Source organism: Cupressus sempervirens, chromosome 3 (assembly GCF_028749045.1).
Source record: "Cupressus sempervirens isolate cs-2001-9-10 chromosome 3, ASM2874904v1, whole genome shotgun sequence".
NCBI classification, from domain to species: domain Eukaryota; kingdom Viridiplantae; phylum Streptophyta; class Pinopsida; order Cupressales; family Cupressaceae; genus Cupressus; species Cupressus sempervirens.
In genome coordinates, this window is record NC_143120.1 from 149889291 (window position 1) to 149961379 (window position 72089).

Here is a 72089-nt window from a genome sequence, read left to right on the forward strand (position 1 = left end):
CCTATGGTTGGAAGATGGACCCATTAAACTATCCAAAAGAATTGTACATAAAGAAACTGGGTACCTAATCCTAGAATGACCAAAGACCTTAAGGAGTGATTCTAAAGAAGCCACAGAGAAGAACATTGGGTAAAAGTGGAACAAGAGAGGGATGACTATTGACACCATCAAAGATCCTCTTGCAGAATTTGTAGTTAGAGTCATATCTCATAAATTCTACCAGTCAAGCTGAATCAATAGTGTACCTTGTATTATAGTAGATGTGGGATACACAATTGTTAAGAAGGATCATACTTATGATCTAGCTAAACTACAACTACAATATATTATGGATAATTTGGGAGCCATAAGAAGGTCCAAGAGAGCCCTATGCAAATTTGGAGAAATTTTGATATGCATATTCTTTTATGTTTAGAATGAATTCCCCTCTTTTGCAAAGGCAAGCTAGAAAACAAACAAGTCAATAATAGTACAAGTGAATGAATACATAAAGTAGATGGGGGAAAATTTTGAAACTATAATGACCAGCTACATTGAAGACCTTAAGAAGTCAATGAAATAGAGACTACGTATACCTATCTCTCTTGTTAAATAGCATATTAATGACATTTGTTTCTTAGTGGACATTGATTTCACATACAACCAAGCAGCCGTACCAAGAGTTAGATGGCTAAGGCCACTTGGTTATGAGTTCAATATTGATGAGGCATCAACAACAATCATAACATTGCTAGAAGAGGATATTGATAAGAGTGCTCAACCCTTTGGCACTTATGACGTTGTTAGATCAGAGGTGGACATGGAATTGAAAACAACTTCAACCTTGAAGAAAAATAATAGATTGGTGAAGAAGCTAAAGGCTAGATTTGGTAAAGGCACTACAAAAGGTGAGGAGGATGATGAAGAGGAAGATGAGGATGAAGAAAAGTAGGATCAAGGGCCACTGGAATTGACCCAAGGCATGGGAGAATATGTAGAAGAGGTAGAAGGTGCTAAGGAGGAAGAGGAAACCAAGGAAGGACATATCAAGCCAGAGACAAAGAAAAGAAAAGCCTCCACCAAACCAGCTTCCAAGCCCAAGAAAGTTGCTAAGCTTAGCCTAGCAAAGCCTACCACAAGGGTTAGCACAAGAGCCACATCAAAGAAGGCTAAGGATCAAGAAAAGAAGAAGGTTATTGAACAGGGAGGCCCGACCTAGAAGAAGCTAAGAAGAAAATATGTGGCACCTACTAAATCAGACGAAGAGAGAATAGAATCTAATGACAATAACCAATTCAGAGTGGTAAGTCACACTACTAAGTCTGATTTAGAAAATATATGTGATAATATTAGGGATAATGTAGACTTGTCAGGTTTAAAAGGTATTGATTTTAATAAGTTGAATAGAGAGGAATAGAACATGGTTGAAGAGTCAGTCTACACCATGATGGCAAAGTTCAAGAACACTCCACTTGAACTTGACAATTCAATGCCTAAGGAGTTATATTCAATTGTAGAAAATAAATGGCACTATTGCCTCAATATGGAAAAGGAAATAAGAGAGTCAACATTGGCTCGAATAATGCCTAAACTTACTAAAGGGAAAATTAGCAAGGCAAATAAGAAGCATGGGAGAAAATTTGCACCCAAGTATAGAGCATTCAATATTCTACAAAATAAAATTGAGGATGTTGTCAAGAAGTCCACACAAATGTGGAATTTAATTTATGGCCTCGCAACTGTGAAAGAAGGAGAAGTAGATCCCTTTGAGGGAAGAAAAATAATGAAGAAGAAGAAGACAATGATAAGGAGCAAGAAGGTGAAAAAGGTAAGGAAGATGCTACAGTGGAGAAGGAGACACAAAAAGATGATATGAAAACTACTAAGGAGAAGAAAACAAGAATAGAGTGTGCAAGAAACACAACTACCACCTTTGAGCCCTCCACATATAACTTCCAACCTATAGATACAATAACCATACAAGATGTTCCTTACAATTCTAGTTAGAACATCAATCCATTGACTATAGAGGATCTCAAAAAGATCCTTCACTAGACTACACTACAAGCTAAGTTGTTTACAAATCTAGTCTTGGTGAGTGTGGAAGAACTACAAAAAGCTATAGCTAACTTCACAAGGGATAAGGTGAATTGACAAGAACTACCTTCTCATATCCCAATAGCTACAAGTGGACAACCCCAAGAGCAAGTTTCATAAGACACATCTACAAAGGTTGACTCTACAGTACCAAGCACTACAACTGCTAAGGAGCCAATAAAGGATCAAACAAGATAGATGGATACCTCTATCTCTACAACACAAGAACAAGGTGCACCCCTAGAGATCACAATAATTGATAAGGAAAGATCTAAAACTGACAAGGAAAGTCCTAAGGAGGAGCAAGAGGCAATACAAACATTGATAAAATTTCGTACAATAGGGACTCCAATTGAAACATCACAAAAGACGACCATTGAAGCAATACCATTTCAAATTTCAGCACTAGGATCGAGATCTAAAAAGGTAGCAAGGGTACTTCACCATGGAGACCTTGCACTAGATGAGGACATAGTCATTCCTAAGTATGACTATGAAAATATGAACATTGATCAGATAAATAAAGTGCAAGAGGCATTGTAAAAGAAGAAGAAACAAGAGATACTCAAAAATGAGTATAAACAAAGGCAAGTGTTGATTGAGATTAAAGACATCTTTCTACATGCATTTAGCTTATAGGTACTTGATGAAACCAAGCTAGTCATGGAGAACCTATACAATATAGTGGACTAGGTACATAATGAAGACCTTGATACTAATGTAAAACTATTAGAATGGTCTGAAAATAAATTTCAAACAAAGGTGAATGAAAGAATATCAAGTGAAATAGCACTTTCACAAGTTGAGCTGGCAAAAAAAATTGAAAAGGTAAAAATAGTACTTGAGAAAATGTTCTTATTGTACTCAAAATTGTGTGACCCATCAATTTTAACACAAAAAACTAGCTCACAGATAATGAGCTTGGAGAGGAACCTAAAGATATCTACTGTGCAACTACCCAAGGATCCAACTTAGAGTGAGAAGCATTTTCAAACTACACTTCACACTCAAAAGGAACTAATTGTGCTCACAGTAGACGAGGCAAATGTAAAGGCCAAGTTAATACAGATTCAATCTACCATCACCCCACACATGGAAATTTTGTAGAAAGAATTGGCCTATGCTGAAAATGTGTTAAAGAAAGACCCCAATCTTTCTACACTAGAAGGCCTAGTTCACCTTGTAGCAGAGACATCCATCCAGCTTAAATCATTGGAAATTGCATTAGATAATTGGGATGTTTCTCTAAGGATAGTTATGGAGGTAAATAAATCCTTTTTGGCTAAGTATTCAGTTAATATATAGAACCCTTTGACATAAGTATCAAAAAAGGGGGAGATAATTATAATAAAAAGGGAGAGATAAAAAAAAGGGGGAGATAAGAAGATAAATTTTGAGGAGGAGAAATAGATAAGCCAAAAGGAAATTATAATTACAAGGGAAGATGTGTGAAAGGGGAAGTAAAACTAGAGCGGGGTAGATAGAACAAAGTAGATAGAGAAAGAATGGAAAGGCAGAGATAAAGAGTATCAAAATCAGCATGAGACAAATCCAACATGAGAAGTTGTGGATACAACAATGGCACATCAACTCAGGGGGAGTTACAAATTTTGAGGTATCTTAACAAAATTTTGAACAATTTTTTGAAGTTTTGTATATATGTTGAACAGATGCATCTTATACTTGAAGAGATTAGATTCATCATGTATAGTTAAGTATTTTTGACACTCATGTCAAAGGGGGAGATTTTTGGTATCAGATTGGTTTTGACAATTGAGTTTCAACACACTTAAGAAATTTTCTTAGTTGATGCCAAGTATAATATAGATGTTGAGTTATAGTGTGTGCTAAGCCAGAAATTCATCAAGTGTCGAGTCATTCAAATGCTAAGCAGATAGATAATGTCGAGCAAGTTTCAACTGTCGAGTGACTAATAGATACCGAGTTAGTATATGTGCCAAGTAAACTATAGGTTCTGAGCAAGATAGAATTTTTATAGGTGTCGAGCAAGATAGAATTTCTACATGTGTTGAGCATCAGTAATCAGCAAGTGTCAAGTATCATAGAATCAACATAAGAGTTTGTGCTCTCACAAACTAAGATGTAAACCATTTTTTTGCCAACACAAGATGAATCTCAAAGGATTAAAAGATAAGATCGAATCTTTTTGATTCCTTATGAAATCAAAATTCAACCAATCAAAACAATGGAAAGATTTAAGTGGAAAGATGGATGAATCTCAATCGTAGATTCATATCTAACCCTAAGTCATGAAACCTTTTTAAGGAGGTCAAAACCCCATAATTTAGTAGTGTATGGATTTGTATGGGAATGCATGAGAGAATGCTAGAAAAGTTTGAAGGAAATTAAAGGGGTGAAAAGAATTAGAAGAAGGACAACATTATAGAATCAGTTAATAGAATAGAGTATCAGCACTTCGAATAGAATCATATCAGATAAAAAAGGATCAGATCAGAATGGACTGAACATCGATCTAAAATCAGCAATTGAGGATTGTAAGTTATTAGGTCAACACATTCTACTATACTTTCTAGCCATTGTATTAGGAGAATGAAAATCCTATGAAGATAGGTTGGTTTAATAGCCATTTTGTAAATCCTTTAATAGGGTGACATTCCAAGTGAATGTTTGTAAATCCTTTAGATGGGTCACTTTTAACAAGGTGTTAGAGCCTTTAATAGGGTAGGCCTTTTATAGGGCAGACCATTGCTGATGGTCAAACTTTGTAACCTTAACATGTTACATATTGCTGCAGTGATAAGTTGTGGGTGTCATCCCCACCCCAATTTTACCTTCTCATTTTGGAGGGTTTCTGGGTAATTATTGTGTTGTCTATTTTCATGCATGCCTTTATTTTCATGTTAATTAGAAATTTTTCATGCATGTATTGATTTCAATTAAAAGTTTTATACCTTAAAGTGTGGTACTTCTAATTCACTCCCCCCTCTCAGAAGTATTCTTCCCACTTGTAAATTCCAACACAAACTTGATCGCAAGGAGGGAGGATTATACACCTATCATTGTTGCTAATGGAAATACTCTTAACTTGGGAAAGGTATGCACTAATATTGAACAAGAAGTCTTCATTAAATTATGTCAAGAATTCAATGATGTTATTGCTTGGACATATGAAGACTTAAAGGGTTTTGACCCAAGCTTATTTCAACATACCATACATTTGAACCATGATGCTAAGCCTGTTAGGCAGAAATAAAGGCTAGTTAACCCCATGATTGAATCATTAATGAGAAAGGAACAATAAAAATTCATAGAGGCTAACATTATTTTCCCTATCAAGCACTCCTCATGGGTTGTTAATCTTGTTCCTGTTAGGAAGAGAAGTGGAGAAATTAGACAATGTGTACATTTTAGGGACCTTAGTAAGGGATCTCTTAAAGATCACCATACCCTTCCTTCTATGGAACACATTCTATCCAAGGTTAGTGGCTTAGAAAGGTTTTCCTTCTTAGATGGTTTTTTAGGCTATAATCAAGTGTTAGTCAAAGAGTCAAATAGATATAAGACAACATTCACTACCAAATGGGGTACCTATTCTTATTGTAAAATGTCATTTGGACTCACCAATGTAGGTGCCACATTTTAGAAGGCAATGGATATGGCCTTTAAAGGTGTGCTAGAATTTTTTGTGTTGGTTTGCCTTGGTGATATAATTGTCTTCTCAAAACATGCAGTAGATCATTTTGATCATTTGAGACAGGTATTCATCAGATGTAGAGAGTATGGTGTGTCCCTGAATCCTAAAAAGTGTGTGTTTGCCATTGACCAAGGAAAGCTCCTAGGACACATTGGGTCAAGAAATGGGCTAACAATAGATCCAAAGAGGGTAGAGGAAATTCTTTCTCTCACACTTCCTAGCCATAAAAATAGATTACAGAGCTTCCTTGACAGGATCAACTTCGTAAGAAGGTTCATTTATGATCTTGCTTCTATGGTGAGGCCTCTCACAACTATGCTAAAGAAGAACCTAATGCTCACTTGGACCAAAGAAGGAAAGGCTAGTTTTGAAGAGATCAAGAAATCAATTTCATTAGCCCCCACTCTTTTCGACCCCAATTTTGACAGAGATTTCTTCCTCTACTCTCTTGGAGGAGAATCAAGAATTTTGGTTGTCCTCACACAGTTGAATGATGAGGATTTGGAGCAGCCTATTTATTTCTTTACCAAATGGATTAAGGATTATGAGAATATATACAACTATTTAGAGAAATAGGTCCTTGCTATTGTAAGAGCTCTAAAAAATTTTAGACATCTTATGTCTCATAACAAGATCCAACTTTTAATCCCACATACTAGTGTGAAAGAGTTCTTACTAAATAAGGATATCAAAGAAAAGAGAGTTGGATGGATTAATAGAGTCATGGAATATGAAATTGATATTAAGATCACCAAGCTTGTTAGAGACTTCATCTTTTGAGATACATGAGGATGCTTCCCTCTTAATTCAGGATGAGAAACCAACAGAGGATGAATGTTAGAGTGATTGGTTACATGATACGGCCACCTTCTTGATAGAAGGAATATATCCCCTTAGATAGAACCAAGAGAAGATATTTCAGATTGCAAGCTATCCCTTATGTCTTCATAGATGGAATATTGTTCAGAAAGGGTTTTGACAAAGTCCTACTAAGATGTATACAGGTTGACCAGATCAAAAGATTACTAAAAGAGTTCCATGATGGCTTTGCTAGTGGTAATTTACTGGCCAAAATTAATGCAATGAAAATAATGAGGGCTAGCTATTATTGGGCAACCCTATTCAATGATTGTCATGAGTGGGTGAGGAAATGTGAGAAATGTGCATTCTTCTTAGGAAAGAAAAGATTGGTTTCCCTTCCTTTGCACCCTATTCAAGTTGACCAAGCCTTTGCTCAATGGAGTTTGGATTTCATTGGTCCAATAAATCCACCCTCTAGTGTTGGTCACAAATGGATCTCAGTAGCCACAAAATACTTCATAAGGTAGAAAGAGGTAGTGGCTTTGAAAGATGCAACAAAAGCTTTAGTGGTTGAATTCCTTGATGGAATTGTGACCAAATTTGGTGTTCCATCAACTATTATATCTAATAATGCCAAATCTTTTTTTGGAGCTCATATTTTCTCTTGGGTTCTAGAACATGGGATATATTTGAACACTTCCTCAAATTATTATCCCCAAGGGAATGGCTTCGTTGAATCCTCCAAGAAGAACCTCATCAGAATCATGAAGAGGACAATTGAAGATAATTAGAGGAGTTGGTATGCCAAGCTAAGAACTACCCTTTGGATTAACAATACTAAACGAAAGAGAGAAATTGGTAACTCACCCTTTATGCTAGTATATGGAAGGGAAGCCAGGCTTCCTATTTTATTGGAGTTCCCCTCCCTTGAGCTAGCTCATTAGTTGGAGCTAGAGAAGAGTGATCCCATGACAATTAGATTAGAAAAATTGGTTGAATTAGAAGAAAAGAGACAACAAGCTATGCTTATACTTGAGGCTCATCAACAATAGGTCAAAAGAAGTTTTGACAAGAAGGCTATAGCTAGAGTTCTCAGAGAAGGAGACCTTGTTCTCAAGTGGGATGCAAATAGAGATAAACCTAGTAGGCACTCCAAGTTTGATGCTATGTGGGGTGGTCCTTATGTTATCACTAGTTGTAAACAAGCCAACACTTTCTAGCTATCCAAGCCTAATTGTGATATTTTGTCGATTCTAGTCAATAGAATTCACCTTAAGCCTTTTCTAGAGAAAGTTAAGGTTTTTTATATATAGTAGATTAGTTTCCCTATTTTCAATAAGTGCATAGGCACAAGCCTTCTCTATAGGAGAGAGCAAAATTTTGAAGCTTTTACAATTGCAAAGAAGAGGCAATTTTTTGTGAGATTCTAGGCAATTTGTAGGCTCAATTTTTGTGACTCCAACCCAATTGATTGCTCAAGGCCACTAGTGCATGCTTAGTAGGAAAGCATCCCCTCTAAGTTGCCAAAATTGTTAGCCATTTTTGTCCACCCCCCCACCAAAATTTGAATTTTTAAGGTGACAGACATGACCAACATTCAAATTTGACTATTCAAATATTTTTGGCCATGCAAGCTTGATAGGGATATGTAAAAACCTTTGTTATACCCATTATATTCCTAATTCTTTGAGATTTTCATATTTGCATGTTATATCCTTCTAAAAACCCAAGTTGTTATCTTGCAATCATCCCCTTTTTGCTCCATTGCTCTAGTCCACCACTTAACCATTAAGAGAGTTGTGACATTGTCAGATGGTTAGGTTTATGGTTAGCATGACCTCACAATCATTTCAGCTAACATCTAGGTTGTGTTTGTGAAGGAGTGAAGACTATGATTCACATGTCACGGGGAGATAGAGGCTTGCTGATATAAAGATTGCAATTTAATGTAAATGTTAACTCTAGGTGGCTTTCATAGCATCATTAGATTAAAGGACACAAAGTAGTAGGCTACCACAATGATGCACACAATCAGTTTGAAGGTTAATCATAACATCACAACAGTTAGTTGAAAGGGATGGAAAAGGATTGTGATGGTGTGATTAGTACTTATGAGTTGTTTTAATAGCTTTGTAGGTCAATATAGTCAACAAAAGAATTAATTTGTTATCAAAGGGAAACAATTAGCTTTAGAGGGCATTGCAGCTTCGCAAGGTATGATACCCAGTTAAGCTTTTCAAGTTGCAAGACTATGCTACAGTTAGAATTCAAGTTTTGAACATACAAGGAGTCCATATGTAGTTAAGATCTACATTGTCACATCTTCATAGAAGGTTAAAGGATAACTCTGTTCAGGGAAGTGATGATGCAAATGCTTTGTTCACATGTTTGCAGGGTCAATTGGTGAGTTAATGAAATAAATTGTGAGGTTGCAGTCTATGTCAAGAAGTTAGGTTCATATGATTTTGTAGTATCACAAGGATAAATATGCGAGGCTCCCTAACTATGGTGATGGTGTGATAAAAATTAGTTTTACTTGTTCATAGGTTCACAACAATAAAAGAGCTAAGGTGAAGACAAGTTGCAAAGCAATGATCAAACAAAATGACATGGCTTTGCAATTTCATAGGATCAAACAACTAACATAGGAAATTAGTTGTGAAGCTTAAAAATTGGACCTAGATCAAAAAATATAAAGAAATAAAGGAAGGTGAGATAGTTGATGGGCATTGTGCCATGTGGCAAGGTTTGGTGATTGATTTCAGTTGACTGATGATATAGCTGATTTGGCATAGAGACACGATCTAATGTAGTTCTTTAATGGTGAATAGGTCCTTGATTACTTGTAAACACTATTTTGAGTGTGCTCCATGCCTGGTAGATGAAAATTTCATGCCAAGTTACCTAACCATAATGATCACAATTGTCATTTCTATATTCTTAGGGCTCAAATTTGTGCATAGGATCAGACTTTTTGCATCTGGATGCATACCCTGATCAGATCTTCCCAAGATTTATAGTGATTTTTCTCTGTGATTGTAGGTAGTAGTTGAGCTTTGGATTAAGGTGGAAGTTTTCCTAGTTATTCTTAAGCTATAAAAGTAAGTTTTGTAAACCTTCAAAGGGTAGGTCTTTTCTTTGATTATATAGCATTGTATTCTATGTTCTTCTATTATGATTTCCCTTTTACTTGTGAATGAACATAATTCTTTATTGTATCTCCTTTTGTCATCAATATATTGTGCAATATATTTTTTCCTTATATTGATTTATTGCTTTCCTTATTTAGTTATGCACTATTTCTATTTATCTTTGAATGATATAGAGTGAAGTCCCTTCCTTATACCATTTTAGTGATTTTTGATTTGTGCACAATTGTTGAGTCAAAGCTAAGATAGAATCTGTATGTCTAAGGGTTATATTGATGAACTATGCTTCCTTGGGTAGGGATAAGATTGAACAATACTATTTGGTGTATCACCCCTCTTAGATTAGAATAGGTAGTTTTTCTTTCATGCATTCCTTCTCCCTTTTCCTCTCAAGAAATAGTCAAGTGCACCCTGATACTAAGGAAGCCAACCTTCTCTGAAGAATCAATCTCTAAGTGCAAAGTCTTACACTTTCAAGATTTTTTCCATGTTACATGTGGTTTCCTTTAGGTAAGAACTTTAGGCAAGGGTGCAAAATTTCATGTCAACAGGGCCAAAACAAATAGTTTTTAACATGATAGAATTGAAAGGCCACTTAATGCAAGCGTAGGCTTTTGCAAAAAAAATTTAAGAACATGGCATGCTCGTTGGATTGGTGATCCAATTTCATAGCCTCGTAGACAACAATAATATTATGAAGTATAAATCTAGATTGTATTGAACTATTCTTCTTAGGGTAAACAATCTAAGGAAGGATGGAGAATTTTTAAAGAAATTGCCTTCGTTTGAATGTAGAGACCCCATGTGCTTTCTTTATGAGGAATTCTAAAACATAAGAACTACACAAATGCAAATTTTTTATTGATTAAACAATTAAACTCTTACTAAAGTTATTAAAAGAGATTAAAATAAATGGACATAATTGGTGCAACAATTTTCATGTGAGAAAAACTCTAGTTTCTTATACTTGCATATATACAATATGTATGTACAAACATGAATATATACTTTTATTGTTAGGTTCAAAGAAATTATAAAAATATGATACTTTTAACAATGAAATAGTTCTTGATTGAAAATGTAGCCCAACTCTCTACAAATTCTTATGAAATATAAACAATGTTCCATAAATTGAAATAGAGTATAATTGTAACTCTTTCACTTCTCTCTTTACTACTTCGTGCAATGAGAAAACTTAGATATTTGCAATTTTATTTTCAAGAAAGAATCTAATTGTAATAATGGTTGCATGCTTGGAGATTAGAAAGTCGAGTTTACATCGACTTTTTATTGTGAGCTCTTCTTTAGTTCACCTTTCTCTTATCAATGAACTGGTAGAGGCTTATTTAACTCCTATTAGGCTCAAGAGTTTGATTCAATAGTCATAGAATATCAATGCCAAGAAGAGAATCTAACTTCCATTGAAAGTTGAACTAAACACCTTGAGCTCCTACTATTGAGCTATTTTCTTAACTTGCAAGAAAGTTATTCCAATATATAAAAAAACAATAAAGTATCTCTCTACTCATCTACTACTCTTCTTAGTCCTAAATAAAAGAAATCCAAACAACATATCTTTCCTCAAACTCATTGTGCACAATAAAAAATAAAAAATAGTTTCTACAACAAGATTTCTCCCTATAGTGAATCTATTAAGTTCTCATAACCATGCCTAATGCCTTGCTAGAGGAGTAATAAAAATAAAATGATTTCAAAACTTAAATATATATACAATAACATCCTATCATTCTCTTGAGTAAATACCTAATATTTTCTACCCTTCTTGATTTTTTCTCCCATCATGTCACTTATTGTGGCTAAGAGACTATATCTGTAAATGCTACTCCTCCTCTCTTGCTTACAAGTGTGGCTTTTATTTGTTGAGAAAACATGTGTCTCAACTTTATAATGATTTCTAAATGGTTAAAAAAAATTAATTGGTAGTTTTCAACTTGTTGGTTCCCTTGAAAATGAAAAATTAGTTGTCAAAAGATGCCATGTCTATATTATAATATATGAAGGTCAATTTTAGAGATTAAATGAATTCCTAAATAAAAGAAAGCAAAAACAATATACATTGGCTCAAAATCATTATGCACAATAAAAAATCAAAAACAATTTCTACAACAAGATATCTCCCTATAGTAAATCTATCAAGTTCTCATAAACCATGTCCAATGCCTTGTTGGAAGAGTAATGAAATAAAATGACTTAAATACAAGTGAATTTATATATGTCAAAATCCTATTAGTCTCTGGAGTAAATACCCAATGTTTTCTACCTTTTTTGATATTTTATCCCATTGTGTCACTTAGTGTGGCTAAGAGACTATATCTATGAATGCTACTTCTCCACTATTACTTATGAGTGTGACACTAATATGCTGAGAAAACATGTGTCTCAACCTTGAAATTTTTTTCTAGATTGTTTCAAAATGTAGTTGGAAATTTTCTAAATTTTGGTGCCTTGGAAAAGGTAAAATTAGTTGGAAGAAGATGCCATGTCCATAGTATAATATATGAGGGTCATTTTTAGAGTTTATATGGCACATTTCATGACATCTATAAGGGTAAGAAATAAGGGATAATACTTTCGATGTGAGAGACTATTTTAACCAGGTTCATGCCTATCTTGGTAAACACAATCCAAGGATGTGCAATGCATATAGAGGAAGTTTTGCATATGGTATTATGAACCAAGGTTAGTTAATTCTAGGTTGTGAGAAGTCTATGTAATGAAGGATTTAAAAGGTTTTTGAGTATTAATTTTTTTTTTTACAAGATCAAGTGCTAGAAGGATGCTAGTGAAGTTCCTCCAAGATCTTTTTGTATTGATACTCTTCTTAGAACTTGATTGTAAGTGTGTTTTAATCTCTTGTTGACTTAATAATATATTTTGTAGGTTTTAGTGTGTGGGGATTTTCTCCTATAACAGTTTCCCCACAATAATCATTGAGTTGTGTGTTTATTTTTATTTTTTTATTCTCTTATTTATCTCTTAAAATCCTTGTAATAGTTAAGTTGAAATTTGAACATTTGTCATCTAAGGATTAGTGTAGGAAGTGTTTCCGTATTACTTTACTTCTTTACATGTGGTATAAGAGCCTAGCCAATTTTAGTTCTATTTGTTGGGTATAGGGTTTTTTTTAGCTAACCAAGGTTTGATTGGGAGCTTGTATAGAGTGTTTCATTTTCTACACTGTAGCATAGTAAAGATGACAAGCATGTTGAGAGGATTGAGATAGAGAGGTTTACTTTCATGAATTTTTAAATGTGGAAGTCAAAGACAAAAGATTTTTTGATTGATCAGGGACCTATGGGAAGTAGTAGAAGAAACTATCCAAAAGCCAATGGATCCAAATCTAGATGCATAGTATGATGAAATGGATATAAAAGCTAAATGTCACATCATATTGTATCTTGTAGACTCAATTATGATAAATTTCCATGAAGAATCTACTTGAAAGAAGCTTCTAAAGAAGATAAGTGAGATATATCAAGAAAAATCACTTGAAAATAGTATTTTCTTGAGGAAGAGGTTGTGTTCCTTGAGAATAGAATATGGATGAATATCCAAGCATCTAAAAAGCTTTAACATGTTAGTGACTAAGGTTACCTTAGTAGAAGTGCCAATGGATGAATAATAAAGGTACCCAATCTTGCTATGTCAATGTAAGACTCATGGAACAACCTTTTCATGGAAATAGGGAGTAGTGTAGATGTACTGAAGATGGAGGATGTTTTTGATGCTCTACTTTATGAGGAGATGAGAATGAAGGCCTCTCTAAATGTCAAAGAGGCTTAGAGTGTTCAAGGAAGATCAAGAGAAACATGCAAGAACAAAAAGAAACATAGTCATTCTAAGTCCAAGAATAAGGCGAGTCAAAATCCCCTAGTTAGTCTAAGGAAATTTGTTGGAACTATGGCAAACCCAAACATTTTCAAAGTAATTACAAAGAGGAATAAAAGAAGAAGTGAGATTGTTATTTTGAGTTTAAGAAGGAAGATGAAGATTCATTTATTGCAACCTTGTCCACTTGTGTAGGTTAATATACACGATTGATAGACTTGGGCATGCCTTTTCATATGAGTCCTAATAGAACCACTTTAGTAAGTATGAAAAGTTTGACAGTGGTATGATGTATTTTGGTGATAACTCTAATTGATATTGTTGGTCATGTAGGTATTCATATGATTTTTTTAATCATAGAATTAGAAAATTTTATTGTTAACTAAAATATTAAATTAAAGTGTATGTCTGTTTGAAGGTGAACTAGACAAAGAAAACCATGTAAAGTGTATGGTTATTCTCCTAATGATTGGAGATGCATATTTTCTTTGAATGCTAACATTGATGGCCTAAGATATGAAGAAGGTACTCTTGGTATGAAATATTTAAAGTCCTATAAAATAAAAATGGATGAGGAGATGACAACTCTTAAAAGGAATGATGCATGAGACCTTGTACTATTTCTTGAGGGATGGAAGCATGTTGAATATAAATTGGTTGCAAAAGGTTACTCCCAGGTTGCGAGAGTTGATTATGGTAAAAAAATTTCTCCTATAGCTAAAATGACATCCATTAATTTTTTTCTTTCTATTGTATATCTTATTATCTAGAGATTGAGAAAATAAATTTGAAAATGACTTTTCTTCATGGAGATTTGGAGGAAGAAATCTCTATGACACTGCTAAAGTACTATGTGGTGAAAGGTAAAATTTATTTGGTCTAAAACAAAGCCCTAAGATGTACCATAAGACTAATACATATGTGTTGAGCTTGGAATTGGTGCAGTCCAAATCTAATCACTATATAAATTTCAAATTTGATGATGATTATTTCTTGGTTATTGCCTTATAAGTTGATGACATATTTTTTATTGGAAAAGGAAAAGGTTTGAATGCAAAAGTAAAACTCACCTCTCAAAAGAGTTTAAAATAAAATAACTTGGTGCAATAAGACACATTTTAGGGATTAATATTACAAGAGATATGAAAAATAATACACTTTGGCTAGGCTAGAATAAGTATGTTGGGACTATACATAAAATATTTAATATGTTAGATTCTAGACCATTGTGTGTTCTTGTTACATGGGGATGAAGCTTACTAGTTCATAATTTCTTGCATTCCCATAAGAGATAGAACACATGAGTTGAGTACTATATAAGAGTGTTATTAAGGTTTGATGTGTGTTATGGTTCTTAAAAGATTATACATTTCCCAAGAAATGTAAGTCCTTTCTTGTTACATGTCTAATTGATGCAGGAGCATCTTGGGTCAATGATAAATCTTGCATCATCCAAAAACATTTCTTGTCTTTTGTACTAGTCTTTTGTTCAAGAAGTAGTTATTATTGTGTGGAGTTTTGAGTTGTGCATAGTTAGCATCTTTTTGTGGACCTATTTTAGATCTTTATCCTATTTGCGCATAAGTTCATGTGTCATGTGTTTTGAGTTATGGATAATTTTCTCTAGTTGATGTTTCATGTGATTTCATCCAGCATGGTGTATTATTTATTTTGGCATAGATTATTTTGTTGACATGGCATCTTGTGTGTTTGGGAGTTGACTCCTTGGTCATGTTTGGACCTACCTTTAAGAGTGCATGAACAATCGATGCCCATTACTTGAGTTATGGTTTACACCTCCAAGGTAGGACCTATATTGTAATCAAGTTCCTGACTAGAGGACTTGTGGTCTAGCTAGTTATATAAGAACTTGGATTTAATGTAGGAAAGTAGTATGGTTTAGTAGGATAGAAGATAGATAGAAAAAGGTCTAAAGATTACAAGTTTCAAACTTTGATATTTTAATATCACTATATGGTCACAAATTGGAAGGCATTACAATTGAGCATGTTGTTGCTAGTTGATAACATATTTTATCATCAGTAAATCTATGAAATTCTATTGTCTCTTTGCTACAATTCTATGTTGTCTTCCGTGTGTACTCTTGGCAAGTTATTAGGCAATTGGTTCTAATCTCTTATTGGCTCTTTTCCCTACCAGCTTGCATCACTAATCCAAGAAGAGCACATTTTTATGTACTAAAAATAGTTTTTAGATACTTTTAGGGCACTTGTGAGTATTTTATATGTTTTCATCAAATGAGAAACAAGCATTCCAGGGATATTTGAGGCTATGTGGATTGCAAATGGTCTAGAGATCTTGATAGAAGATCTAGTAGTGCTTATATATTTAGATTATTTGGTGTGCAATCAATTGGATGAGAAAGTGACAAGTTGTGGTCATGTTTTCTGCTATAAAGACATGGTATATGGAAGCTACTCATGCCTGTAAGGAAGCTATTTATCTCAAAATATTATGTTCAAATGTAGGGTTCCAAAAAGGTTGTAGTGACAATTTATAATTACACCTAGAGTGCAATATGCCTAGCATAAAACCTAGCATTTCATGCTCGGATCAAGTATATTGATGTGTGTTAAGTGGGAAATGTGAATCAAGGATATAAAACCCTAAGTTCATCACAAATTTTTCTTACACAACTCAAAGAGGCAGTTAAGGAGATTGATCCATTAAATCTCAACTCTAAGGTAAATAGATCTAGGAAGATTAGTGCCAACCAATTGATAAAGGAGCACTAAAGAAAACAAATATCTAATGGTCATAGTGTTGGAGAAAGGATACAAAAGTCCTTGATACCCTAATATAACAAGAGCTATGAAAAGAAACTAAGTGGATGTGAAATGTAGAACTAAGATTTAGAGAAAAATTAATGATAAAGTGTATTGAAATAAAAGAGGGGAAATGATATACCTTGTGAAAAACTTGAAAAATGGGCTATCAAATGACCTTTCAAAGGGCCATTTCTCACAATTTGGACTAAAAATTGCACTATAGATAAAACCTAGCAATCGTTCGACAAGATGTTGAGATCGATCTCCCTAATCAGGATCAAAGTGGAAGATTCAGAATAGAGAAATCAAGGTCAACCTAGAGCCTAGTAGGGTTGAACTGGGGGCATTAGGGGTGAACTAGATCAATTAGGGCTGAGCTAGGAGAATTAGGGATGTACTGTGCCCCTAATTAATATTATGTGATGTTGATTATGATTTTAAAATTATGAAGTAAGACAAAAAGGGTACTTAGATCTGCAACATATTCATCAATCCAAGATTTGCAACTTGCAAAAAAAATGTTTTTGTTGTTGATGGGGGTTTGCCTTGGTCAGACCTCGGATTAGGAATTAACCTTGAATTGAGATAATTGAATTGTAGAAATGTAAAGTAAATGCACAAATTCACCTTACAATAGTAGGATCTCTCGAATTGAATGTATTGTGCTTACTTCAACAATTGATTTAGATAAAGAAGATGGAGATGAATAGATGTGGAAGATGCAACAAAGAACATTAAAGAAGATCTTCCTAGATAAAATCCTTCAATGACTTGATACTTGAATCCTTGATCTTTTATAGAGGAATTTATTGAAGAAATGCTTGAAGACTTAAGAGCTTGAGTGTTTGAGCACGAGTGCTTGATCTTGTGTATGCATAATATTGTGAGTGATTGATTTGATGTGAAAATGAAATGAGAAGGCTCCCTTTTATAGAGATATCAAAGTGGCCAATGCCTCAAACTTTAAAGTGAGGTGAAACCCATCTTAAAGTGGAGCAATAAATACTTGACCATAATAAGATTCCTTAGGGGAGCAAATGAAAGATTATTAATTTGAATTAATAATGGTCTACCCCAATTTATAAAATAATAGGAGACATGCAATATTAATTTATAGGGGAGATAAAATATTATCTAAGGCCAATTTCAAATATTAATTTAAACTATTTAATAAATGAGGATAAAATATTTAAGGGAAATAAAGGTCCAAACCATTTATATTAATTCTAAATTAATAAAAGGTGCAATGAGATACAATTAACTATTTAAATGAAGGAAAAATAGAAGATAAATACAAATAAATGATAGAATTGTATTGAATGGGTGTTAAACCTTTATTAAATAGGAGTGCTTCCAATTGGAGACAATACAATGTGAAATATCATTTTGTGAGAGCTATGATTTAGGACGACAAGGTAAAGCTAGAGAAGTTAGAAACTTTGGAGAATATTGTTGATCCATTGACTAAGCTTGTGAGCACAAAGAAGTTTAGATGATGTTCGAAGTCTATGGACATCTCGAACCCTAGTAGTTAAGTCAATGATTGTATGGATCCCCTAATTCTTGCAAGGTATTATATGAGTAGGAGAATGTTGAGAAAACATGTGTCTCAACTTTGCAATTCTTTCTAGATAGTTTTAAAAATGTAGCTAGCAATTTTCTACTTGTAAGTGCATTGGAAAAGGTAAACCTAGCTACCAAAAGATGCTTTGTGCATAGTATAATATATAAGGGCCATTTTTAATGATTATATGACACAACTCATGATAATTTTAAGGGTAAAAAATAGGGGATAAAACTTTGGATGTGAGAGACTATATCTTTCTTGGTTCATATCTATCTTAGGAAACACAAGTCAAAGATGTGTAACACTTGTCAAAGAGGTATTGCACATAGTATTGTAAAACCATAAGTGGCTTCTAGGTTGTGAGAAGACTATATAATGTGAGCATGGAGAGGATTTTGGGCATTGAGTATTGTTTGAAAGATTGGGAGCTAGAAGGATGCTAGTGAAGTTCCTCCAAGATTGTGCTAAGGCAATACTGTTGTAAGAACTTAAATTGCAAGTGTGTTGTAATCTTTCATTGATTTGATAATACGTTGTGCAAGTTTTAGAGTTTGGGGTTTTTTCTCTCATAAGGGTTTCCCCATAATAATCATTATGTCAAGCGTTTATTATTATTTTCTTCATGCTCTAATTTGTCTCTTGAAATCTATTTAATAAACTAAGTTGAAATTTGCATATTTATTATCTTAAGATTAGCATAGCAAGAGTTTCCATATACCTTTTCTTTTTTACATGATTGTAATCATGACTATACTTCAATAATATAATTATGCAAACATTTATATACAATTCAATTATTGTTGGTCAATATTGGCTTAAGGAAATAATTTTCCATTTTCCCTTATGAAATTCAGTGCATGGTTAATACAAAAACAACAAACTACCATCCAAGATTAGATTTCTAGAAGATCATTTCATTGAACTATTTTTATCTTAATTAGATTTTGATGCAATTTTAGATAACTGGTAACACTATATATATACACACTAGCACATTTTGGCAAATATGTAACTATGTGACTAAAACTTTTAGTCACACCACTAAAATTTTTAGTCACATGACCAAAATTAATCACATTCTACTATTTCTTTACAATTTATAGGTATAGGTGACTAAATTACTAACTTGGTCACAAGATAAAATAAAAAGATCAATCAAATAGAAATGATTAAATAAATTGCCAAATAAATGACTAAATAAGTGAGTGGATGACTAGACACTAATAATTAGTCACCTAAGCATACGTGATTAAATAAACTACCAAATAAATGACTAAGTGACTAGATAATTAGTCACTAATAATTAGTCATTTTTACTTTCTCTCTTCACTTTTTTTAAGGTTTAATTATTAATGGATTAGGTTATTTTATTTTTTCATAACTCATTCATGGCCCTTGGACCTTCTCTATCTTGTGCTATCATGATTTCACTTTGCGTCTTTTTAGATACAGAATCCTTGGTTAAATGGCCCGGGAGATTTTAATCATTATTTTGGGCTCTTTGAATAATATTGCAAATTGATTCATCTTTCCTATAAGAGGTATATCAATAAATGGGTGGATTAAGAAATTTTTGCTTAATTCAGTTCTCTTCTATTTATATCACTCATTTGGATTCTCAACTATTTATTCTAATATTCATATTCAACTAAAAAAATTATTAATTTATAAATAATATATATCACATTTTATTTTCCTTGAAAAAAAATGGAATTGACTTGATATCTAAGATATTACTGGAAAAAGTTAATCTTCTAGAAAATAATTCAATGGACAATTAGAAACTCTAAAATGTTGTTGTAATTTCCTCTTCTTGGTATTCACCCTAATTAATCCACTTTTAATTCCTAACATAGAGTTTTGAACATCATGGATAAGTTTAAGATTTATTTTATATTAAAATATAAGGTTTACAATATATATTTACCCCACGAGTATACAAGTTCTCCAAGTAAAATGATATATATATATATATATATATATATATATGAAAGATGATTATTTCATGTATAAGAAACAAACATATGTAAATTTGTATCCTTCACTTAATGTCACTTTATACTTATAATCCACATATTGCTTTATGTCCTTAATGACTCCCTTGATTCATACTACATCTTTAAATATACTTCCCTATATTTATTAAATGCATTTATCTTGTATGCTTTACAATGTTCTTTCCCCTTTTAGATTATTTATTGAATTCAACTTGTATTAGAATGAGTTATATACTAGTAATAATATGTCAAGGATAAGGTGATGACCACTTTACATTACTTTCCTTATAATTTATTGGCTTCCTCAAAACCCTCTTTTCTCCTCCTCATTGAGTGTGCTTTAATAATCATATCTTGTGAATTTTACTTTTCAATTCATTGTTGGATATCTCAAGATTATGAATTTTAATTTTCAATTCATTATTGGATATTTTAAAGTTATAACTTATGCATAAATTATCTCCATCCACTGCACAATATATGTGCTTGATTCTGGTGAATGGTTCATTAATAAAAAAGATTTTTCATTCATCATTAAAGTGTATACAATTTAGCAACTCTGAATCTTAATGTCAAGTAAAATTTGTATTTTTTTGTTGATGCTTGACTGCCTATTCCCTTACCATTTTTTATTTAGTTGCACCCATATGAAGTTTTTTGTGCACGGATCCTTTTGGTATGATAGTAACTTTTCTTTTAAGTTTGGCAAGGGAAGTTACAGAATGTTGTGTTGTTCCTCAATCACTTTTGCATCTCATAGGAAAAGTCCAACATCCTAGAAAGTTATCGATTCTTTTTTTATGCCATTGGACAAGTGTAGTTGAGAATTCAAGATTGAAAGAAGAAAATTTTGGGTAAATTATATAAGAAAGTAAAAAGTGGCTACCAAAAAATATGTATACCTCTAAAAATGTGCTTTTGAGAGCCATGTCATGATGAAGTATCTCCAAGAATGTGTGGGTCTTTACCAAAATATAGAGAAAATTTAAAAATTAATGAATGGTAGATCTAACCCCAAAAGCATGTCCTTTCTCTATTGAAATCAAAGTAGAAAAGGACTCAAAAGATGGTACTTTTGCTTGAAAATCACTGTCCAAATGAGCAATTATTGCCAAACTGATCAATTGAAGTGACAAGAGGTTCCTAAGCATGAGCTTTTCATGTTGTAACTAAAAGTAAGTAGTTGATATTCATAAGGCACAAAATATTCATCTCATTGTTGTACAAAAGACTCCCAAAGTATGTGCTCAGACACAATTTTCCAAAAGGCATTTTTAAAATAAAAAAACAAAAGAAGGATTTGGTTAGCATTATTGCAAGCAGTCTACAAGGAGAAGGGTTCATGGTGAGGTTTTGAAGGCAAGGGTTGAAGATTCTAGAGTTTGTAGGGATTTACAGGCATAGTCATAGAAAATTTCAGCAAATCTCAGCATCCTTATTGGAGTCTATTTGGATTCTCTAGACATAAATGGGCCACATGATAATTTGTTGCAAGATCTCTTGTTAGAGAAATACATTAAGGGGCTCAACCCCATTGGTACAAATATCATAGCTTTCAAAATGGTTAATAACTAATACTATGTGGTGTTGCTTACTTTTGTGAAGCTTGCAACATTCTTGTTTCTTTTACAAAGAGTGTGGATGTGTTACAACATGTCTATGTATGTATTTAATCCAACTCTTCAGTAATGAGCAGTCAAAATATATCTTGATACAAAAAATGGATGTTCATTTATCTCAAACCAAAGTTATTGTCATCAATAACTTGTTGCCAGGGCTATGACAAGCAAACACAAAACAAGAAATGGTTGTGTACTAGCCTGATTCTTCACATCGTATTTAATAGGGTTCTGAAGTAGGTATGGTAGAATAACTTGTGGAGTGACCAGACCAAGAAGGGACAAAAGCATAATATAATTTCCCTATTGCAAAAAGATAACTTGCAATTGATAGTTGGTTGATGTCAATCGCCCCAACACAAATCCACTTTGTAGTTTCAACTCCAAATGTAACTAGAAGTGAGTGTTGTCCTATGGTTCAATCTGCTTGAATACTCTTGAAATCATTTAAAATATCTATACCCAGTCGTGCTATACTATACAAATTTTTTAACACCCATATGTCAGGTTCAAATGTCCCAATCAATGCTTGACAGCCCACCAAGGAAAACATATGTAGCTTGAACCTTGTTGTCGGTAAATTCTATATTGCAATTGACGGGTAGAATAGTATTGGAAAGGGCGCGTGACGATTGAGTCACCCCTTCAGGAAGGTATATGTACACCATCCGGAATGGACTTTGTAAGCATCAACATCATTGGAATCATTGTAATGAGCATATTTCATATATGAATAAAGTATTCGTTCTATGTTATATCTTGCTATACTACATGTGATAAGTAACCTTTTACCCTGTACAGTAAACATTTGGCAATGTTGCTAGTTGAACCTAGAATGAAGGAAGTGTGATGAAGATTAATGCCTAATTTTCTTAATAAAGATGGGAATAATATAAAAGATAAGGATGAAATACGCACAACATGAGAAGTTTTAATTTTAGCACAATAGGCAGAGCATAGATAAAAGCTTCAGCAGATTGCCGATGTACATCGACGGGGTGAAGGGGCACAGACGGAGGGAGTGCATTCACCTAGAAGACTAAGGAGTGTCGAGGAATTGCTAGAAGAGACTCGATAACGATTAAATTTGGTGGAAGAGACAAGGGAGGAGTTCCTTAACTTGTATGCACCGAGGGTAGAGAATCCAGATGGAAGGGAAGTAACTTGCACAGCTCGAAGTGTTGAAGGAGCATGAGCGTGGAGTGAACTCTTTATTTGTGATACATCTGACAATCGGATACAAGGAGAGAATTAAACAACTTCGCTTGGGGAAGATATTTTCTCACTAGGTAATGTGGTTGTTGGAAGTAGGATGGCTATCTGAAGTAGCGCACCGGTACAAAATAATGCAGGAGTGGAGAACAACTCGAGTGTGCAGAACAACACAGGTGTATGGAACAACATGGGTACACAATAGGTGCCTCATAATCATAAGAAAGTAGTAATAAAAAGACCAAAGGAGAAATTACCGAAGTTTAATGGTGATGGAATGATAGATCCAATCAGACACTACAAGATGTGTGAAACAATATGAATAGCAAATAGTGTAAGAGATGAAGATGATTGGGTTTGGCAGTTTCTAGCGACCCTACAGGGCATAGTAATTGATTGGTTTGCAGATGCAGATCCTCAAAAGCTAACTACATGGGAAAAAGTTAGAAAGGAGTTCATAGCAGAGTTCCGACTGATAAGAGATGACAATGAAACTGTAGCAAAGATATACAACACAAAGCAAGGAAAGAACGAAACAATCCATGCCTATGCAAGATGGTTGAAAGAGTTGGTGGGGAAGATGGAGAGCCAATTGGCTTACAGATTGAAAAAATGATAGTTTGTGAAGGGGCTACAATCGCTTTGAAAAAGAAAATGAAGATTGTGCTTCTAGCACCATACACAGATGTGTATAATAAGGTGATGGATCTGGAAAGTGAATAGAAAACAAATAAGAAGAAGCACAAATTGTCGGATTCAGATGACTCATCATCCAAAAGTAGTAGTAGTGATGAAGAATCAAGCAAGAAAGTCTGAGCATTATAGAACGATATGCTATTAATGATGAAAGAATTCAAAAATTTGAAAAAGAATCCAGACTCGGTGAAGGGAGAATTGTGGTGTACGGACTATAAAGAGGAAGGCCACACAAAGGGTTCATGTCCAAAGAAACAATTCTGTGATATTTGTCTGGTTTTCAGACATTCCATAAAGGAGTGCCATTTAATATGAAGTCAAAAGGACACCAACAAGTGTTACTGAGGCAAAAAGTATCTATCAAAACAAACACAAACAATGATGCAAACTCAGGAGGTTATCACAATAATAACCAGTGTGGAAGGGGTGGAAATAATAATAATGGAAGGTAGAGTCAAATTCAATATGACACGAGTGGATGACCAATGATATAGTGTTGTGCATGCAACCTCTAAGGGCACTTCGCTAGAGATTCCATGAAGGAGATGCCATAGCTCTTATGCAGATGGTGTGGTCCAGAGATCACGATGATTCAAAATGCTCAAAGTAGGGGGTAAATTTGCTATGTATCAAAGCATGTGATGAGAAGGTACTAGCCATTACAAATGAGCAAGCTAAGAAGGTGAAATACCCTTATGCAAAAGAAGAAAATGAGAGGTTACAACAAGCACAAACAGAGTTGGAAAGATAAATGAAAATAGGAAAGTTGTAAGTAAAAGACATTGTCGATACCTTGAAAAGGAACTTAGCTAAACAAAACATGATAAGACAAGTGATGCAAATAGAAGTCCCTATTAAATTAAATGATCTTCTTCTCACAATGCCATAGTTACAAACAACCATTCTGAATATGACACTGCTTTCGAAAGCTATGGAGGAAATAGGAAGGGACAGTAGTGGAATGACAATAGTAGACCCAATGCTCCTAGCACTCATGATGGGAAGGCATCCGATAGTAGTCGAGATGGGCATTCTGGGAACTATGCTAACAAACATAATTGCGGACGAAGGGTCAGGCATGAATGTGTTACTAGAAGATATATGAAAAAAGTTAGGACAACTTACGTTGTGGCCACCTACATTCCAGTTACTCAGGAATTGTGAGCCTTGATGGCACAATCGATAACTATTGGAACACAATCAATTTTATTAGATTTTGTGGTGATTCCATTGAAAAGAAGAGGGTATGATGCTATCCTTGGATGGGGTTGGCTGGTACAAGCAAAAGTGAAATATGATTGGAAACAAAATACCCTATCCATGGAATGTGGAAGCAAAAAATTCATAATTGACCTACTCACATAGATGGTGGGGGAGGAGGCAACATCGTTAGACTCAGAAGGTGGAGGCAAAAGTGATGATGAAAGATAGAAGAGAATGGAACTGAATGAAGGAGTATTGAGATTAGGAGAGTCGAATAATGATAACCTAGACTTGGTGAACTAACTACTCCACTGGAAAATGGAGGATTACAAGCTCTTTCTAAGCTATGATATGTTAAGGGTTGACAAAGGAAAGAAAGGAGAGGAAAATGAATGTTTGAAGAATAAAGAGAAGTAGAAGAAGGAAAGGCAGTTATGATTGAAGCTAAAGGGAAAAACATATAGCACAAACCTAGAAAAAGGAAAGATTTCACCGTACAGTACATGATGAATGGACTGTGTAGAAAGAAAAGGTTACACTGCACCATGAATATAGTAGAATTGTGTTGACAACAAGAAAAACACATTGTATAGTCTACATAGGAAACAAGGAGGAAGGGCTTGATAAAAATTGCACTAGTACGGAGCAAAGGTTCTAGAATCAAGAATACAATTATTGATGACAAGGAGTGGCAACCAACAGAATTCATGGTACCAAGTTTGAGGATTGTGATTGAAAAAAAGCTTGGAGATATGGAAATCTTGAGGGAGAGATTGTATAATTTAAATAAATTTGATGAGCGACGATTGCAGGCACAATGGGCAATGGAGGTTACATAGAATACGCGAAAAGTATGGCATGATGAGCATTTGGAATTTAATAGATTTCAACTAGGCCAGTTAGTTTTGAACTATAATGGGCAGAACCAAATCAATCTAGGCAAATTTAAAATAAGGGTATGTGCAGGATCATGGTGTACCAAACTATGGCCTTAAGTGGCAGTGTAAAATCAGCAAATTAGGGTTATGTCAACTTGACACATAATTTTAAAGTGGTTATGGACTTTATATAAAAAATTTGTAAGAAAATAATCTGTAGGAAATTGAATTTAGTTTCTAAACTACTAAGCCTTATTTGGAGAAAAAAAATTGATTAGTCAAAAGTTTGAATTTTAATGTAGTACTACGAAAATTTTAGGGCAAAAATAAAAAGTAGTTGTATGTTTGACTACCTTAATCAAAATCAAATGATAATATTTTTAAAATATAATTATAGATATAAAAAGTAGACTCATGCCCAGAGGTGACGCATATTTTTGGGTATTTTTATTCCAAATAAATAATTAAATATGAATTTTCTACCAAAAAAATTTTGGAAAAAAAAACTCCCGTGTCTAACCACCTTAACTAATAGAAAATTTTACCAAATTTATTTTTATTTTTATTTTTCTTATACTAGGGGAAGCATAGAATGTGACACAACTTTTAGATTTAAAAAATGTTATACTGTTTGAAAGTTATAGCGATTTTTCAATCAGTATGTCAATCAACACTTTACAATAATCTTCATTGAAAATTAACTAATAAATACTTATTGAACTCATAATTTGATAGCAATTATATCGATGGAATCTCGAGAGTGATATTAAAAAACTCTTTCCATTTCATTCAATTTTGATCAAAATAACATTGTCAAATGGCTACTCGAAGTCTAAGTGTCATTGAAACCCTTCTCAAACACGTTTGTTGGGTTGACCGAATAGGCTTGGTAAATCTGATTTGAAATTGGATATCTGATCAGGCCCGGCAAGTTCACACTCATAATTGGAGGGAAATTTGAAAAGGGAAGTTTTTTTGAATTTTAAATTTGGAGGGAGACAAATTTAAAAGGAAATAAACTTAAGAGGGTAACTTTAGACAATTTTAGAGGAAAAAATTATTTCGTGAATGTGTGGACATTAATATTATTATAATTATAATTATTATTACATTATAGTAATATGTATGATTATTATTATTAAATATAATATAGTTCTAAATATAATATAGTGATATATATGATATATATTATTATTATTAAATATATATATAGTACTATTATATGAAAAAATTATTCTATATAATAATATATATGGTTATTATTGTTATTAAATCTATAATCTAGTAACATATATGATTATTATTGTTATATAATCTAATAATATATTATTATTATATTAAAATATACAATATAATATAATTATTAAATATAATATTGTCCCTTCGACCCATATGAAGGATTATAATATGTCCCTAGGACCCCTAGGGACACATGTTGTCATGTAATGGGTTGAAGGGGGTCATAGGTCATTTTATGACCCTCTTCAACCCATATGAAAGATTCTAATATGTCCCTAGGGTTCCTAGGACCCCTAGGGACATGTTGTCATGTAATGGGTTGAAGGGGGTCATAGGTCAACCTATCACCCCCTTCAAACCATATGAACCATTCTAATATGTCTCTAGGGGTCCTAGGACCCCTAGGGACATATGGTGTCATGTAATGGGTCAAAGGGGGTCATAGGTCACCCTATGACCCCCTTCAACCCATATGAACAATTCTAATATGTCCCTAGGGGTCCTAGGACCCCTAGGGACATATGTTGTCATGTAATGGATTGAAGGGGGTCATAGGACACCCTATGACCCCCTTCAACCCATGTGAAGCATTCAAATATGTCCTTAGGGGTCCTGGGACCCTTAGAGACATCTTTCGTCATGTAATGGGTCGAATGGAGTCATAGGTCACCCTATGACCCCCTTTAATCCATATGAACGATTCTAATATGTCCTTAGGGGTCCTAGGACCCCTAAGGACATATGTCATCATGTAATGGGTCGAAGGGAGTCATAAGTCACTCTATGACCCCCTTCAACCCATATGAATGATTCTAATATGTCCCTAGGGGCTAGGGACATATGTCATCATGTAATGGGTCGAAGGGGGTCATAGGTCACCCTATGACCCCCTTCGACCCATACGAAGGATTCTAATATGTCTCTAGGGTCTTAGGACCCCTAGGGACATATATCATCATGTTATGGGTCAAAAGGGGTCATAGGTCAACCTGTGACCCCCCTTCGACCCATATGAAGGATTCTTATATGTCCCTAGGGGTCCTAGGACTCCTAGGCACATATGTCATCATGTAATGGGTCAAAGGGGGTCATAGGTCACCCTATGACCCCCTTCGACCCATATGAAGCATTCTAATATGTCCCTAGGGGTCCACCCCTAGGGACATATGTCATCATGTAATGGGTCAAAGGGGGTCATAGGTCAACCTATGACCCCCTTTGACCCATATGAAGCATTCTAATATGTCCCTAGGGGTCCTAGGACCCCTAGGGACATATGTCGTCATGTAATGGGTCGAAGGGGGTCATAGGTCACCCTATCACCCCTTTCAATCCATATGAAGCATTCTAATATGTCCCTAGGGGTCCTAATATGTTAGAGTAAATAATTAATTAATTATTAATTATTTATTCTATTTACTTAATTTTACTTAGGTTAATGCATTTATTTAATATTTAGTATTTAATAGTTGTAGTGGTTAGTTGTTGACAACACGGGAGTTTGTTCCCTTCTAGCATGTTCCACTTTTTTGTAGATGCTTGGTTGTCAACCTTATCTTCTACCTCCTTCCAGCTTGTTCTACAAGCTTCCTTAAGGCCTTTATAAGTGGTCTCTCTCTCATTGTAAATTCATCCATTCACATAGCAATTTTATTTTCCTATTGTGAAATATTTTCTCTTGCATTGTTTGCTTCAAGCTTTTGCTCCTTCAGTTTCTCTTCAGCAAGCTATTTGCATGTAGGTAATCTTGGTGACTACGGAGTTGGATTTCATCAACTCCTACATGGTATCAGAGCCTCCCTGTTGCTTCTTGTTCGAAGAATTTTTTTGAAGCCGCGATTCAGAGACACAAACCCTAGTTTGTTTGTGATTTTTTCTTCAATCGAGAGGAAGAGCATTTTTTTCAGTATTTGGAGAAAAAGGAGAAAGAGGATTTGATATAATAGATCTAATTTTTTTGGGCTTTTTTCTTTATTTTTTGGAGGTGTGATAGCGGTGATTCAAAAAAAAAAACTACGGCGGTGGTTTTCAAACAGTGATATCTCCCTCATACGGACTCATTTTTTTGAGCAATTTTTTTTGTTTTGGGGTAGGATTTCGTGATCTACACATTGGTGTTGGTGGTTTGAGATCTATGTTCCTATTTTTTTCTGCAACTTGCAATTCTCAATTTTGGCCACTTCAAATGCTTAGTATGAGCTCATCTGGACACATAATCAGGTTCTTTTTCTTTTTTTAAGTGTATATTTTTTTGTCTACTTTCCAGATCTACAATTAGATTATAGGTTCTATGGACAAAAATATTTCTTTCAAAAATAGGCCCTAAATTGGCTATTATAATTGCACTAAGTAAAGAGTGCCCAATTTATACATTGTGAGGGGGAGCATTTTCTTTTTTGTAATTTAATTCAAAATAAGACCCTTCTACTTCTGTCTTCTTCTTTCTCTCAATGGTGGATCCATCTGTGACTTGTCTCACACCACACAACTATCACACCTGGAAGGCACAAATGACATGACTTCTCATGTCAAGGGGTTTATGGTCATGTTTGGATGAGAATCAACCTGTTATTACATGAGATTTTGAGGTTCTTTAGCATAGTAACAAAATGGATGAGGCCATGGGATTGATTACACTGAAGATTTTAGACAATCTACTATTTCACTTGGATGGTTTGACTACTCCACGAGCTTATTGGCTCAAATTTCAAACTTTGTTTGGCCAAGTGAATGAGTTTCGGGTACTTCAGCTAGATGTAGAGTTGACTTCTTTGACACCTAACAACTTTCTCACCATTGAAGACTTCTTGATGAAGTTCAAATCTCTACGTACACTTTTGCAGGGATGTGGGAAAACCAAGACAGATAATGAGTGTATCTTTTTTATACTCTCAAAGTTGAGAGAAAAGTATAAGATCTTCTCTTCCACTTTCTACTCCACTATGGATGCCTTGGGTGATAGACATAGGATGCCTTCTTTTGAGACATTTTGTGATTGGTTAACCTGTAAACAGTCTAAGATCACTCAAATGGATTCACTTTTAGGTTTACAGTCACAAGCACTGCTTACACAGGAGCAGAAGTTGAAGCAAATATCAGATCCCTCTTCTACTAGTTCATCATCTTCTAAGAAGAAGGAGAAAAAGAAGACTGAGACCCGTACCTATTCCTATTGTGGGAAAGGATCTCATGATGAGACACATTGTTTTTAGAAGAGATTTGATGGCTATGAGAAACAATTGCAGATTTGCAAGCTCTTCTTCAGAAGAGCACCATTTCTTCTCCATCCTCTTCTACCTCACAGGGATCTTCCTTTCAGTCTTCTTCCACATCTTCAACATCTACATCAGATCTTGGAAAGGGTCATGCATTACAGGCTACCATTACATCTTCACAAGTTCCTTGGATACTAGATTCAGGTGCTTCTCACCAAATGACATCTTCTCAAGGTGTCTTCTCTACTCTTGAGGCTTCTCCTATTCCTCATATTCTCATGGGGAATAACATTGCACTAACAGTCTGTGGGAAAGGTTAAGTTCACATCCAGGATGGTATATTCAATGATGTATTGTATGTTCCATCTTTGTTTGCCAACCTTCTCTCGATTTCTCAGATTATATGTAGTGGATCAGGGAAGATAGTTGAGTTCACTGCTAGTTTAGTCTTCATTCAAGATCGTGTAATAGGAGGTCTTATTGCTACAGGGGTAGTTGATCCTTCCACTCGTCTCTACACCTTCTCACACTTTGGTCCACCATCTCCATTATTGGAGCACACTACTTCTCTTTCGTAGAAGCATCATGTGGTGCAGTCAGGATACTTGAACCTTTATATTGTTCCTAAGATCCCTATTTTGGTTGCTACACCATATCTAGTTGAGGGCTTTTCTCCTCTGCAGGATTCTTCTTTTGCTCTACATAATTCTCTAGCTTCATTCATTGAGAATCCAGGTACACTTTTTGTAGATACTACAATGGACATTCATGATAGTGTCATCGCACCTGCCTTGGGGATTCCATTTCAAGATTCTCATCCTTTTTCTTTTGGGCATTAGCTAGGCCTTCTAGTTTCCCCTCTCATTCAGGGGTTCCCTTGTTTTGTTCCTTTGTTTACTCCACATTGGAGTTTCATTGGTTCGATCATTTCTACAGGAGCTCCATCATTTTGGGCGGGCTTTGGTGACTATTCTCATGGGGGGGCTGGTTGTACTTATGGTTTTGAGAGAGTCTCTTGAAAAATTTCTGATGGAAGTTGTCCTTGGGGGGTCTTGTTGAGGCCTTCCTTCCTTCCTTCCTTCCTTTATTTTTTAGCATGTTTGTTCTTATCTCTTTTTGGGGGAGGGTTTTTCCCATGTGGTTTTCTCTCTTTCCCCATTTATAGAGGTTGCATCTTCTTGCATTGTACATGGGTACCTAACATGGCGTTGTTGCCAAGACCCATTCTGCATTTCATCTTAGTTTTGTGAGCTTAAGGCATTTCCCTAAGTTGCACTTAAAGGGGGGTGTTAGAGTAAATAATTAATTATTTATTTATTATTTATTCTATTTACTTAAGCTTACTTAGGTTAATGCATTTATTTAATATTTAGTATTTAATAGTTGTAGTGGTTAGTTGTTGACAACACGGGAGTTTGTTCCCTTCTAGCATGTTCCACTTTTTTGTGGATGCTTGGTTGTCAACCTTATCTTCTACCTCCTTCCAACTTGTTCTACAAGCTTCCTTGAGGCCTTTATAAGTGGTCTCTCTCTCATTTTAAATTCATCCATTCACATAGCAATTTCATTTTTCTATTGTGAAATATTTTCTCTTGCATTGTTTGCTTCAAGCTCTTGCTCCTTCGATTTCTCTTCAGCAAGCTATTTGCATGTAGGTGATTTTGGTGACTATGGAGTTGGATTTCATCAACTCCTACATAAGACCCCTAGGGGCATATGTCATCATGTAATGGGTTGAAGGGGCCCCTTCGACCCATATGAAGCATTCTAATATGTCCCTAGGAGTCTTAGGACCTTTAGGGACATATGTCATCATATAATGGGTCAAATTCGACCCATATGAATGATTCTAATATGTCCCTAGGGGTCTTAGGACCCCTAGGGACATATGTCATCATGTAATGGGTCGAAGGGGGTCATAGGTCAACCTATGACCCCCTTCAACCCATATGAAGGATTCTAATATGTCCTTAGGGGTTCTAGGACCCCTAGAAAAATATGTCGTCATATAATGGGTCCCCCTTCGACCCATATGATGGATTCTAATATGTCCCTAGGGGTCCTAGGACCCATAGGGACATATGTTTTCATGTAATGGGTTGAAAGGGGTCATAGGTCAACCTATGACTCCCTTCGACCCATATGAATGATTTTAATATGTCCCTAGGGGTCCTAGGACCCTTAGGGACATATGTCATCATTCAATGGGTCGAAGGGGGTCATAGGTCACCCTATGACCCCCTTTAACCCATATGAATGATTCTAATATGTCCCTAGGGGTCCTAGGACTCCTAGGGACATATGTCATCATGTAATGGGTCAAAGGTGGTCATAGGTCGCCCTATGACCCCCTTTGACCCATATGAAGGATTCTAATATGTCCCTAGGGTTCAGACCCCTAGGAAAATATGTCGTCATGTAATGGGTCGAAGGGGGTCACCTATGACCCCCTTCGACCCATATGAGAGATTCTAATATGTCCATAGGGGTCCTAAGACCCCTAGGGACATATTTCATCATGTAATGGGTCGAAGGGGGGTCATAAGTCACCCTATGATCCCCTTCGACCCATATGAACGATTCTAATATGTCCCTAGGGGTTCTAGGACACCTAGGGACATATGTCATCACGTAATGTGTCGAAGAGGGTCATAGGTCACCCTATGACCCTTGACCTATGACCCCCTTTGACCCATATGAACGATTGTAATATGTCCCTAGGGGTCCTAGGACCCCTAGGGACATATGTCATCATGTAATGGGTCGAAGGGGGTCATAGGTCAACATATGACCCCCTTTGACCCATGTGAAAGATTTTAATATGTCCCTAGGGGTCCTAGGACCCCTAAGGACATATGTCATCATGTAATGGGTGACCTATGACCCCCTTCAACCCATATGAAGGATTCTAATATATCCCTAGGGGTCCTAGGACCCCTAGGGACATATTTCGTCATGTAATGGGTTGAAGGGGGTCATAGGTCACTCTATGACCCTCTTTGACTCATATGAAGCATTCTAATATGACCCCTAGGGACATATGTCATCATATAATGGGTCGAAGGGGGTCATAGGTCACCCTATGGCCCCTTTCAACCCATATGAAAGATTCTAATATGTCCCTAGGGGTCCTAGGACCCCTAGGGACATATATATATATATATATATATATATATATATATATATATATATATATATATATATATATATATATATATATATATATATATATATATTATATAATTTATAGATTATAATACTAATAACATAATATATTATTATATATTAATAACATATATATATATATAATATATTACTTTATTATGTTTAATAAAATTATTGTAAAAATAATAATAATATATATTATATTTATAGATTATAATAAGAATAACATAATATATTATTATATATTAATAGATTATATGTTATATCTTTACGTTACGTTATTATATATATATAATATATATTATAATATATCTTTACATAGTAATATAACTCAAATAATTGATAACTCACAAACTATAACCCACATTTTTTTTTTCCCTCGAAAATCTTTTTGTGAGCATATCGAATATCTGATTTCAAATCAGATATCTGATATAACTAGCATCATTTTCAAACATATTCCCTGTCCCTACAAACCCGACAACATCACTTTTTGAAGTTTTTTTCACAAGTTTTACAAAAAGTCATGTTTTGGGGCCCAACCAATCGAAAAAAGTTTGAAAATATAACCTTAGGTGTCTGATATTGTCATCTAAATGGGGAGCAGTAGTCGTTGAAAGGCTAAATGCAAAATGAAGGTATCCAATGAAGACATTGTAGCATATAGGGAGAGGGACAAAATGGAACACCGAAGGAAAAGACAAGGTATGTTAAATATCAGTCAAGTTGATGATGAATTAGTTGAAGGTGAAATCATAGAGTCAGATAATGAATATGTATAGTTGGGGAATTAAAATGTACCTATTGAAAATGATAATGCCAGAATTGAAAATTTAGAGAATGAAAATTTTGAGGATGAAATGCTACCAGGTCATAATGCAAATTGCATAATTGACCATGTCGAACATGACAATGCACAAGAACCTTACATATCTCCTAATTATAATTGACATGAAAGTTCTAGAACACCAAAATGGATAATTGAAATTGATGAAACGATTATTACTAGTTTGGAAGGGAAAAAATCAGAAAGAACCATTCAGTTATGGGATTCAAGACTATATAAGATGTTTTTCGACAACAAGACAATGGTAGAGCAATGATAGCTTTTCATGCACTTATTAAAGATGCAAAAGATGAGACCTATGCTTTTGAAATTGAAGATTCGTGTCAATAAAATTTTGGAAAGAAATGCCATTATGGTGAAGAATCTTTTTAGTTCTCTCAATAGAATTGGGAAAAATAGCAAGGAGAAGGATAACAAAGCTTCTTGAAGGGTTATTACAACCTCTTTGGTAAGTCATCATTTGAGAAAGGGTAGATATATGAGACAAACTTGTATTGATTTGAATCTAAATCGTACTACTTTGATAAGAAAACTTAGTCGACGAGAGAAAATTGATGATCCTCTTCAAAATGAAACATGAACATTTGGTGGGAGACTTCCACATTTTGATAAGAAGCTATCCAATGATGTGAAGGAATAAATTACACAATTTTGGCACTCTAGCTCATGAGTATCACCCAATGCTAAAGACGTGTTAAAGTTGAGAATTGGCATCAGAGACCGCATGCCACATCCTAAACACTATTTGGAGGTAAGTTAAACTATGTTGTGCAAACAATTTAGAGAGAGTCATCCAAGTCTTCATATATCACAAAGGGATTTTGAATCTTTGAAGCCATTTTATTGTGTGCCACTCAAAATTCGAAATAACTGTTGTTGCAAATATCATGTTGAGTTTTCTATGCACCATGAACTATTACGCTCCATCCATTTTACTTCGCATAGTAAAGAAATGTTGGAGGATTTTGGTGCTAATGGGCTTTCAAAATCATCAAGAGACTTGCTAGATCAACTTTTATGTCATAGATTTGATGGTTGTTTCTTTTATAGAAATGTTTGCTTAAATGAGAAGTGTTTAGAATGTGGTGGCTTATCCAAGTTTGACACATGTTTCCATGAGGGGTGTGAACAAGATCCTTGAAAGACAATAGTGAAAAAAAGGTATATGAAATGGTGAAATACACATTGAAGAGTGGGGGTGAGAGCTCTAGATGTGAATTGGTTGGAAAAGATATTAGTGTGGCTTGTTTTATTTCATATTTCAAGGCAAATCTTTTCTACAAGTATGCAAGACATAGTCACAGGTTTCAGTGGTTGGATCAACAATTTAGAATGTGTAAGGATAATTTTCCCATTGGAACTATTATATTAGTTGATTTTGTTGAGAACTACACATTGCAACCTCAAAATGAGACACAATTTCAGTATTATAACTCCATTCAGATTGCTATTTTTGTTCACATAACATATAGACATGCCCTTGATAGTGCAGAAGATAATCGAAAGATTATTAGAGAGTATCATTTTTATATGAGTGATGATAGATCTCACTCTCACGAGTTTGTGCAACATTGTTTCAAGAATTATTTTGATTTCTTACATGAGCATGCAATTGTTGTGCAATATTGTCAACATTTGGGATTGAAGCAACATGTTGCATTTGATCCTCTCCATAATCATCTTCATGTTCAAGTGCATTATAGTTTATACTATTTCTCCTTTTTGTTGGTCCATCATGGTTACCATCAATTATTACAACCATACCAAATCTTCCTCCATTGGTAAAAAGTGTGGCAACAATGGTTACCAAATTGATTTGCCCCCTGATATTAACTTGCCTCCTATAAGGTGTAGGGATAGATCTAATGATCTCCCTATGACCATCCACTTTAGTAATGGATACAAGACCCCATGGTGCAACTATAAGCCTTGGGCATCAATTGGTCTAATAAGGTGGATTTTTTGTTATCTCTATGTTTTCTAGGCAATCTAGGTGTTTATAATAGTAGTAGGGTCCCTAGGAGTTTGTGAAATCCATTTACAAGGAAATTTGCAATTAAAATTGTCTTAGCACAAAAATTGCAAAAAGTTGCTTAGCAAATTTTGAAATTTTCTTAACAACTTTTCAAAATGTAACTCCTAGTAGCAAAATCCTCATTATGCCCATTTTGAGGGAGGTTGTCATATTTGCATTGAATTGGGTGCATGTGGTTTTGGATTGTACTTGTGGAAGGTAAGTCTAGAAACCTTTTTTAGTGTTTGTTAGGAGGAGTATCCATTCAAGGAAGTAGACCAAGTATTTTGTTAAATCCTTGTGAAAACCTTGGAGGTTGTGTAGGAGTTGGCTTGATCCTTTCTTCTATTGTGCTATCTTTGCATCATCCATGGTCGAGGAGTCCCCTCCTTTTATTAAGGTAGCTCAAAGTTCATAAAAACTACCAACCTGTTGAATGCTCTTAAGAAATGGATCCATCTTACATTCATGCTTAGAATCATTAGGAAAAATGCATATACTCTAAATTTTTAGTAGCAAGGTTCTCACAAATTTTTTTTACAATACTATAGAAATAATCTTCTAAGCTTTGGTTAGCTACCATCTCCAAATGAGCTATTCATTAATATGGTGATTTAACATCACCAAAACATGTTGAGCTCTTAGGCCCACCCCTTGAAAGAAGAGTAAAATTGAAAAGAATCCCTTTTCATGAAGTCTCAAGCCTCCCCAAATGAACTAGTCATTACCAAGGTGGTTCAACATCACCCATTAGTGTTGAACCCTTAGGCCCACCCTTCCAACTGAGAGGAAAACTGGTTCTTTGTCCAATAACATTAATGAAATACAAGGTTGTTGATCATCCACATACCTAGTACATCTAATAAAAAGAATTTTCAAGAATGCATGACATGTTTCCAAATGCATATCCATAAAAATGCACAAAAATGAAATTCTATAATATTAAAGGATGCTAGTCCCTTTGCATACACCCTTTAGCATCTCTAGAAGAGCAAGTGATTTTCGTGTGGATTCAATATCACCCAAACATGTTGAGCCCTTAGGCACACCCATTTGAATTAGTAGGAAAATGGATTGGTTATCCAATAATTCTCATGCTAAGAAAACTTTTTAATTGATCACATACCAACCACATCTCATCAAAAAAAAAAATCAAGTAACGCATACATGAGGTATGCACAATCACTAACCATTCTATGCACCTTTTTATCACATCAATACATGGAACACTAGTACAAAGCACCTAATCATTTTTCTTTTCTTGATGTAATAAGGTCTAGGGATAGATCAAATGATCTCCCTATGACCATCCACATTTGTAATGGACACAAGACCCCATGGTGCAACTATAAGCCTTGGTCATCAATTGGTCCAATAAAGTGGATTTTTGATAAATTCCATATTTTTTAGGTAAGTATAGATGTTTAGAACATTATTAGGGTCCCTAGGAGTTTGTAGAGTCCATTTGCAAACAAATTTGCAATAAAACTTGTCTTAGCACAAAAATTGCAAAAAGTTGCTTAACAACTTTGCAATTTTCTTAACAACTTTTCAAAATCTAACTCCTAATGGTTAGAACTATTTGAATCGTCAGTTCCATTAGCTCTGGGTGGGCAAGTGAACCCTAGTGACACCCTTGTTTTGGCCATGGAGACCATCCATCATCCGTGGTCACCTCGTACCGAGGATTCTCCAAGGTGCTCTAAGTGTGTTTCAAGGTCGATCTTTCAAGGGTCATAATTCAGAGCTCATGAGGGCTATCAATGAATTGTCAAATGATACAAAGTGGTGATTCTATGGCCTAAAATAAACTATTTCATTTTTGAGAGATCACATTCCATTTGGATTTGGCACAACGATCTCGCTCGATGCCAAAACTCGCAGTGTGCCTCAGTTCATAGGTGCACCACAGCGTAACTTTGAAACTGCTGATCTTGGCATTGAATCATCAACACTATTAGCTCTAGGTGGGTGGGTGAACCCTATTGACACCCTTGTTCTAGCCACAAAGACCATCCGCAGCCACCCCGTACCGAGGAGTCTCCAAGGTGCTCTAAGTGCATTTTGAGGTCGATCTTTTGAGGGTCATAACTCGGAGCTTGTGAGGGCTATTGATGAACTATTAAATGCTACAGGACGGTGATGCTAAGGCTTAAAATAACCCATCTCATTTTTGAGAGATCACATTTTGTTTGGATTTGGCACAGCGATCTCGCTCAATGCCAAAACTCGCAGTGTGCCTCAGTTCATAGGTGCACCACAATGTAACTTTGAAACCACTGATCTTGGCATCAAATTGTTAGCGCCATTAGCTTTGGGTCGGTGGGTGAACCCTAGTCACACCCTTGTTTTGGCCACAGAGACCATCCATCGTCTGTGGCCACCCCATACTGAGGAGTCTCCAAAGTGCTCTAAGTGCATTTTGAGGTTGATCTTCCGAGGTTCATAACTCAAAGCTTGTGAGGGCTATCGATGAATTTTCAAATGCTATAGGATGGTGATGTTGAGGCCTAAAATAACCTATCTCATTTTTGAGAGATCACATTTCATTTGGATTTGGCACAGCGATCTCGCTCCATGCCAAAACTCGCAGTGTGCCTCAGTTCATAGGTGCACCACAACGTAACTTTGAAACCGCTGATCTTGGCATCGAATCGTCGGTGCCATTAGCTCCGGGTGGATGGGTGAACCCTAGTCACACCCTTGTTTTGGCCACAAAGACCATCCATCGTCCACAACCACTCTGTACTGAGGAGTCTCCAAGGTGCTCTAAGTGCATTTCGAGGTCGATCTCCAAGGTCCTCAACATCATATTTTTTGCATCAAATATTGGTGCTGCACTCCCAACTTGTGTGGAACTACTACTACAGAAAGACTCATCAATCCTTACTAATTGATTTCTCTTATCTTTTTTTTTAATTAGAGGAATTTGTGTGCTTGAGTCGACATTGAGCCATTGTGTGCATTGTTTGCCCACATGAGTAACACTTGATGGTTCCATGACCCCTCCCTTGTCCACCTTCAATACCTCTGCCTCTATTAAATGGCCTCCTCTACCCTCTAAATCCTTGGTTTTCTCTATGTGAACTTTCACCTCTGATAATAAAGGTTGTTAAAATGTTATTAAAAAATTATTGCATTTGAATCGAATATAAAAAACATAATCAAAATTAATGATATTCCATAAACATGAACAATACATATGATCCACGATAAATTGAACAATACTACATACTAAATTAATATATATATCATTGTGCACATAAATGAAAAAAATATATATCAAAATACATGTATCCATAGGCAAAATTTTACACAAATATATATCAAAGATCATGTATCCATAGACAAAGTACTCAAATATATATCAAAATACATAGATCCATACACAAAATGTGGCTGATCATGCTATCAAAATATGTATAATATCAATGTTTCTGTATACAATGTGGCATATGCCATCTCAAAATGTCTCATGATGCATCCTATGAAAACTATACTATCCTAAGGTGCTGGTGGATGATCAAAATATAGCCTCTTCGTTGTACTAGGTGGATTGGATGCCTCCTACATAAACAAAAAAAGAAAATCCAAAGTTAGACTACTAAATTTATATGATTCTTTGTATCTAACATTGAATTACTCAAATGCATAATGATCTTTTTTTAAATGAAGATTTATACTATCAGAATTTTATAATAAATACCTCTCTTGTCAACCTTCTGCGATGTTCAGGAGTCCTCTCGTATGCCCTCAGCAATGCTTGTACCTCACTAATTGTAGGTTGTATATGTTCAAATACGTTTGTCAAATGAATCTACAATTTAAACTATAACATTATAATTCATAGCATGCTAAATTTATTACATATTTAATCGTGAATTCAAACTACAACTCACTATTGTAGGCTCCTCCTCAGGATAGAGTGGTTGCATCATCAAATCTACATAACTCTCCTGTCAGACCTCATGTGCACTAGGAGTCTCCTATGAGATACAAAATAGTAGTTGTTAATATCATAGAAATCAATTTTGAATTTATTTATGAAGATAAGGAAAATAAAAAATAAATGATACTTATACATACAATGGGGCTCTCAGTGTGAATAGAAACACCTGATTGTCTACAACGCAAAATTTGTATAGGCTCATCACCAATAGCCACGCCCTATATATAATAAAAAATGTAATTAAATGGGATTACCACAAGTATTTTACAAGAATGTATTGATATTTAATCAAATAAAAAGCACCTAATTACCTTTCCTTTGTCAATGTGTGTTGGTGCATCCCCTGCACTTTGTCCCCCTAGGACAAGTGGTACTTACAAGATAAAAGAAAGATTAGCAACCACGTATACTACAATATCAAATAGAAAAAAAATGCGAACACAAAATAATGTACCGTAGATGTCTCAAGGCCAAAGGAAATTGCCGAGAGCATGGCATCATCAATCTGTTTGAGCTCCTCCTCTATCATCAACTAAACATGAATGAAGATCACATACATGTAAAATTTAGTATGGCTTAAAAATTAAAATTAATCTATTATAGAAATTAACTTTAAATCGCATATGTCATAACAAAAAAATGTATACATGTACCAACACTGAAGGAGTCCATGTCTTTGCATTCCCCTCCTCTCTCGCATCAGGGTCTATAGCCTCTGCGCGTGTGTCTGGTGTATCCTCATCTAATACAAAATGATACTTAGGAAGATCACCTATGGGACCCAGGAAAATATTCTTGCATGTAATGCAAGTGTGAGGCACAAAAATGTGTGATGAGCTAGCCGATGATGAACTGACACTAGCATCATCAATAGGAGGAGGCGAGACTAACCTAGCCTGAGATATCATTAGGCTACTCAGCCTATGAATGGCTTTGATGGTCTGAGAGCTAGCCTTTGCCATAATATTTGGATGTTGCACTCGAGGAGGGGGGGAGATATCAATGGGGGGGACAAAAGTGCCAGCTTTCTTCCATTGGGAAGAGGGTCTATCTTGAAGAGCTCCTAGTCCTATGCCCATGTTGGGCTTTATGCTCCAATAGTTCACTTTAAGTTTCAACACAAATTTTGCATATAATTTTCTAAGGAAGTAAAATGGTATGTCTAAATTGCCATGTGGAGGGATATCAAAGACCATCCACCAACGATCCCAAAAGTTTGCACATATGGCGCCATTTGTACACCATTTAATTGATAGTTTAGATTTTTTTGGGTCGAGTTTTTGGGTTCGCAAAAAGGCTAGCGAAATCCTCTTTTGTTATATTGAGGGCCACAACCTCATCATAGTCCGAACCATCATCAAACATCTCATGCATTTCATCACGCCAACGAAGAGTGGCATTTTGTTGGTTCGTAAGGGTTTCAATGTTATCCACTATGGTGTTTAACGTGGATAATATAAGAGCCAATGCGGGTACATTATTATATGTTCTATGCAAACCTCTCAATTCAGTGAGATTTTCATTTATCAAATCCTCGATTCGAGAAGGGTTTTGAGGGGGTAGAGGATCATTTGGTGGACGGTGTTGTGGGGGTACTGGATCATTTGGTGGGGGGTTACGAAGAATATTATTCCCTGCCTCAGTCTCATTATTTTGATCAGCCATTCCTATTGAATTTCAAAATGTAATATATATTTAAAAAAAACCTTAATTTTAACCATTTTTTTCAAAAAAACCCTAGATTCAACTAAAACAAAAAAAATCATGCTAAAATCTATTGAGTTTAGGTTTTAAATGAGTTTTCTTTTTTAAAAAAACACCTTAATATCTGATATCCAATTCTATATCGTATATCTGATCGCTTGGAAATACTAGCCCCCAAATATGCGAAATAAGGGTCCGCAGGTCTGTGATTTTTTTTTAAAGTAATAGCATAGGTATCAAATATTCATATTTGTTGCATATATTATATATTAATTATAACATATATTATATATTAATTATAATATACTACTTTTTTATTATATATTATATTATAATATATTACATTTTTATTGTTATATATATATACATTACATTATATTAGATTTTATATTATATTATATTATATTATATATATATATATATTTTTTACATATATTATATTACATTACTATATATTATAATATAAAATATTATTGTTATCTCCAAAATCTGCACCCTGAAAATTTGCCTTAAGCCCTAAAACTCACAGCAATTTTGGAGAAACATGGAATTAGCCAAAAGAAGACTCTACAAAGTTTTCTTGGTAGGATAAATTTTGTGAGACGTTTCATACCTGATATTGCTAATATTTTGAAGCCTTTAACAACAATGTTAAAGAAAAATATTGTTTTCAGTTGGACAAAGGAGGGAAAACGTTGTTTTGAAGCAATTAAGGAAACTTTGTCCACTGCCCCTGCTTTGATTAATCCAAATTTTACTAAAGACTTCATACTGTATGCCTATGGCAGTTTTGACGCCATTTTAGCAATGCTGGTGCAAAAAAATGATGAAGGTTTGGAGCAACCTGTTGCATTTTCAGCAAAGGTTTGCAAGATTATGAACAACGGTACAACTTTGTTGAAAAGCATGTTTTTGCTATTATTAAAAGTCTTAAAAAATTCAAACACCTGGTTTCCAACAACAAAATTCATCTAATGGTGTCTCATCCAAGCATGAAGGAGTTTTTGTTGAGTAAAGATTTAAATGAAAAAAGAGCATGCTGGATAACTCATGTGATGGAATACGATGTTGATATCCATATCACCAAACTAGTTAGGGGCAAGGGATTATGTGAAAAGTTGGCAAATAACAGCTTTCAAGAGGTAGAAATTAGTCAAAATATGTTGGTGGTTGATAATAATCAGTCTGGAAGTAATCAATCAGACTGTTGGTTAACTAAAATGACACATTTTCTGCAAATAGGGGAGTGTCCTTTGAGGTTAAATAGAGAAAAACACAGGTATTTTAGACTTCAGTCAATTCCTTATGTTTTAGTTAATGATGTTTTGTTCAGAAAGGATCATAGTGGCATGTTATTACATTGTGTAAGTGTTGATCAGACCGGCAAGATTCTGGAACAATTTCATAATGAAGGGGGCCACTTTTCCCCAAAGACAATAGCTTATAAAGTGTTGAGGGTAGAATTCTATTGGCCTAATATGTTCAAAGATGCCCATAGTTGGTCAAGGAAATGCCAAAAATATGCATTATTTGTTGGCAATGAAAAGCTGGCAGCCTTACCTTTGCAACCGATATTGGTTGAACAGCCATTCATGAAGTGGGGTATTGATTTTATAGGCCCAATTAATCCAAGCTCTAGTTCAGGTCACCAATGGATTCTTACAGCTACGGATTATTTTACAAGATGGACTGAAGCAATAGTGCTAAGAGAGGCAAATGAATTAGTTGTACTTAATTTTTATGATGATTTAACTACAGGGCTCGGATTTTGGGAGAGGATGCTTATGTGATTTTGTCCTTAGTGTCTTTTTCTCCATTCTTCTGATCCATTATGCAGATGTATTATTTTTGGGGCCTTTGATTGAAATAAATTTTTCATTGGAACCAGTTTTGGAGGTGTTAGATTTACTTGTAGGCGTTAAGGTGATTGATGTTATTCAAATTGTGCTTTAATAATAAACCTTTCTGAATTATGTCTTATCTTGCATCTTCTTATCTGAAGTTGTTTTATAGGTTTTGAGTTGTGTTTTCCATTATTGATATATTTGATTGTGATTAATTTCCTTTTGTATATTTTCAAGTTCATAAACCTTCTCTTAAATTATTGATATGAATTAGCGGATCTTCAAGCAGGGATTTCTTGTGATTGTCTTGTCAAGCTTTCATTGTGTCTTGGGTATAGCAGTGCTTTGTGTTATCAATCCAGTGTATCACCTTATTTCTTTAAGTTTTTGTGTTAAGGTTGTCTTTTTATCCTTTTCCATCTAAATTTTTCACTTCTCCATTAGTAGAAGTAAGGTATAAGATATATCATATAGGAACTGGCCTAGAATCCGGAGGTTCAGCCAAGTTATAAGTTACCCACAACTTTTGGCTGATCCCATCTTTCTCCAAAATTGCTGCGAGTTTTAGGGCTCAAGGAAAATTTTCAAGGTGCAGATTTTGGAGATAACAATTTTTGGCACGCCCGGTGGGACACTTGCCTTATTTTTTAAGGAAGTTGTTGTTGTTTTTGATGTGCAAATAGCAAGGTTACAATTTTATCTGCATATCTAGCGACTCTGTGGGAAAGAAAAGTACAAATCAGTGTTGTTAATGAGAAAGGTACAAACTAGAAGTTCAAGTACATTTGAATATTTACAACTTGAAACACCTAAAAGGCATGGGATAACCCTTGCTAGGACAAAACCAGCAAAGAGAAATCAAAAATCAGCACAGGGTACTCGAGTTTATCAAAGGAAAAGTCGCAACACACTTTCATTAAGTCCCAATTGGAGAACTGAGCCTTTTGAATCAAAAATTTCTATTTTTTTGCAAATACAACAACAAGCTCAAGTTCAGCTACAAATTTATTTTTTGGTACAGCTGTAGCATTAATACATCGACAGCAGATAAATTATCAGCTACTAGTAATGGCATAGCCAAGAAATTTTTCTTTTGTTCCCTTTAATCAAAGAAGTCCTTTAAATCTCCAGCAACATAATGAAATTCCTTTAGCAACTTTGAAAGGGGTACCATATTTTATCGGAGAAAGCCAAACTACAGCTTTTGAGCATGTTAGAGATATAGCAACTTTATGCAATGTTCATAATGTGACACAAGAAAATGTAGCAATCAGGTTACTGGCAGCCTCATTCAAGGGGAAAGTGTTGGAATGGTTCAAAAGTTTACCAGTGGATTCAATAAGCACATGGGATGAATTGGTTGATGCATTCACCAAATTTTTTGAAGACAAATATGATCAATTATCATTGGTAGAACAGCTAACAACCATAAAAAGGGCTCCACAAGAACAGATGACTGATTTTAATACACATTTTCAAAAAATGCGGGAGAGGATACCTGCTGTTGTTAGACCAAGTGCTAATCATGCATTTTTGTACTATCTTAAGAGTTTGACTAGTGACATTTCTATCATGATTTAGCCTATGGGAGGTAATACGCTACCACAAGCATTTGCTATATCAGTGAGGGCTGAAAATAGCCTCATAAAAGCAGGTAAAATTGCTCCTAGACCTCCTTTGCCTATTTTTTTGAATATATAGCCAAATGCGCCTTTGCAAATGCCATCTTTCAATCCATTACCAGTTGTTTCCAGCCAAGAGATAGTTGTTGTAGGACCTACTCAGGAGCTACAAGAGATTAAACAAGGTCAACAAAAGATTGAAAGCTTAATGCAAACTTTTGGAAATGAATTGGTTAATCTCAAAAAGCAGTAGTTTCAACCAAGGAAATCTTTTCAATCACAAAATTTTTCTAGAAATCAAGGTTACTAGCAGTAAAATCAAGGTTACCAGCAGTAAAATCAAGGTTACCAATAGCAGAATCAAGGTTACTAGCAGCAAAATAATCAGGGATATCAACCACAAAACCAAGGACAACCCCAAAATAAGAAAAAATTTTAAGGGTACAATGCTGGAAATAAGTAGAGCATAAATCAGAGACCATATAGGCTTTATAATCCAACACCCTTAAATGCTGCAAATCCGGTAAGAGATATAGTACCTGTACCAATGCAAAATAATATGGTTGCTGAATATGAGTGGTGTTTTCCATGTAATAAACCCCATAATCAGGCTACTTGTTCGAATGGCATTATTCATCAAGCTTTGATGGTACAAAATGCTACATGTATGCAGCATGCACCTAAGGCTGAAATGGAGCAACAATAAGATGTACCCCCTATGGATGCTTCATTCCTAAATTGGTAGGTAGATGAATTTTGTGGTGTGAATAGTGTTGATCCTAATATTACTGTTTATTCCAGGAATTTAAAAAAGGCTTTAGATGACCAAAAAATTAGTAATAACTGCAATACTAGTAATACAGCCACTGCTGGATCAAATAAGCCAACTAATCAGCAAGCTCCATCAACAAATCTTCCACATGCCAATGTAGAACAACAACAACAAGCACAACTTGCTATTACAAAATCGCAACCTACGGTATGTGCATCAATTCCTTTTAATGTTGTTCAAAATATGAAGAAGATGAATGTACCTATCAGTATGTGGGATTCTTTGGCAATACCTGGTCAAGTTGATATGTTGCAATTTGAATTATCAAAAAGAGGTAATGTTGGTACAAATATACCAAGTGTTGTGTTTATAAATAATGAAGAAGTAACAGCAAACTAGCGGTTCCACTAGTCAAGCCTCCCCCTTTTTATGTGTCTTTGATTATAGGCAATAATCTAGTTCATAATTGTATGATTGATAGTGGAGCCACAAGTTCAGTTATGCCTAAAAAGGTAGCAGATCAACTAGGGCTGAAATATCAACCTTTCAAGAAAGGTGTAGTGCAGTTGGATGGGTCAGCCGTCAATACAATAGGTGTCATTAAAGATGCTAGTCTTACCTTGCATGCTTGTCCAAATTTTTCAATACCTTAGGATGTTTATGTCATAGATCTTCTGCCATATTTTGCATTATGCTTATCTAGAGATTTCACTGCAAAGATTGGTGGATATTTTTCATCAGATTGGTCTCATATGCTCTTTAGGTCAAGATATGGTACAAAAATCATTATTAAATCTGAAAAGTTAGCAAAAGATCATATAGAGCCTTACGTTCTTGCTGCTATAAATGTAAATCTAATGTCACTTGATAGTGATGAACCTAAGGTAGTAGATTCTAACACACCTCTTAGTGGTATCTCGAATATTTTTCTTGATGAATGGGCTGTTGAAAATGTTTCTAATAGTCAAAACAATGTTGTTCATGATGTTGGTTTTGGAAATTATATGATTTTAGATCAAAGTTCAGGGATTCCAAATCTGGTCAAAGATACAAATTAGATCAGCGAACAAAAAAATAGGTATGGAAGATGTATTTTGATGGCTCACAAAGCAAGAATGGTGTTGGTGGGGGAGTAATGCTGGTAACACCTCAGGAGGATAAGTATTTTGGTACTTTTCATTTTTCATTTGCATGTTCTAACAATGTGGCTAAATATGAAGGACTAGTACAAGGTTTGGAATGGGCAAGGAAGAGAAAAATAACGTGCTTGCAGGTTTTTAGGGACAGCGAGCTCATTGTCAACCAAGTTAGAGGTCTGATTTATGTTAAGAATGACACTCTAAAGTTGTACAAAAATAGAGTATGGGATATTATAGAAGAATTTGAAGCTTTTAATATAATATCTATACCTAGAGCAAAAAACTAGTTTGCCAATAAGCTGGCAATAGTGGGTGCGCAATTTGATATCATTGATAATGACACAAAAAAGAATGAACAACATCATGTAAAGATAGTGGTCAGACCATCAATACCAAATAACAACATAAATTGACAAGTTTTTGACTCAGGTGAGCAGATTTTAAACTTTTTGTTACAAGAAGATGTGTTTTCAGCCACTAATCAGGATAGGTTCAATCAGCAATACGGTGATCAGGTTATTCAGCTCAAAACAAACAAGCTTCCTAAAGGTTTGGTTACTTTAGAAACTATCTTTGATCTAGATGATCAGGTGAAAAAAGATAAAACTAGTTTGCTGGTGAAGGAAGAACATTATGAGGAGCTGGAAATTTCTGAAGGAAAAAGGCTGAAAGTTGGTAAGATAAACTCACCACAAGAAAAATAGTTGTTTATTGAATTGTTTCAGGAGTTTAATGATGTTTTTGTGTGGGATTATTCTGATCTAAAAGGATTTGACCCTAAATTAACCCAGCATACTATTGATCTTGAGCCTAACACCAAACCTATAAGGCAAAAACAAAGACCTGTCAATCCTAAGCTAGAACCTCTAATGCTGAAAGAGTTAAACAAACTTTTAGAAGGAGGGATTGTCTTTCCTATCAAGCATACCTCTTGGGTCTCTAACTTAGTACTTGTAAGAAAGAAAAATGGAGAAATACGCTTGTGCATAGATTTTAGAGACCTAAACAGAGCTTCATTAAAAGATAGGCATCCCTTACCATCCATGGAACAAATCTTACAATATGTTTCCGATCCTGAAAGGTTTTCTTTGTTAGATGGATATTCTAGTTATAATCAGGTGCTAGTAAAAGATGAAGATCAGTTTAAGATAGCATTCACCACAAAATGGGGAACCATGGCTTACAAAAGGATGCCTTTTGGGCTAGCAAATGCTAGAGCTACATTTCAAAAAGCTATGGACATGGTGTTTCAAAATTTAATGTACAAGATAGTGCTAGTATATCTAGATGACATTACTATTTTCAGCAAGGAGGCCAAGGATCATATTTTTCATCTTAGACAGGTGTTAGAAAGATGTAGAGAGTTCAATATTTCCCTTAATCCAAAAAAAATTGTATTTTCTATTTATGAAGGTAAAATTCTCGATTATATTGTTTCAAAGTATGGTACTATTATAGATCTTGAGAGAGTTCAAGCAATTTTAGAGTTAACATTACCCAGCCATAAGAAAAGTCTACAAAGTTTTCTTGGTAGGATAAATTTTGTGAGACATTTCATACCTGATATTGCTAATCTTTTGAAGCCTTTAACAGCAATGTTAAAGAAAAATATTGTTTTCAGTTGGACAAAGGAGGGAAAACGTTGTTTTGAAGCAATTAAGGAAGCTTTGTCCGCTGCCCCTGCTTTGATTAATCCAAATTTTACTAAAGAATTCATATTGTATGCCTATGGTAGTTTTGACACCATTTCAGCAATGCTGGTGCAAAAAACTGATGTAGGTTTGGAGCAACTTGTTGCGTTTTTCAGCAAAGGTTTGCAAGATTATGAACAAAGGTACAACTTTGTTGAAAAGAATATTTTTTCTGTTATTAAAAGTCTTGAAAAATTCAAACACCTGGTTTCCAATAGCAAAATTCATCTAATGGTGTCTCATCCAAGCGTGAAGGAGTTTTTGTTGAGTAAAGATTTAAATGAAAAAAGAGCAGGCTGGATAACTCATGTGATGGAATACGATGTTGATATCCATATCACCAAACTTGTTAGGGGCAAAGGATTATGTGAAAAATTGGTAGATAACAACTTTCAAGAGGTAGAAATCAGTCAAAATCTGTTGTTGGTAGATAATAATCAGGCTAGAAGTAATCAATCAGACTGCTGATTAACTGAAATGACACATTTTTTGCAAACAGGGGAGTGTCCTTTGAGGTTAAATAGAGAAAAATGTAGGTATTTCAGACTTCAGTCAATTCCTTATGTTTTAGTTAATGATGTTTTGTTCAGAAAGGATCATAGTGGCATGTTATTACATTGTGTAAGTGTCGATCAGATCGACAAGATTCTGGAACAATTTCATGATGAAGGGGGTTACTTTTCCCCAAAGACAACAGCTTATAAAGTGTTGAGGGAAAGATTCTATTGGCCTGATCTGTTCAAAGACGCCCATAGTTGGTTAAGGAAATGCCAAAAATGTGCATTATTTGCTAGCAAGGAAAAGTTGGCAGCCTTACCTTTGCAACCGATATTGGTTGAACAACCATTCATGAACTGGGGTATTGATTTTATAGGCCCAATTAATCCAAGCTCTAATTCAGGTCACTAGTGGATTCTTATAGCTACGGATTATTTTACAAGATGGACTAAAGCAATAGCGCTAAGAGAGGTGAATGAATCAGCTGTACTTAATTTTTATGATGATTTAACTACAGGGTTCGAATTTTGGGAGAGGATTCTTATGTGATTTTGTCCTTAGTGCCTTTTTCTCCATTCTTTTGATCTATTATGTAGATGTACTATTTTTGGGGCCTTTGATTGAAATAAAGTTTTCATTGGAACCAGTTTTGGAGGTGTCAGATTTACTTGTATGCATTAAGGTGATTGATGTTATTCAAATTGTGCTTTAATAATAAACCTTTCTGAATTATGTCGTATCTTGCATCTTCTTATCTGATAGTTGTTTCATAGGTTTTGAGTTGTGTTTTCCATTATTGATATATTTGATTGTAATTAATTTCCTTTCGTATATTTTCAAGTTCATAAACCTTCTCTTAAATTATTGATATAAATTAGCGAATCTTCAAGCAAGGGTTTCTTGTGATTGTCTTGTCAAGTTTTCATTGTGTCTCAGGTATAGCAGTGCTTTGTGTTATCAATCCAGTGTATCACCTTATTTCTTTAAGTTTTCGTGTTAACGTTGTCTTTTTACCCTTTTCTATCTAAATTTTTCACTTCTCCATTAGTACAAGTAAGGTATCAGATATATCATACAAGAACTGGCCTAGAATCTGGAGGTTCAGCCAAGTTATAAGTTACCCACAACTTTTGGCTGATCCCATGTTTCTCCAAAATCGCTGCGAGTTTTAGGTCTTAAGGCAAATTTTCAAGGTGCAGATTTTGGAGATAACAATTATATTATATTATTATAATATAATATTATTATTATATTATATAATAGTATTATTATTATATTATATTATTATAATGTATTATATTATATTATTATAATTTATAATATATTATACTTTTTTATTATATATTATATTATAATATATTACTTTATTATTATTATATTATATTTTATATATATTATATTACATTACTGTTACCAAATTTTACACATGTTGAATTTTACTTCAAGTAACATCACAGAAAGTAACATTGCAAAAGGAAAAATGTACATTTTCTATTTATTACTATTCCGTCATTTTTGCAATCATATATGAAATCTTGAGCAAAAGAGGTACAATGTTCATTGTATAGATCATCATCTGATATGTACAATTTTCATTTTTTTTACAAATTATGAAATGAATTAACATGCTGATTAGAGAAGATCTCACACAAGCCATGAGTCTAATTAGCTAGGTTTCTTTCATAAGAAGATACATAAACAAAAATACATATGCACAAAAGAAATAGTGATAGAGATAACCAGTCATTGCCTGTTGGTTTGACTGGTTATAAATTGGATATGTGTTCCTGAGATCCCTACCACACTCATCCAGCTCTGAGCTCCACGCTCTCCAGCAGCTGCAAAAAACATAAAAGTAACTGATGTTAGATCCTGAAGGATCTAAGCAATGACTACCTATCTCTACGACTACATATTCTATCTATCAATGCATTTCATCATGATAGAAAAATAAGCAGTGATTTTGGCATTTGGTGCTAAAAGGAGTAAAAGTCATTTGTGAGTGTCATGAGCCCATGCTCGAACCTCATAAGATATGCAATAGGATAGAAAAAATGAACAGACTAACAAATCTGCATTATGAAGTTATTTATGAACATGTGCAACAAGAAAATGGGAATCCAAGCTTCAGATTTTAATTCAAAAAAATAGATATGAAGTGGGAGTATCAATTAGAACATGGCACTGATATGTGGCTTGGTGATGTAACTACAGCTCCAAGTTAGAAGGACAAAAGTGCAGTAAAAAATAGGGGTACTATAACTTGGTAAGAGTTTTCAGCAAATAAATCATTTCAAGAAACCCCAAACAACATATAAAGCTCCAACAAAGTTTTCCATAGCAACTACATTTTAAAAGGCAACAATGATGGCTTCATCTTCAATAAAAGAAACTATTTCTGATATTGGTGCAACAAAGAGAATTAGTTATCTATTGGAAAATGGATTACTAATAAATGTACAAAACTAAACATTCAAATTTTTGGCAAATTTTAGATGTAGCTGAGTGGTAGCAAAGGAAAGGAGCAATTTAGTTCTGTTACGATGATCAGAGATGGGATATAAACATTTTATAACATACCTTCTTTCAGTTCAAGTGATGCTCTACCTTCTTGCTAACGAGAACTAGTGATATTTTAAAATGGATAACAACATAATGGCACACTGTGATCTGATGTGGACTTTAAAATGCAGCATTATATGGAGATTCAAAATTATTTCTAAGGCTGATTATAGACTGATGCATCTAAATAGTAGCTTTAGTTGGAGCTAGAAACACAAAGGAAAGTGACAATACAGCTGGCCAAAGGAGTAGTAAATAAAATACAACACCCTCGGTGATCCATATCACGAATTTCTAATAAGAGCCAACATGGTATGTAAACAAGGTGTTAAGTATGAGTTTTTCAACTCATTGTAGGGGTTATGATTTTAATGGATGGAAGTTTTTTGGCTATTCTCTAAGTCTTGGACTTCATTCTACAGAGTTTGTAATTCATTTCTGGAAATATAATACAAGTAACAGCAGTGTGATTATGCTTGGTGAAGTTATCAGTTAGCCCTTTTCCTTTCTACAATTTTTGTGTGCATTTTTAATGATTGGATAGGTTAACTTGTGAATGTTTCATTATTCCTTTTTTTTTTTGTCTCATTTCAGCACCTTTGTGTAGAATAGTAAATTTGTTTGTAGGTTATGACATGTGTTTTTAGGTGAAATCGGTCAAAGTGAGTTATTAGTCTATCTTTCTCTTTGTAGTTTTAGTGTGAAAACCTTATTATAAATCATTTGTGCAAGCTTTTACAGGAAGTTGTGCTTCATCTGTGTTTCATAGAGCTATATAATCCTCTTTGTTACATGTGGGTTACGTTTCCATACCCCCCTTTTTGGTGTGTCACCTCCTCAGTTTAAACTTTAGGTTTAGGTTTGGTTTTCAGTAATTTCTTCCCCTTTTCCTTCAAGTTTTTCTTTAAGTTTTAGAGGTTATCACTGAAAGATTCAATAGGAGCCGGCCTAGAATCTCGAGGTTTCATTTCATTATCTAGTGTCACATAGTGAAATGCATCCCATGTTAAGTAAGGATTATTGAACGTTTTCAGTTTCAGTAAAGGGTGAAAATCCTGAAACTTAACAATTACTATATATTATAATATAAAATATTATATTATATTATTATAATATAATATTATTATTATAGTATAATATTATACGATTATAATATAATAATAATATTATATTATAGTATAATAATTATAATTTTTATATTATTATGTTAGTTATCGGATATCTGATAAGGCTTAGCCTTACTTTCCAAGTTTGGTACTTGGATAGGTGAAAAAAAGTCAGAGCGGATTTTGAAGTGCTTTTAGACGTTTTCAAACTCTATTTTTTTCACATCACCACTTTTTAGCACACCATGATCCTGCACATACCCATAAAGTGGGTTGGACCATATAAAATCTGTGAAGTGGGCGATAACAGAGCAATAAAATTATGGATGCTCGACAGAAAGAAAGTAGTTGATGCAGTGAATGGGTCAAAGCTGAAAGTCTATTATGAAGGAAATAACGCACCTTCGTGGTTGAGCAATAGAGAGACGGTATAAATAATGGATAAAAAATGTATATATGTAAATATAAAGAATTAGAGTTAATGTGTAAATAAGAGAATTATGAAATAGTTAAATAAAGACTATTAAGTCACTGTACGACCATCAAGAAGGAGATTAAAGTCACCGTACGGCCATCAAGAAGGAGATTAAGGCACCATATGGCCACCAAGGAGAAAGATGCCAATAGAAAACAAACCACACTGTACGACCGTACGGGTAGGAGAAGAATAGTGCAAGGTCCTTGAACACCATACAATCGAAGGAACAAAGCATCGTATGGCTAGGAAAGTTGTAGGAAGAGACCTGGAGGTGCATCGTACGACTGTACGGCCAGATTGATTGGAGGTTGGGTGACCATATGGAAAATAAGGAGGGACCATATGGTGAACTTGTATGAACATTGGTAGTAGAAGAACCAAGTTGTACGGTCCATACAGAAGTAGCAGTTAGAGTGGGGAGACCGTATGGTAGCAGGCAGACCATATGGTAGAAAGGAGACTATACGGCTATATGATGTGGAAGAAGCATGGATCTATAACATCAACAATTTAAGAACTCAAAACTATTATATGATAGGAGCCTAGAGAACTCAGAACAAAATAGGGAACAGAGACAAGGAGCCATTTCGTATGGTAGGAGCTTGAGAAGAAAAGGCCATATGACCCTCCAGCAAATAGGAAACAACATCAAGAAGAGTGCAAAGTGAATATCGTAGGGAGACAAGGTGACACAAAAGAAGGGTGATCAGAGGTTCTAAAAACTAAAAACAAAAATGACGACAAATAAAAAATGTTCACAATGAATAACATATGATATTGGTTGATGAGACCTAGAGCTGCTGCAAGTATGGAGTGTCTATCTACCAGAGGTGGAGAGAGCATTGGAGCAAGCCTTTCGAGAGGGATGCTACATTTTGAGGCACTCAGAGTAGGTGTTGGACATGAGGCTATCTTAATGGATGCATAGAGAGCTCAAGAGGAGCTGATAATCCAGTTGGAGGTAGTAGAGCAACACTTGGCTCAGCGTACCCAGGAGTTGGAAGCAGAGAATGCGGCACGGGTGGCTATCAAGGTCAGATTAGTTAAGGTGATAGTATTGTGTTAGCAGAGGCTATAGATGCAATGTGTTTTGGAGACCAGTTTGGTGCAGGCACGGGAGAAATGTGAATGTGATGTGATGGAAAAAGATCTATCCTATTATAGCTAGTCACAATTAGTGTATTCTATTTTGTTAAACTGTCTCGAATATTTTGTAATTCTTGTCCAGAGATGACTTTACTTTTGGGGGGATGGTGTTGTTAGTAAATTCTATATTGTAGCCAACAGGTAGAATAGTATCCGAAGGGGTGCATGACGGTTGAGTCACTCCTTTGGGAAGGTATATGTACACCGTCTGAAATGGAATTTGTAATCATCAACATCATTGGAATCATTTTAATGAGCATATTGCATATATGAATAAAGTATCTGTTCTATGTTATATCTTGCTATACTACATGCAATAAGTAACCTTTTACCCTGTACGGTAAATAAACCTAGGGCAAAATTGCCAATCTAGCCATTATGCTTGAGCTTTAGAGGTAGAGCAGAGTATAAATAGGAGAGAAATGAACCACCACCAACAATATAAAAAAAAGTTGGAAAATTATGCCCTCTCCATATATCTAAAATAGCGGCCAAGCCCAAGCCTCCCAGAAGTAATACCCAAATTTGGGTTATAACTTCATTCTCAGAAATTGCTTTTGAGGGGATTGGTTGATAAGGTTCATTGATTCTATCTAATTCTATCATACCAATCATTTAAGGTCTGTGTATAACCAGCAAGAAAGGCCTCTGAAACTACATCTTCAATAGTCCAGTGGAAGTTACCAAAGGTAGCAACACCACATACTACTTCCCATATCAGCGGTGCCTAGGTAACTGGCTTTGTAAGTTGTAAGAGAATAGTCCACTTATCTACTTCTTATGCTGCTCCTTTCATTCTAAGAAGCTGATTGATGCTAGATGATCTTGTATTTGTGCCCAGTGCCTTATCTGGGCTTCTAGATTGGACTTTATTCATGTCTATTTTTGCTACTCTGACTTTCAAATAAAATTTCTATCTCTAAATAGAAAAGATGAGTGGGTATCTTTAAATAGAGGTTTTGTCCTGCCCTTATAATTAAAATTACTTAAAGCAATAGAAGAAATTCCACCATGGATGAGGGCAGCCATTGCAGTAAATGAAAAGGAAGATACTTTGCTCTAAGTTAGAATAGAGGATTGTGCAATAGCATATTAAGTTGATTTTCTACAATCAAATTAATTATATATTTAAATAAAGAAGGTAATATAATTTTAAATGAATTAGAACAACGAATCTAAACTTAAAACTCTCCCCTTATCCATTCATCAAAACATTTCCTCTCCATAAGATTGACCAAACCCTCTCAACACTCCAACTCATTAGAAATATTTCAATTGAATCCATGGACATTACCAATTCTATACTAATCATTGAACAACCTTTCATCCCCTTGAAACAACCTACACAATCATAACTTTATTGGTTGTCCTAAATTCAGACCTTCTAGGACAGTTTTTAGAAATCCCTTCGGTTGTCCCTCTAAATGTAGAAACTAAATTTACTGGAAAGAATGAAAGTTTTATATAACTTCAAGCACTACCATAAACAATAATATTTTAGACTGGAAATTCTGGAAACACTTAGAAAACCAGAACTCAATGTTTTATTGTCTTACCTTTACGATTCTCAATATCTCTGCATCTTTTGGTTCAATCACTATTTATCCAATTCAAAACCTTCTCTAATTAAGTTTCCTTCTTTGGGATTCTCCCATTACCCTCTGAAAAACTTAATACTTGATATCCTTTTACCATGTATGAACAAATACACCAATGGTCTCTTGTCACTGCATGTTTTTTCTTTGTACTATTTTTCTAGACTAATATGTCATTAGTCTATCTCTTATCAATGTTTATGTAAATTTTCATTTCATATCATACTTTTTTTCTCTAGGATACAGATTGATAGGTTGATCATATAAATATAGTCTCTTCTATGTGGTTAAAGAATATTTTCATATAATTTTCATGTATTGTGCACATGACAAGGATTCATATTGTGTGATAAAATTCAACTATTAGTGAAATGTCTTAGAAATATTAATGTCCAGTCTCAATATTGTTTGCTGACATAGTCAAACTAATATATGTTTATGTGTAGCGGTAGTTTCTTGAAGATGAAATAAGCCACAATGCTTATGCATATGTTGGTCATCTTAAATATTGAGGATATAAAAGTCACAAAATATCCTATTTTATAAAGCTGAAATTAATTTTGAACACTTCATGAGATTCAAAGCTATGAAGATAGAAGTACAAAAGGCACCCATATACAATACTTTGTATTTACAAAAAATAATGAACACATAATTTTCAACCGCTTGCTTACATTAACTAAAGTGTTCATATCTAATCCTTGTTATGATATAATTGTTTGTATCATATGCCAAAAAGAAACATTTAGTATGTTTCTTTCTCTTTTTTTTGTTATGAGGAATATGATGTCTTGAGAAATCAGGGGAAAGTATAGAACAACTAGGGTAGAAAAAGCAGTAGAAAAGTATAGAAATTATATTTTGGATAGAATTTATAAGAAAAATTAACCTTGATTAATTGAAGGTGATTGTAGGCATTCATAATTATGTATTTAATCTCCCTTAAGGATAGTCCAAGATGTACTAGGTTCATTCTTTGTGCTTGTCTGCTATTTTCTATTGTCATAATATTATTTTTCTTTCACTTGTTGTGATAGTGATCTATATTTCCTTTGAAGTCTTCATAGCGCTATTATAAACCCTTTTGATTTTGTGTGTCTTTTCTTTGTATAATTATCTTTCTCTATCTTTGCTCGTTATAAAAATAGTGTTATTCTTTTATTAGATTCTACTATTTTTGGAAAAAAATTATCATTGTTATAATAATGTTGTTAGTTGCAATATTTCTCTATCCCTGATTTGACTCTTTGTTTTCTTCATTGAAATATGATCATACACATCTCTATGCAAAAGGTTTAACCTATGCAAAAGGTTTAACCTATGTTGTAGACCAGTTGTCCATTTACTTGGATGAGGCAGATGCTTCCACTTTACCTTACGGTTGGACTAGATATGCTCATTTTTGCTTATTTGTTGATACTATTAGAAAAGGTACAAACTCACTTAATTCTATTTTTATATATATGATTTGTACCTTTGATGAAAATAGAGCCTATCTTGTAGTTATTGCTTCCTTGCAAATATCTATATTGTAAATTCCAACTCACACATTTGACATAATGCATAGGAGATTCTGAGTTCATATCTACTGGGGCAACCAGTAACCACATATTAGTTAGACCACGTGTGTCTCCTCAAAAATGTATATCTCTTCTCCTCACACACATATATTTTAACATATGTAAAGTTTATTAACTACAAATAGCTCAGACTAAGTAAAATCTATAGGCGTATTCAGCTCAAGGGCAGTTTGCAGCCTCTTAGCTGCAGCTCAATCAGATTATGTTTAACTTGCTAATGCATATTTATAGCTAATGACATTGATTTGTGGTGACATTTCTAACCTCCTTTTGTATTTCTCTATTTTTTAGACACACATAATTTGCAAGAATATATCATTTGGCATCACAATGTTACTATGATCTAATCCAAGCACATCTCGGCTTTCTTGGGTCCCATCCCTGCTGATAACTATTTTCATCAGTGTTAGGTATTGCTTGGTAATGACATGTTGACCTTCTTGTTGTTAACATTCAATGTTATTTTTTGTTTTTGCATTTATGAGGTCAGTAGGTACTTTACAGAGTAGCCTAGACAAGTGAGTTTTTGCTCCAATTTCTTTCATGAATATCACTTTGTTGAGATGCAATTGCATCATCTTCTCTCTATTTTAGTGTATTTTGTTTGGTTCATTATATCCATGAAAAAGGAAAATAGTTCATGTAACTAGTAACTCCTAAATAGGTGCGAGAAATCTTTTCTACTTCAGTTATTATACAGTGACATGATCAATGCCAACCAAAAATTAAGTTTTTTCTTCTAACTCATTAGATGTCAAGCATGTTGAAACCACTGATGGAACCATAATAGTCCCTAAGATCTGCTCATTATTCACCAACAACAAACCCTTTCCTCTTAAGCACCAATGTTGGGTGATGCGACGTGCTCCCCTATCCACAGGTGGTTAATTATGTGGTGTTCCATGTTCACTAACAGTCATGGCTTTTGGTGCAATGGAAAATGGGCCCTACAATTGGTATCAGAGCCTGGTTTTGGCCTAGTCATGGGTTCAAATCTCCCCGGTGCCTTCCTGACCCGCGTAAGCACCTGGTATGCACGTCGAGGGGGAGATTGTTGGGTGATGCAACGTGCTCCCCTGCCCACAGGTGGTTAATTATGTGGTGTTCCATGTTCACTAACAGTCATGGCTTTTGGTGCAATGGCAAATGGTCCCTACAACCAATTCAATTCCTATGACCAAAGCATTAAACACTTGAAATGGATGAATGCACAACCTCATAATTGGCTATGATCTTGTGTACTTCATATTCTCTTGCAATTCATCATTAAAGTATATACTTAACACATTTCCACTAATTATAAAATGATGTCTCCCGCTCCTTCTACTCCCGCCTCTCGTCCTGCGGCTGATGTGGTTGGTGGTGGTGGGAGAGCTTCGCCCAGTGTTGTTGTTGTCTACTCATTTGCAGTGTCTATTTCTGGTGGGGCCAGGGTCTGCTCACCCACTTTTGGAGCCCATTCTTCTGCTTCCGCTCCTCCTTCACTGTTTGCTCATCCTAGTTCTATAGGGTCTCCTGGTTTTGGGGGGAAGGACTTTTGCAAATGTCATTGCCTTTGAAGCTGGATTGCATGGTGCTATCCCTCATGCCGGTTCTTCTAGGCCTTCTCATCGTGATGTCTCCCCTGTAAGTGTCTCAAATCCTATTAGGGTTTCTTTAGACCCAAAAATAGTTGAAGATATCTTCCATATGGCAGAAGAGCTCTCCTCTTTTGTTGCTATTTTTTGCTTTTGGGGTTTTTGGCCCTCTCTTGCTGATCTTCACACCTGGATCTCCAAGCATTGGGAACCAATTATAGACAATAATGTCCACATCTTTCCAAATGCAAAAGGATTCTTTATAGCTAAGTTTGAAAGTATTAAAGACAAGAAGACTATTATGTGTGATAATAGTTTTTCACGGTAGGGCAGATATCCACTTATGGCTAAATCATGGCATATGGATTTTAATCCACTTACTGAATCCTTTAATAGGTTCCCTATCTAGATCCAGCTTCTGAATCTCCCAATTCATCTATGGCAAGATTTTATTTTTGAAACTATTGGGAATGCTATTGATGATTTTTTATATGTGGATTCTAACACTGCAGATATTTTCCATTCGATGTGTGCATGAATTCTTGTGGAGTTGGATGTTTCTAAGGGCCTTCCTGAGGAGATTTTCTTGGATTTTGCAAGGGGTTCCTAGACTCAAATGTTGGATTTTGAAGGTATCCCTTTTCGTTGTAGAAAATATCACATGACAGGTCATATTTTTTATCGTTGTGGTGCTAAGAATTCCAAATCAAGGTGACCACCTTCTTGGTGGTCAGGGGTCTCTTCTAAGCACTATACGGTTCATAACTCTTTGGTTGCTCCCTTGGAACTTGTGGGTGATTCTCCCTCTGATGATGCTTCTGGTGATCATTTAGTGCCTGTGGTAGAGGAAGATGTTCAAACTTCAGGTTTGGACCCTATTCCCACTCTGGCTCCTACCCCTATATTGGATGCTCTTTCTGGGGGCTAGTCATCTCCTAGCTCTCTTAGGGAGATTGTTGTGGCTTCTACTTCCCCTGGCTTCCACTGTTCCATTTCTTCTAGGGTTTGGGTTGTTGAGGCTGCGAAGGTGGAGGACAGTTGGATTGTGATAAAAAGAAAGAAAACTAAGCCTTTTGCTCCCCCTTTAGATATGAACCTCTAGTTGTGCAAGGAAGGCACTTAATTAAAAGGAAAAGCATAAGTTCCCTTGTTGTCACTGGCTTTTTTGGTGAGGTGTTGGCTGCTGAGTAGGTGTGCTAGTTGCTGGCTTTTGCTTGCCAGTTTCTTAAGTCTCTAGGTTCTAGGTCTCTATAAACTCTAGTTGCTTTTTCTGGTCTATCTTTTGGTTTCAGGTCCCTGTAAAACCTAGTTTTGGTTTTTTAACTAGTTTCAGGTCCTAGTAATACCTAGTAGTGCTTCATGGTTTGTCTTTGTCTTTTATGTAAAGGGTTTTGGGGCCCCTTCAAAACTTGTTTTTACCTTAATCTAAAACACATATCCACTAATCTACCTTGTACAATGGAATCTAATTGAATGTTCTTCTAACTTGAATGTGATAGAAAATTTGTCTAATATAATCACAGATATATGAAAAACTCCAATGATTTTAACACCTATCCCAAGCCAGTGTTTGAACCCTCAACATCTACATAATATTTGTAGTACATTAGATATGCAACAAATTGATGGATTTGTTGAAGGGATCCCTTGAACTACCTCTTGCCATCAACAGTTCTACATTCTTCTATGTAGCAACAACTGCTTCAGGTCCTATCAACCTACTTACACCCACAGAATCCAAAAGAATACATGGAGTGGATGGTAACATATAAAGATGGTTATCTAGGCTTCTTCGAGATTCTATGAAAAAAAATCTACTTCTTTTTCAATGAGATAATGTGTCTCTTTTGTCTTCTCTTGAACTGTTGAAAAGGCGGGGATGATTATGTTGAATATTCATGAGAAACCAAAGGATGTTGCTTCCAAGCTGTCATGACAACCAAATTTGATCATACAAAAGTTGCATATGTTGATTCAAATTTTTTCCTATGCCCATCAAATTGTTCAATATTTTTCTTGCAGTTCTAGCATCAATGTCATTGCAGGAGCACGGTGGTAGTGATAAATCTTGGGTCTAGTATCCAAGTGATTTCTTTGATGGGGAACTAAAGCATGAACTCTTCTGTATCTGTTTGGGTTCTGTGGAGAGTAAGTAGTCCACCTGCCCACTTGCAATTAACTATTGAATGCTCAATTATATGCTTATTTACTAGCAGTCAATGATATTTGGCCGATCAATCTCTTTAAGAAATATTTTTCATCTATCTTGCGATTGTTTTCAACTGATTCTAATAGGTTTTATAAGTTCATAACTAACCAAATTTTTAATTAACAAAATCTATGTTATTATATGTTAATATAGAGAACCCATATTAAAGGAGGACTAGAAGGCAATGGGTTTTATTTTGGGTAGATATATGTGATTTATATGTTATGCATTAATGTAGCAAACTAAAATGTGTGAAACTAATTTGAGAGACCAATGCAAGAAGCATGCAAGAAAGCCTGAGCTTCTTAGTCACAATTAAATAGAAAACAAATATAAAGTCTATATTCCATCACATCCATGTAAAGTCCAATGAAAAGAGAAAAAAACGTGTTCAATTTATCCAGATGGAAGCTTGAATTCTATGAATGACGTAAAAAGTTGGATTGGATCTTTTAGTCAGCTGTGAAATTTTCAACCAAGCATCACTTTATTGTCAACTGTAATTACTACACTCAGTTTTGCCAATGTTGAATCTGTTCAGTGTAAATGCTATTCTTCACTTTGCCCCCTTGATCTTTTTTCTTAGGTTGCAAGTGGTAGCCCCAGTATGTTAGAAGGGGAAGAACCAACATCATTTCCTAATACTACTACATTAATTGAATGATAGAAGACTAATTGCACTTGATTATGCACATATTAGTTCCTTCCCCTTTTACTAAGTTTTACAAATATATGCAATTCATTTGTGTTAGAAAGTTAGAAACTTTTATATGTGGAAGATCAGCTATTTCTTTATACATGTTAGTTCCTTTTTGTTTTATGGTTCTTAATGTATGTACATGCATGCATTTGAATTAGATACCCAATTTTTTTTTGAAAGTTCCATGGACAAAATTGGTGGATTTCACCTGGAAGGTTTTTTTAGGAGGGTATACTATACATTTTTTATATTTATATTTCTTTACATTTTATTTCTATTGCAGGTGCCTAGCTCTGGGATGTGGTAGCCACGATGCCTTCCCCTTCTTGTTATAATGCTTTGAGTCTAATACAAAAAATTTCTTTGGTTTGTATGGTATGATCTTGATGGTACAAATAACAATTTAGTTCAAATGTTCTTGGTCTTCCTTGTGGGTAATTTTTTGTTCAAAACCAAGTTACCAGTCCTGATTTGGATTTGGGTTCAAGACTTGGATTGGTGGCTTTAATCAATTTTTTTTTAGGGTAGGTTGGGGTTTGCTTTGAGTTCATCTATATAAAAAGATATGAAAATAAAAAATAAAAAATATATACTTATATGCAACAACAGCGCTTATAATATGCATGATCTAAGAAGACGTCTGTCACATTTTCAAAGCCAAGAATTTATTGATTTTATTATAGTGCTTGTTCACTCCAGGTAAACCATTAGATCTTTTTCCTTCCCAACCATAGATGATAAGTTGTTATCATCACCCCTGAGAACACTACATATACTGTACATCACAGAATTCATTTTCTATTGGTGCAAGGATGGACTTTCACATTTATGAATTTACGTCTCTTAATAGACCTTCAGTCAGCCTTGTAGTTTTGGCGCAAGAATACGACTAGACCTATTAGTTACTAGTGACATTCATATAGGTCTTGCCCAATATTATAATTGCAAGTTACATGAATTTCTCAAATAGGGTCAAACCCAATTAAGGACTAAGATGAAAAAGTTCATTAGCAACATTGTTAAGGCCAACAAGCATATTAGCCTTTAGATTTACTAGGTTGGCCCTAGAAGATTCTCTCAATCACTCTGGTGAGATCTTGGAAAATTGGCTTTTCAACACTATATGCAAAAATAGGTTGAATCCATCACTTGGTTGTATTTGTAGGTGAAGGCAAGGTTGTTCTTAAAAATATAGGTGTAGCTTGCTTGCTAGTATCATATTGATGTTTGTACCTTTGTGATGTGGGTCACCCTGTCATACCTGTATTGTATTTTAGAACTTTAATATTGCACAGATTCTCATATTTTGGGGTGTACATGTTATGGACAGATAAAGAAAGCCCTTGGCCTACAAACGGATGTATGGTAGTTGGAAAAGTCTATGAAGAAAGAAAATATTAGACTATTGGGTATTGAGTTTGGTGCACCCTTATTTAGGATAATAAGGATTCTTGATGTAAAACATGACAATAAACTTTGAGTGGAAAATTTGTGGAATGAAACTCCCACAGTGTATGCATGATTTTCTTGTTGCCACTCTCTTTATAGTGTGCTTGAAATTGGGAATGACATTATTCCTGATCTTGAATCAGGGATTTACTTTATCATAATTAAAATAGTAATTAAAGTTAATAGAAACATACCAATAAAATATGTGAGGATAACACAATGTGTAGGTAGTGTTTGAGTTGGAATGCATACATGCTAACTCTCCCTCTTAAGGATTTATTCTTCTCTGTATTGTATTCCATTTTTGCAAGCCAAAACCCAAATTTTTGGTATTGACTGATACAACATGTTTTAGAATTGTGATATATCCATATTAATCCATCTTATCTTAGCTCCCCTACAATATCTTTATCATGTGTTAGTGCCTCAATTATGCCATTCAATGTTTTCTTTTACAGTAGAAGTTAACAAGGGGGATAAAAGTAGTCTATACAGTCAAGCCAAACTAGCAACTCTTGTTATGGGTGGGATGCATTACAAAAAAAATACTATATTCTATGCTAAATGGAGCAATGATATCTATGATCATTTAATCTTTCCATTTCTTGAAAGAAAAGGGGGAATGTTAGTCTCATCGAGGAGTAGTTTTCTTAGAAAGAATGATGCTTTTATGTTTAACATAAAAAAAAGGAAAAAGGAAACTTTGTGATTTACATAAATTGCATGCTTTAGTGAAGTTATGGTCACTAGAAAATTCAATGATTTTGTTTAAAATTATCAATAGCTATGGACTTTTTTCTGATCGCATTTTCTTACAATTAACAAAAATATAATTCAAGTGGAAGAGCTGCCAAACTTGTGAAAAAAGCTCTAGGTGTGAGATCTATCTGTGGTGATGGTATCTGCTCAGAAATAAGACAAAAGACCAGAGTTGTTACCAAATCAAATCAAGGACAAATTGCAAGAGACATTAAAAGGTTTTCTTCAAGATTAGTGCTACTGCTTGTACATGAATAACAATATGCTTGGAAAGAACATTTCACCATTATTGATTTTTATATGCATTCTTTTTGTCTATTGAATGCGAGTATCTTTCATTTGAAAATGTGCCTAGCTATTCAGCATTAAAAATTTTGCATCTTTGTTAGGTGCATGAAACAATAGAGAATAAAGAGCCACTGTTGCTTCAAGATGTAACAGAGAAACATTATGACTCAGAGTACTTGAACTCTTACTTTCTAGATGAAGAATATGTTCCAACAGTCCCAATAGCAAAAGTTGACATTTGAAGAAAACATCATGGCCCCTGAACACTACATGACATGATGAAGCTAGTAGAGGGTGTTTCTCATTGTAGTGTTGGAAAGTGGGAAGATATTAAGAAAGTTGCATTCTCTTCATTTGCATATCACACTTCTATTGATCTCAAGGTGGCTAATGAAATCCATGAAAAACCATATGGTACTAATTTGTTTTTCTGTATGTTGTGAGTTGTTTTGGTCTCAATTGACTATTTTTCAGCTAACGTTTTGTAGTAACTTGATTTTAGGAACCCTGTAAAATTTTCTCACACTTCAATCAAAACTTATGGTGCATTGATTTGGAAACCCCATAAAATATTAATATTTTCCCACTACTGGAATTTTTATGGCAATATTTCTTCACTGAATCATCACAATATCTTGTAAAATTTTGATTGATTGAATTAAGAACAAAATGTAAATGCTAATCTTTTTTTACTACATAGTTTTCCATCTTAGCACTAACATATTTTTATTCTTCACTGAATCACCACAATATTTCTAAGAATTCTGATGGATTGAAATGCACCCAAATAATCTAATTTTTTTTATACTACATATTTTTCCATCTTAGCAATCAATTTTTTCATGATGTTTACTTTCACAGCTTTATTATGTAGTTCTACCATGGAATGTCTATTTGGGTTGCTTCCTTTGAACAAATGATTCAAAAGTTGTGTTAACATTGCTATATTGGAGACTGAAACTATCATTATTAAAATCTAGTCCCAAACATTTTTATTCTCCAACCTAATAAGCTGCATCAAGGATTTTTAGTCACTTCCATTACTTTTCAGTACCTAACAGTGACAACAATTTCAACCAATGCTGATGATTGTGTTAATTTGCTTGAAATGCAAAAATTGTCAAATTATCTCAATCATATGGTTTGTCTCTCAATTCAATGTTATTTTGGTTTGTTTGACTTTCTTGTTTGATTGAAAATAAGATTTTGTTGTTGAAAGGATTAGATAGTTTACAATTATTCCATCAAAGGTAGCATGGGTAGTTCCAGAGTGTGTGCCATCTCCTAATTGGCCCTCTAAAGGAAATGTTGAATTGAAGGAGTTGCAGGTATGTTGTCAAAGATATAATACTCTATGAAGCACCATCTTTTACCTTGATGAAGACACCCTACATTTAGTCTCAAAAGAAAAAGAATGATATGAGATAAGATTAGTCTTTCTGTTGTAAATTGTATAATAAGGGCTAATATTTTCCTATTTTCATAGGTTGATTATCATCCAAATATCCCCTAGTTATGAAAGGCATAAATCTGAAGATCAGAGGAGGGGAAAAGATTGGCATTGTAGGACAAACTAGAAGTGGGAAATTTACTCTCGTTCAAGCTATGTTTCGGCTTGTTGAGCTTGCTGGAGGAACAATAATTATTGATTGAGTGGATATTACTAAGGTGGGCCTTCATGATGTGCAATCTTGATTCAGAATAATACCACAAGAACCAATTTTTTTGAGGGAATAGTAAGAAGCAACATTGACCCCCTTGGACAATACTCAGATGATCAAATCTAGTAGGTAATGCTATTTATCCCTTCATCCTTTTTCTTGTTTTCCCTCTCGAAACAACCTGGAGGGTAATGTTATTCAAGATTTCATTCTTTTTACTTGTTTTCCCTCTTGAAAAGATCATGCCCATTTGACATCAAATGACCTAATACAAATTTCTTTTTTTTTTCTTTGGTGTTGGATCATGTTTTTTCCTGCTAGTGTAGCAATGGTTTTGTTATTTTTCCATGATAGATTGCTTTTATATTACTATAATTTTTTATGTCTCTTCTCAACATTAACCCAAATTTGTTCCTTTTGTATATTTTTTATTGTTTGAGAGTTTATTTTTTTGGTCGTTTCAATCCAACAAGGGTATTTTTAAGTTAATTGTGCAAAAACATTTCTTTTAAATATGATAGGGTCTTTGTTAATCTAGTAAGCTTCAAAATACATTTGAGTCCATTTGCATTGCTACTTGGTTGTGCATTATAAAGTGGTTGATTACAAGGTGATATATTTGAGTGCTTATAGAGCCTTGAAAGATGCCAGCTTGCTAATGTAGTTGCAACAAAAAATGGGAAACTTGACTCCTTGGGTATGTTGCAACTGAAATTCAAGATACAAATGATTTAAACACTAGAAATGCAAACTGTATCATAGCTTCTAAATGTGATTTTCAAAGGCTAATATTGTTGCAATTTTTCTTTAGAAGTTGTTGACAATGGAGACAATTGGAGTGTGGGACAATGACCACTTCTTTGTATCATATTTTAGGATAAGTGGCATAATCTACTGAGGGCCAGTAATTTGCAATTGCAGACTAGCAAAGAGGTAATTTTCTACTCTATTGTTTATTAAATGTTCATTTTATTTTTTGATAAGTGTTATTTTTAAAAATTGATTTGTTCCCTTGTAAAAATTGCACTATGGTATCTTTCAAAATACTCTTAATAAAGTTTGTTGTTTAAACCAAGCAATTAATAGGGAGAGAAAGGATTCTTGTTTGCGAGAGGCTTAAGAAAAGTAGATAGGATGTGTGGTGTGTAATATTGAAGCACACTATGGAATTTTGTGGTTTTTAAATCTACACTATATTAGATAGTATTTTCCTTGGTTAAATACTAATTCTGTTATCAAAACATCTTATTGAAGTCCTACTAGTAAAGTAACTTCATATTCATTAAGATCTGGAATCCTCGCTGTAGTGTGGACATGTAGCATAATCCACTCATGAGTTTTAAAATTGTTTTGGTTGTTGATTCATATTATAGGAAATAATTTTTTTTGAGACTCTTCCTCTTGCATGCATCAATTCCTATAACATAATCTATTCTATATATGCTCTTTAGCTTTCTTTATTTGGCCACCAAAAAGTTATTGATGTGTAAGTGAATCAAAAAATGAATTAGTTAACTACAAATCAATGATGAAGATGATTACAACTTGAGGTATACTTTTGAAGAAGGAAGAAGGGGTTCAATAAGATACATGTTTTTGGATTTTGTGCAAATTGTTGGTTCAAATGGGGTAATTACTAATTACACAAGTGCTGGAGCAATTACAAAGCTGCCACTCTGCTGAAAGATCTGATTTCCTCTTTTTAGACAGATATTAATTTATTTTTTTGGGTAGCAATAATCCCTTATTTTCTTCTTTCTTATTGCTTGGTGATAATACTAATTATCCACTATATGAGATGCCTTTGGGTTTTAGGCCTTTGGACGATAATATTGCTCTTCTAGATTATCGCTAAGAAGTTTTTGCTCAATGAACATGACATATGTCAAGTTAGTCTTATGGATTCCAATCCTATTTTTTTGGAAAGTTTATCCGAGATATGGGTTTAGGTGACTATGGGTGATAGCCATAAGGAAATAGAGGATATTAGAACATCATAGTTCCACACAACATTGTGGCAGAAGAAAAATGTCATGAGATTCAAGATCCATTTTCAAGGTGTGCATCAACTTCCACCAAGGATTTAAAGCAGTATAAAATTTTGTCACTTTTTTATTTTAAACAACTGATTGGATAGTCTAAAGGCACGAACTCTCCCATCAACTTTGCATCCATCCTATCCCAAGATTTGATTTTATATTTAAATATCCATTTTCCTTCTATTTATACACAATCCACAAACAAGATGTATGATCTTTTAGTCAGATACAAGTAAACTTCTCACCATAGATTCATAGTCAATAATTTTATATGTCAATGATCCAATTTGCATGCCTCTCAGTCAACAACATTCTAACCAACTCAATGTCATCTGAGTCAAGTGCTCTCTATATTCTCCTGACATTTTTGTAATGAAGAGAGATTGTATCTCTTATTTCAAAATACAATTGTGACCATAGCTCACCAAGTTGAACAACTACCTATGTAGGGAGCTCCTTTTTAAAATCCATATTATCAATATCAAATCTCACCACTATTTCAAGGCACTTTGTCAACAATGGGTCATTTCCAGTCTAACATTTATTTGCTATTGTCAATATTGGGATGACATCCTTTGGGTAGGCATTCTCCACATTATTTAGGAGATGTTGTTGCACCAAGTAAAGGCAATGTCAGAATATCCAAATTAGTAATACATGTACACACAATATATATCTCTTGTGCATTACCACAAAGAAATAAGAAAAATATGTAACCTATGAGACTATATGTCATCACATCAAAGGATTCAATTTCATGATTTGACTTCTTAAAAAATATCATAAGATGGAACAATGAAAAATCTCACTCCAAAATGAGCTTTAAGTCAGATACACTATTCTCTTCAACTTTAATATATAATTGTTTGTGCATAAGTAGAAAACAATAAGAAACCAGAGTTCCTCAAAGACAATGGGGATGCCCTAATTATAAAGAAAGCTCAAAAAAGTATAAAATTAGGCACAATGAATACAAAAATAAATAAAATGGACAATACAGCCTCTCAAGAAATAATATATAAGGGCAATGTCAATTGGGTCACAAAAGAGAGTTAAACAGGGTGGTCATACAAAAAGAACGAAAGATCAAAGCATTTTGAGATGCAAAACTTTTGACATTATTTTTCAGTTTTAACTCTCAAGTATTAAAAAAAATGTATCCCATTAGAGCAATCAACTGGGAGTAGATGATACCAATTTTGTTATAGTTGTGATTTTTACTTGATGTTGGACCTCATGTCTTATATATAATTGTGATTTTAAGGATGCTATGAGATCTCATAGTTAATGTAAATTAAGAAGGTAGCATAACATAAGATCTTATTCTAGAAAAAAATCAATGAGTAATTCCTATCAAACATTGTCATTGACTGAACCTTATTTTGTTAGCCAAATGTGGTTATAAGAATTAAAAATACAGATTCCTATAATTTAACAAAAATTTCCTAGTACATATATCAAGAAGACTAGAAATATTATGTGTAATAGAGGTAACAAATGTTGCTAAAATATGAAAACACTTAAACAACAAATTTTTGGAATCTTTTTAGCTTGAAAATAACATCTTCTAAATTTTAGGAGCTAATCAATAAATATGTACTATTAAGAATGTCCATGATCTTCAATCCATCTATGGAAGCAAGTCCATGATCTTTAATCCATCTATAACAACAAGTTCATGAATACTCAGTCACTATTTTTATCATGTTTTTTTAATGTTCTCCAATAGAATTTGTCCAAGCATAGTAAGAAGAAAGGATGTGGTTTAGCTGTCTATATAACCAATGTTACTAGAAAAACATGACAATTTTGGGAAGGTTTTTCTACAACTTCTTAGATTAATTCAGCATTTTTGAAGGGTCAAAAGATAGAAGACAATCAACTGCACAATTAACTTTAAATGTTATATAGACCAATGTTTCTTCTTTGGGAACTTTATTATTTCAAAGATATTAGTAGAGCATTGCATGATAGATTTAAACCCAAATAAAACCTTTTTTTATTTCATTCTTTACTGCCATTTAGGAAAACTATGTTCCATTCAGGGTTAAGTAAATTGAATTTTATAGCTTTATACTCAAAAAAGTATCTGGAAAATAATAATTAAATAAGAGAAATTACTAAATTAGAAGTAACAAAAGTGGTTATTTAAACATGTAATTGCCTTCTCTTTTATTGCAAAATGTGTCATTCTTTCTCCAAAACTTTTCATTGATTTTATAGTTTGAGCATTCCTCTTCTTTAATTGTGTGTGGTCCAATATTTAGCTTTTTGTTGAGACTAATAACCATAATTTGCAGAGTTAGAGATTGTGCTAAGAACCAAGACAATGTATAAAGTTACACATTGTATGATTATTCTTTAAAGGGTGCTAGCTCAATGGAAGAGCACTTGCTTTACAAGCAAATGGATGATGGTGGAATCACATTGTGCCTATTATGATTAAATACACTATTAAATATTTGATCAAATATGCTACTAAATATACCACTAAACATGTGACTAAATATACTCAATATGTGACCCAATATATGATTAAATATGCTACTAAATATACTACTAAATATACCACTATATATGCTACTAAATATACCACTAAATCAGTGATCAAATAAATGACTAAAATTGCTTAGTACTAAATTTAGTAGTGTTATAAATGACTGGATATTAACTACTATTAGTCACATGACTAAGTTTAGTCACATATATACAAAATTTAGTGGTTTTTTAGTCACATATGTTAAATCTAGAGCCAACAAATCAATGGTGATAAACAACGATAAGGAGACAAAATTAAACCAATAAACATTAGAAATATCCTAGGAAAACCCTTCGAGAATGAAGGAAAAAATCCAACCACACAACAAAAATATATCTTTATTGATAATGAAATGTTCAAGTGTATAATATCCTTTGCTTGATGTGAATATATAACAATAAGAGAGACTCTTCAAATCATAATAGAAGGTCTCTTGAGATTCTCATAACTCCTATAATTAAATATAACTCTTCGAATATTCATGCCTCAATACATGTGAATGATACATGTCATTTACATTTATTATTACAAATTAAACTTAAGTGTCATTTTCAGTTGAAGATGACAATAACAGCAATAACATCTAGATTTTGAGAGATAAGGATCTCTATTGCAGCTGCAAACTTTAACACTCCCTCTTAGCAAGAGATTTTAGTTGAATAGTCACATAAAGTTGCAACCAAAAAAAATTCAATGATAAATTCTGATCATATGAATTCAAAACATAATTCATGGAGTTACCCAACATGAACACTTGTAACAATGAGTCATATTCATGGAATCACTCAACATGAACACCTATAACAATGAGTCATATTCATGGATTCACTCAACATGAACACCTATAACAATGAGTCATATTCATAGATTCACTCAACATGAAAACCTATAACAATGAGTCATATTCATGGAATCACTCAACATGAAAAGATTTGTAAGACTCACAAGCCTTTAATCATGAACCCTCTCAATGTGAACTATCATGGAATTTCTCAATGTGATGACATCATGGACTCTCTCAACATGATGTTCACTATCATGTAGTGGAAGAGTTATCACAATTGATTCTTACAATCTTATTGTTTATTTCACATGAATAGAAATAGACATAACAAAACAAGACATAGTTCCATTTAAGTCTCAAATTCTACAAATATCACAAGCATTAAAAGAATATATGAAAATGAAGG

The 72089-nt window shown here is 34.3% G+C and overlaps 1 pseudogene; it reads right to left on the reverse strand.

The window, feature by feature from the left end:
- Window positions 1-21661: 21661 nt before the first annotated feature.
- On the reverse strand, window positions 21662-55380 carry LOC149565196 (chlorophyll synthase, chloroplastic pseudogene; annotated as a pseudogene).
- Between the last annotated feature and the right edge of the window lie 16709 nt (window positions 55381-72089).